This window comes from Pediculus humanus, genomic scaffold (assembly GCF_000006295.1).
Source record: "Pediculus humanus corporis 1103172108322 genomic scaffold, whole genome shotgun sequence".
NCBI classification, from domain to species: Eukaryota; Metazoa; Arthropoda; class Insecta; order Psocodea; family Pediculidae; genus Pediculus; species Pediculus humanus.
The window spans coordinates 473,052-533,051 of NW_002987891.1; the positions used below are offsets into that span (position 1 = coordinate 473,052).

Genomic DNA, 60,000 nt, shown 5'->3' on the forward strand with positions numbered 1-60,000 from the left:
AACTGACTACTAACCAACACCACCACCACCCCCATCATCATCACCACCACCACCACCCCCATCATCATCACCACCACCACCACCACCACCCCCATCATCACCACCACCACCACCAAGCACAGGACTGACTAACATTTTATTATAAACAATTTTATTTATTTATTTTGTTTGGTTTAACCAATAAATTAATAAAGTTTAAATTCCACAACATTATTTCATATATAAATAAATAAATAAATAAATAATTTATAGTTATTATTATTATTGTTTTATTATAAATTCTCTCTCTCTCTCTTAAAAAACAAACAGGTCAATGTCCGTTGTAACAAATTAAAAAATTTGATGAAAATGATTTTTTGTAAAAAAAAAAAAAAAAAAAAAAATGTCATACAAATTTTTTTTTTTTGATTATTGATTAAATTTATTTGCAGAGGCGGTTTTCATTATATTAATTTAAAAATATTGAATCAATTTAAAAATGAGTCACAAATAATTTATCTATTTAACTTTGTTTGATGACATATTAACTAAATAATAATAATAATAATAATCAATCTAAATCATTTTATATATGTATAAATAATGAAATTTTTTTTTTTTTAAAATGTTACACATAAAGTGAAAAACGATTTGATTTAAAAAAGAAACCATCATCATCATCATCATAATTATTAAATGAGTGACTTTGATTATTTTCAAAAAAAAAAATTGTTTACCTTCATGTTTACTGCTGGTTTATTTATCTAACACATAGTCAGACAAGTTGTTTGTTCAGAACAAACTAACATATTTATAATAATAACAACAATTTTTTACCATTACAATTTCTTTTTTGTAAATCGATAAGTTTTTCAAGAATTCGATTTTTGTTTTAATTTGTTTCGAGAAACTTAAATTTGTACTCATTACATATTAATTGTTTTAATATTGCTAAACACTACATTTTCAAACAAACAATATGACTGTTAAATGTTTTTAATGTATATATAATCTAAAATTAATAATAATTCTTATTTTCAAATACATGACATAAACATGAAAAGAAACGAGTAAAAAAAGGGAATCAGTTTCGATATGATTGTCGATTTGACTGTAACATAATTATTTCGAGAAAAATTTATGTAAGAGTTTAGTCCAACTGCCAGAAAAGGTAAAAAACAAGACTTTAAGACTTTTTTTTTTTTTTAGAAACAACTAAATGTGATTGGAGATGTGAAAGTTTAAATCGTTTGATAAAAATTAACCATTAAACAACTCGAATTTGCAGATATGTTTAACCATTTATTCGAACCACCTTGAAAAATGATTTTATTCGAATGTACAAATTAAAATGCATGATTTTATAAAATTATACACATTGCCTACATGCTTACATGCATTTTTTACTTTCTTTACTGTTAATACTAAATAAAGTATTGAGTTTTTAAAATAATTGTTTTATATAACAAAAATTAGACAAAATAACGTTTTTTTTGGAGAGAGAGAGAGAGAGAGAGAAAAAACAAAACTTTAAAACCAGGATGTTAATAAGAAAAAATTCGGTCGTACGTAAAACTAAGTAAACCTTTCATTTAAATTAAAAAAAAAATATTAAAACAATCTAATAATATTTTTTAATAAAAGTAAATAAGAATCGAATAATTACAAACGACGAAAAAAAAAATTTTTTTTCCATTACATTTTGTTTATTTCGTTAGGATTATACGAATTTTAAAAAAGGCATCAACTAAAAGGAAACGTTTCCAAATTAAAAAAAAATTATTTATATAAATTAAATTAAAATATTAAAATTAAATTTAAAAGAATTTTTTTTTTTTTTTGTACGTTTTAATTAAAAATAAAAACTAAAAATCACAGTACGGACATGTAATAAAATAAGTTTTTATTATTTTATTATTTATGACACAAAAACAAAATGGCCGAAAAAAAAAAAAAAAAGTTGGAAAAAAATTATTGTTTTAGTTACCTTGTGAGCCGAAGTTAATCCTATGAATAAAGCACAGGATGTTATTAAGTATAACCGCAAATTCATTACCAAAAATTAAATAACTATAATTTAACTAATTTTATTAAGAATTCACGCCAAAAACCACGTTAATTATTAATAAAAACATACGGACTCACACCCTACTCTGATCAATGATACCGAACCGAATACTTCCTGACGTTTAGCCTCAAAGGAAAAATGGTTCTTGTATAGAATTCTTTAAGTCACGTCGTCATATAATCGGTTACAACTTTTTTTTTTTTTTTTTTTTTTAAAAAATTCCATTTCCGTTTCCGTTTTTTATTTTTTTAATATTTCTTTTATTTTCTTCTTATTAATTTTTTTAAAAAAAAAAAACTTTTGTCATGTTTTAAAATGAAATGAAACAATTTATTAGGTAAAATTAAAATTGAGATAAAATTTAAATAATTTATTAATTTACTTTTAAAAAAAAAAAAAGAATTTTTTTCATAATGGATATGATTAAACTGTGTGTGTGTATATATTTTAAGGAAATAAATTATATCTTTTCACGTAATAATTAATTAATAATAATTTTATTTTATTTATTGATAAAACAAAAATTAAATAATAATAATAAACAAGCATATCACAAATATTAATTATCTAAAATACTTGATTAAATAATGATAATATATATAATATTTTCTAAATCACAATTAATATAAATTATCTAATTTCGCAATAATAATAATAATAATAAAAGGTCGTTAATCCTCGTTTATTTAAATTAAAGGATTATCTTCACTTGTTTCTTCGACCGTCATGTACATACCCTCTTCTTCGTATGTACTATCGTGTTTGGCGAGAATTCTTAATAAGGGTCTAAGATGAAGCCACCATTGGACCATCGGAATTCTTTGCCTACAATAAAAAATACCTGATTTACCTGATTTTCGTAAATAAATAAGTAAATAAAATGTTAAATTTTAACAAATTTCGTACTCGAAATTAGTGTACGAAACGATTTCCTCGAGAGGTGTAAATTTGTATTGTCTCCGAATGACACCTAAAAGCACGGCAGAATCTGGTGTGTTGGCGCAAACCGTTCCATCCGGTTGCAAAGATTCTTTCACTTTTCGAGATATCCATTCGACCGTTTTCGCGCCCATTTTGGTACCTAAATTACGATCGAAAGGAGTGGGCGAACCACCCTGTTGCATGTGTCCTAAATTCATACGAAATATAAATATTATTTTATACAACTCCAACCTGAAACGTTCGACTACTGCACGTACCTAAAACGTTCATTCTGGCGCTGAACAGTCCCTTTCCTTCTTCCGAATATAATCTGTATATGAAATCCGTATTGTAATTATCGTTGGCTTTTTCATTTCTTAATATCAAACCCCTTTGAACTCCTTCGGCCATTTTCGATGCCATGTGATAAACATCTTGTTGTAAATCTTTTATGGAAAATTTCTCTTCGAATATGTACGCAGCATCGGCGCCACCAGCCAAACCTGCAAAAACGTTCGAAAAGTGTTAAAAATTACGATTACTTATTATGATTCCGATGCGAACATTATACCCGACCTGCGAGTGTGGCTAAATATCCGCAAAAACCACCCATTGTTTCAATTATGAAAACTCGTCGTTTGGTTCCCTGAGCAGATTGACGAATCCTGTCGCAAATCTACGAATGAAAAGCAAGAGTGAGTAAACGCGAATGAAAATATTTTGCATTAGACAACCGTAAACGTATTTACTTCGGTTATTTCATTCAAAGCAGTATCACTCCCCAAGGAGAAATCCGTTCCGGGAACGTTATTCGATATGGTCGATGGAATAACCACGATAGGTATTCGAAATTCTGGATATTTGTCTCTATTTTCGTACAACTGCAAAGCACCTTGATATGCCTAAAACAAAAAAAGAAAAAAAAAAATTTAATAATAAATAATTTTCCATTTCCGTTTATTTAGGGAATATTCAAATGAATCACCTCGAATCCACCGATAATCAGCAATCCTTGAATTCCAAATTCTTTAAGCTTGGCAGCAGTTTCGGGAAATTTTTTACTCGGCAATGTTCTTTTAGTTCCTAGCATAGCTCCACCTAATGCTATCCAACCAGTGACATCCGCCCAAGTCATTTTTTGAACCTGAATAAAAAAATGATATGTGGAAACCTTTCGACCATTTTAATTTTATGTTGAATTATGTTAATACTTACGTTTCCGTTGCATAGACCCTCGATGCCATCGTGGATTCCCATAATTGTTTCTCCTCTGTAAATGCAATTTCGTACAAAACTTCTCACCGCGGCATTCATTCCGCAAGCCGGTGCTCCGATATGCATAACACCCAAAGTTAAACCTCCCTGCGGTGGAAATAAAATTAGAAAAAGAGCAAAAAAAAAAAAAATCATGTCTGCTCAACGAATCATTACTTGATCTTTTTTATTTTCATCTAAAGTGGGAGGTTTCAATCTTGTTAACATTTTATAAATTTCTAAATTTCTATGAAAACTCCTCCCACGCAATTCCACAGCCTTACTCCAATCTTTTTCTGCCATTGCCTATCAAAAAAAAAAAAAAAAAAAATCACATTTTATTTTCCTCGTGAAAAACTTATAACCAATAATAAATAATAAAAAAACCTTAGAGACGGCTTTTGTCTTTTCAACGCATTGCATTAAGGGTAGTCTCACAGCCTGATTACCATCGAGGGAAACAACACAAGCTTCCGTTTCCGGTTGAGCTTCCATTAAAGCCATGACAGCTTCAGCTCCCATCCGACATCCCTGTCGAATAAAATCAATAAATGACTTTGTATATAAAATACAAATTGCACTTAAATTTAATTTGACCGCTTACCAAAATTCTGTCAAAAGCAGATGGATTTCCTCCACGTTGAACGTGACCCAAAACGGTTATTCTCGTATCTTGTTTTAATTTGCTAACAACAACTTCTTTAACCATTTCCGCTGTTATTGGTTTTCCATCTCTATCGATGGCTCCTTCGGCAACAATAATTATATTTAACCGTTGTCCGATTTGTCTTTCCTAAAAAATTTCATCCAAGTGTTCGACCATTATTAAAACAAACAATACATTTTTTTAGTAAAGAGTAATTTATAAAAATCAAATTCACAATTATTATGTATATTATACATTATTATGCAAGACAAAAAATACATAAACATGTTACCTAAAAAGTACTTTACCCTCCATACCTGGACTTTTTTTTTTTTCAAGGATAAGTTTTTTTTAAAAACTGGAAAGGCACAGTTGATACAAGATAATAAAAATAAAAAAAAAAAAAAAAATGAAATTAAATCTTGCCTGCTTTAAAGCACTGCATAATTTAATTGGCCAATCTTCTGTGGGAGGCCATTCGGGTATAAAAATAAAATCTGCTTCGGTACTAAGAGCCGCAACCAAAGCTAAATATCTAAAAACAAATAAAACATGCTTGGAAAAAATCCATTTTGAAAAAAAAAAAAAACCTTTTTCAGAGTTGTTGGAAGTTGAACCTGTTATTCGAAATTAAAACGATTAGTCTTATTTTATGAGTAAATACATTAAATACTAAATACATGCAACGACAATTATTGCAAAATAAAAATTTACAATGTTAGTATATATATATATAAATAAAATTTATGCTAAAAGTCGAGAGAAGAAATAAAAAAATATATGTACATAAAAATTAGACTTTTTCAGTCTTTGGATTATGCAGATTTAACATGCAATTATGTAAAGAAAAATATTCGAGAACAAATAATATATAATCAAATCAGTTGATTTCATTTACAATAAATAACCTGTTCTAATTTGGAGCAAAGTTTCTCGGGCCAATCATTTGGAGGTGGACTTTCAGGAACAAATACATAATCAGCTTCACTCGTTAGAGCTGTTACTAGGGCTAAATACCTAAAGTCAATAAAACCCCATCAATTGCAGACAAATTTAGTGAAAATTTTGACACTGAGCTTAATTAACATTATGAATTTGTCACTCACCCACAATGTCTTCCCATTACTTCCATAATAAATGTTCTCTGATGAGAATAAGCAGTCGAAGCGATCGCATCGATAGCTTCGACAATTCTATGAAGTGCTGAATCTGTTCCGATTGTCATGTCCGTTCCACAAAAATCATTATCAATTGAACCGACTAATCCAACTATGTGTAAATGGCTATACTGATCACTTGCTTCTTGCTGAATTTCACCTGATTAATCATAAAGGACTTTTAGCAGAATAATTATTTGAAAAATGGAAAAAAAAAAAAAAAAATTACTTATAGTTACCAGTGTTTACAAGTTCTGCTAATAGTGAAGGCCATTCTTGTCTAAATAAATTAGCACCTGTCAGTGATCCATCACCCCCAATAACAACTAAATTACTAATTCCTTTTAAAACAAGATTTTTGGCTGCTTTTAACCTTCCTTCTCTTTCTCTAAAATCACTGCACCTTGCAGAACCGATTACAGTACCACCCTGAAATAAAATATTTATAAAAAAATGTTCATGTGCAATGAATAACTGCAGTTAAGTTAATAAGACAAATTCTTATTATAAATTAAATAAAAATATTAAAAACCTTGTGAATAATTGAGGAAACAGATGACCAGTTGGCTTCGACAATATTGTCACCGCCATCAACCATGCCCTGATATCCTTCTTTAATAAAATAAACTTTGCAACCCAAATAAATTCCCATTCTAACAACTGCTCTAACAGTTGCATTCATACCTAAAAAAAAAAAATATACATTAATATGTGAGAGAAAAAGAAAAAAACGAAAAAAAATAAATAAAATATTGATTTTATTACCTTGAGAATCTCCACCACTTGTAAAAACTGCTAAACCTTTTCCTTTATGTGAACCTCTTTTAATAAATTTAATTTTTTCAGGCTCCATTTCTATATATATATATATATATAAGAAAATAAATTTATTAAAAATGATTTTGATTTGTTTTGTTTATTATTTTAATACCTTTGGAAAATTTTAAATATCGATTTTAAAAACATTGAAAATGTTTCCACATGTGTAAACATGTGGAAGAAAAAAGGGAGTTATTTAAAATTAAAACAAGTTGAACATAATTAAATAGATCAATTAAACGTTTAACAATTATATATTGAGTAAGAAGGGAAAAATACCTTGTAATTTTAATCCTTGATCCTTGGCACGTACACAAATTTTTCCGCTTAAAAAAGTGAATAATGATTTTAGAAATAAATTAATTTAAACAAAATATAATAATTTTAATTGTCGTTATAAATTATACGTATATATTACTTACAAACACGGATAAAAACTTATGAAACTTTTTATAAAACTTATAACGACTTTTATCACTGTTAAAAACGACCTGTCAGGGTCACCTTGATTTTTTAATGCCACTGTATTTAATAAAAAATATCCGCCATTTTTCAAATTTAAAGAGTTTTCGATTAAAAAAATTAATAGAATTATTTAAATGCAAATTCCGTTAAAAATATAATTTTTTATAAAAGTTTAATTTTAATCATTACAATTTGATTTATTTTTAATAATATTGCTTTGGATAAAATAATAATATTGTTAAAAAACTTTTTAATTAAAACTTATTAATTTATTTTTTTATTAATCTCGCAGTGGCATTAACATCTGACGTGGTTAAAGACACTCTTACGTAAATCTACAGTTTACGTTAGAATCACTTTTACTAAAAATATTTCTCTTTTACCAAACAAATTTTTCAAATAATACGTTAATAAATTTTCTACCTTGAAATTTTTGGCATTGGAAACCGTTTTTAATTACATCGCAATGACTTATTTATTTTTAGTTCAATAAATTGTGTTGTTGATAATAATAATAATTCAATATAGTATAAATTAAAATTTTTTTCAATATTATGTATTTAAATGTTGAAAATTTGTATTCAGTAATTTAACAATTTTATTAAAACATATAAGAAAAAATGCAAAAATTATTTCAGGAAAAAACATATTCATCAGATTTCGTACTTATGCCATGGGATGATACCCTTAGAATAAATATATCAAATGGGGTTAGTAAACCTTTTTTTTTGTTCCCCTGCAATTTTTGAAAATTACTCAAAATAATGCAGTTTGTTTGTTTTATCAACTAGGATTGTGAAGAATCGTGTACAAGATGGGACATGATTCTTAAACAATTAGATTTATCAAATCAAATTTTAAATTGTTTGGATTTAATCAATATTATAAAAAGTTATAATATCGTAGTAGATAAAAATGGAAAACAAAGTCAACCATTTTGGAAATTTTTCATTCTTCAAAAATATTTTTCAAATGTAAGGTAAATTACTGACTTTTACAATCAACATACTTTTTAACATTCATTTTTTTAATTGAGTTATTTTTATTTTAGTTGAATGATAATGAAGTACGAGAGTTTTTTCAAGAAGATGGCACATTGTCGACGATAAGACATTTAGCATTAGAATTAAAAACTCTTGTACCTAAATTAGAATTATTAAAAACTGGTAAAAATTCTGTGATAAACCTGCATCAAATTCAAGTAAGTGAAAAAAAACATTATTAAAAATCATTTAAATACATAATTTAATACATTTTTTATTTTTAGATAGCCAGCCTTTTGGCAAATGCTTTTTTATGTACATTTCCAAAGGGAAAAGCCGATTGTCCATCTTTTAATTTTATTTCGTGAGTCCACAAGTTTTTTTAAAAAGAAATTCTATTTATTTATTACATCAAATTATATTTATTAATTTTTTTTTTTTAGGTTATATGAAAGCAGTATTGGCCCTTCTGTGAATTGTAACATTGAAAAACTTAAATGTATTGTTCATTATTTTAATAAAATTAAGAAAAAACGTAAGTTTTTTGTTATTATTATTATTAATTATTTTATATTCTTACCTAAAGAAATTTAATATCAATGTTTTAGACCCTGGTGGCCTTTTATCTTTTCATAGATTATGCATTCCTGATCATAAATTTCCCAGATGGGATAAAACATCTGTCGCATTAACTTCGTTGACTGTTGATGCGAAAGGAAAAATTGAAGATCAGAATGGATTTTTGCAAATGGATTTTGCCAACAAGTAATTTTTAAATTAAATAACTTATGAACAATGTAATTAGGTAGAGAAACTGAATTCAATGTTTATTCCAGATATGTTGGTGGTGGTGTCTTGGGCAGAGGTTGCGTTCAAGAAGAAATAAGATTCATTATTTGTCCCGAGTTAATTGCAGCAAGATTATTTACAGAAAGTTTGGCAGATAATGAAGCATTATTTATTGCCGGTAACTCAAACTTTTTTTCCGTTAACTTTTATAAATTTTTTAAAATTAAAAAATACCTGGTTATGATTGTGAATTTTTAAGGTGCTGAACGATATTGCAACTATTCCGGATACGCAAGTACTTTTAAATATGGCGGAAACTACGATGACGTCACGGAAATGGACGAATCGGGGCGGAGAAAAACTTATTTAATTGTTGTCGATGCCCTTTATTTCCACCGTTTTCCCGAGCAATTTCGGGAAAGTAAAATCCTTAGGGAATTGAAAAAGGTGATTTCGCCTCTGTTAAAATCATTAAAAAACGAACGAATATTATTTTATTTAAATGTTAATGGGTTTAGACATTTTGAAGGCTTACGTCGGATTTAAACCGTTGGAAGACGGTCTTCCTCTTCCTCTGGCAACGGGAAATTGGGGATGCGGAGCATTCGGTGGTGATCCACAACTCAAATCCTTAATTCAATTAATGGCTTCGTCTCAAGCTCGAAGAAACATGCTTTATTTAACGTTCGGAGACTTGGCGTTAAAAAAACAAATCGAAGAAGTTTATAATTTACTCGTTGAAAACAACGTAAACGTCGGTACGTGGTGAATTGTAAAGTGCGCATGCGCGTACGTGAAAAAATAAATTTATCTCATTTTTTTGTTCTAGGGATGCTGTATAGAATTATTCGTTTGTACCACAGGGAAAAAAGAAAATCACAAACCGTGTTTCAATTCGTAAAAGAATTAATAGAAAAAAACAATGAAAAAAGTTAGTATGTGTCGAAACGAAAAAAAATTCCCTCGTCGATAATCATTTAACGATAATAATAATAATAATTATTTTCATTTACAAACAGGAAATCAACAAATTCCCACAACATCGGAATTCCGGGCAATTTCGGCAACTGAAAATGCAAAGTTAAATAATACCACCGAATGTGCAGACGACGGCGAGGATTCGATCAATTTTCCGGATATGGATGTAGATTTCGAAGATTTGGACGAAAACGACGTCAAACGAAATAAATTTTCATTCGAATGTCAAAGTTCATCATCATCTAACAAAGAGGAAAAATTTATTACGACGGATACGATTTGGTACGAAAACGAAATAAATTTTCACAAAGGAACCAAAGATCAAACCGTCGATTTGGAAAATAATTTAAGCTCATCTCAAAATTTATTTTCCGATGAAAAAATGGAAAATTTTAGGGAAAAAAAATCACCGGAAGGTTGCGCGAATAATCAAAATGATTCCGGAAGTACTAAGGAATCGAATTTTCCTCACACAAAAACTCCAAATGAAGAAAAAAATAACAAACAACAATTCATCAAATCTGAAAAAAAATTCGTACAAAAAAAAATAACGGATTGTTATTTTATAACGAAAAAATAATTTTTTCCTGTTTTTTTTTTTTTTTTTTTATAAAAATATTATTATTATTTTTTTTTTTTTCTTTTTTTCTTTCTTTTTTTCTGTTTGACATTAATAATAATAATAATTTTCGAATTTAAATGAATAATCGAATCAATGAAAGACGACTGAAATAGGTTTTACGAATATAAGTTAAACAAAAAAAAAAAAAAAATACATAAGAATGTGACTGATCGAATGTATAAATAATAATAATAATAAACAAATTTGATAAATTTTTTTTAGCAGACGATTTTTTTGCCCCTCCTCCTCCTCCTTTTCCTTCGGTCGTTACGTCATCCTAAAAATTTAATATGAATTTAATTTTTAAAAACTCTTTGAAAAAAAAAACGCAAATTTCAAATCTTATGTTTACCTTATGTACGATGAAATGAGCGAGAGAGAAAAAACCCGCCGAAATTCGTTTAAACTATTTTCTTATTCATATCCTTCCCTTCCTCTCTCCTCCTCCTTTTCCTCCTCTTACTCCTCCTCCTCCCCCCCTCCCACGTTATTATTATTTTTATTTGTCGCAGAAAAAAAAAAAAATATAAGAAATCAATGGTCGTTTTGCGTTATCAACAATTCGACTAAATTCGCTAAATTTTTCCTTTTGAATCTCAAACATTCTTTAACGACTATTTTGATTAAATTCAATTTCGTTTTACCTCCTCCTTTTATGTTTTTCAAACAGGAAAAAAGTGCCGAATAATCTGGAATAAAAAAAAAAAAAAAAAACGAACGAAATAATCCACATTATCATTATTATTATCATAATCACTCCCCATCGACTTACTTTTCCCAGGTTTTCTAACGTATTTAAAGGCTAATTTTTTTATTTTTAAATTATGGGCTCTTATTTCTTGAGGATCCGCCGCCGCCGCCGCCGTGCCGTCGCCGCCGCCACTCCTCCTCCTCCTCCTCCTACGTTTTTCCCTTTCCCTTTCTCACAATTAACAGATCCCGAATTGACGGATCCCCTTTTTTTATCTTTCTTATCCTCCTTTTTCTCCACGTCGTTTTTAATACCGACGTCGTTTTGCAGCGTTATCGTCGGGGGAAGAAGTTGGTACGTGTCCATGTTTTCATTGCAAGGTTCGTAAGGTTGTAGGTTTTCTATGGTAAGGACGGGAGGACTTGGACTTCTGGATCTGGAATTATAGGAATTAGCAACTTCTGAAAAAATAAATAACACCGGTTGACGAAAATTAATTCTAAAAGAAATAAGAAACAAACGGAAAACTAAAAAAATTTTTTTTTTTTTTTTTTTTTTTACGGATGACTTCCGGGTACCTCTGATTCCGTTAACTTCAACTTCCATATCCGTTTCCTCTCCGTCCGTTTCGGGTTTGCAATTACCCACGACGACATTATTATTTCCTCCTACGTTATTTTTAAAGCTTGAATTTTTTAGGACTCCCATCCCGGGATTTTTTTGCGCGTTCCCTAAAATAACTTTTGCGAACCCCCTATTTTTATCCGTGACGATTTCCGGGGGTTTGTCATTTTCCGTAAGCTTATCAAACGTTTCCGGTTTCGTTATTGTGCTTATAGGGGCGGGAGAGGGCGATCTCGAAATTAAACTACCTCTCGTCGCCGTGTAATCTTTTGGCAATGGACCTGGTTTTCGACGATTGTTGGGCTTCGGAGAGCCAGGATCGGACAAGGGTCGTTTTGTACCTCTGCTCAACATTCCGACAACATCCACGTCAGCTTCGTCAACCATCATTCTCTGAAAAAACATTTTTTTAAAAATAAAACCTGAAACTTTTCATCTTCATATATCCATACCTACACATCCCCTACACGTACCTTATCTATTTTAAATGGATTACCAAACATGTGTTGTCTAACCGGAGGAGTTTCGATTTCTTTCAATGGTGGAGGAAGTCGTTTCAAATGTTCCTGATAATTGCCCATTTGCGACAAAGGCATACTGTGGCGGAAATCTAAAAACGAAATCGTAACAGATTATTATTAGTCTTCGTGGTTGTAGATTCAAATTTAAATAATTTTAATTTAAAAAGGAACCTTCGTCCATGAGTTTGATACGTGACAGAGACGTGTGAAGGAAATTTTTTCTCATTTTCAACACGTGATTTAATAAATTTCGTCTGGGAATGTCGAACGCGTTTCGAAAACCCCCAGAACCGACTTTTTCTTCTCCGATTTTAGGAATGCCGACGACGAATCTATCGAATTCATTGAGCTGCTCTTTGAGAGAAGTAAATTTATCTGCAATAACAATTTCGTTATAACAACAACAACAACATAATATCAAAATATCATGATGACGTGGAATAAGAAAGTTTACTCTGGACGTACCCTGCAAAAGAGGATGAGACACGAGTGATTTTTTCAACGGCATCCTAGGAATAACTCGTATTCCTTCTGGAATATTCTTATTATTTTGTTTATTGTTAACTTCGTCACACAGTCTGAAAAAATAAATATTTTCGATAGAATCGTGATAAAAAAATAAAAAAAACATTTTAAAATGGAATCTCTCATCTATTTACCTTTCGAAATCATTTTTAGCTTGGATTTTTAATTTTTTTAAATATTGCATTACGCTATAACTAATACTAGATTCAGTGGTTTCTGGAATTAGGGTTTGAGCAAGACTGGCAGGAACTCCCATTTTAGTTAAGGCTCTTCTCAAGGGCTGCAAAACGAAACAATCAATGTCAAATTGAAAAGAAGAAGAAGAAAAAGAAGATGGAGAAGAACAAAACAAAAAAACATACTCCAACATAATAACTTGGCATCATTTTAAGATAATTCGAAAGTTGTATTCTCCATTCGTTTGTCGGCTTAAGGCGATGAGTTCGAAACAATTCGTCCAATAATTGCAATAAAACGGGATAATTATAAGGCATAACGAATAAATTAACGCATGTTAAATTCGTCGAAGCTTTCAGGTATCCGAACGGATGACCCGCTTCCGAATTCTTATACGAGTTCGTCACGAAAACCTGGAAAAATAATTTTTTTTTTTTAAACTTTAACGATGAAATCCCCATTACAACCCAAAAAGGTTATTGATAATTATTTGATTAACTTATTAAACGTACCTGCCAGCAAACCGTCGGTTGTTTTCTAGCCAATATGTATTGCGTTAGAGGACTCGGTTCTAATTCGTATTTATCAAAAGGTAAATTTTCAATAACCATGGGTTCTTGAGATGTGCAAGTAAACTTTAAATTAGGATGAGCCGTTCTTGGAGGCTGACAAAACAAATTAATTAAAATTTAATTATAAATAATTAAAACTAATAAAATATTATTATTATTATTATTTTTTACCAAAGAGCTAGCACTTAGATCTGGCCAAAAACTTTCAGGAATAGGCCAGTATCCGACAGCAAAACCTTTTTGAGCTGAACGTGGGACGTAAATTAATTTCCTACAACTTTGCCATACTGTATTGTTTTTAACCTAATGTAATAAAAAAAAATTTTTTTTAGCTTCTTAATTATCATCGAAACAAAATTAAAATTCACTTTATAAAATTCAAATTGTACATACCGTATCTTCTGCCTTATCATCCTGTGCTTCCGACTGTTCCCCATTTTCATCTTTTCCATCGACAGGAGATGGATCAGGTCCAATTTTTTCAAAATTAATAACAACTCCACTTTGAACTTTTTGTACTAATGAATCAATACATTGCATTAACATTCTATGTGAAGTAATGGAATATGATCGTCCTGAAAGTGAACAAATAATTTTAAAATATGACAAAAAAAATTACAGGAATTTGAAAACAATTTAAATATTAAATTTTAATACCTCCAGTAACTTCACACATTGCATCTATAGGACTTATATCGCTGGGTACAAGTCCAATATCTCTTTCAACAGGAGGAGTACCAGAGAGACGGAGAACAAGGGAGAACAATCTTTGATCCCACCTAAATGGTTCTCTCGTAAGCTCCGAACCAGGGATAGGAGAATTCATGGGTAAAATAAACTAAAATAAATATTAATTATAACAATAAACTTAATTTAAAATTTAAAGTGAATTTTGATGTGTACCTCTTCAGGAACTCCAGATGAATTTGATAATTTTCCTCCATCGGTTATTACGACAATCACGCTTGGCTCGAGAAAAAAAGGACACCTTCCCTGACCGTAAGTATCGATACCTGTTTGCATACGATTAATGTTTAAAACATCGAATGCATGTTTAAGTGCAGAGCCCATAGTTGTTAAACCAGTGCATTCTAAATTTTTTAATTCATTCATAAATGTGGCCAAGTTTTCTTTCCATCCCGCCTATAAAAAAATTTTTCAGTCATAAAAATTTAACTTTTGTATTCTATCAATTTAATTAATTATAATAAAATTACTTTTATATTATGAGGAGGATCTTCAAATGTTAAAAGCATATATCTATCAACTCTGCTTTCAGGTGACCTTTGACGAACCTGAAAAAAAAAAAAAAAAAAATTTACAATTTTTAAACCAGGCATTTAAAAACCAGTTATATTAACAAGCTACATCAACTCTTAATGGAACCTAACCTAACAAACTACTCACATACAAATAAATCAAATAATAACAATTTAAAATATAAAAAATTGATAATTTTACTCGAAAAAAATTTAAAACTGATTGATTAAATGAAAAAAAAAGAAAATAAATTATTTGTTATTTTACTCTACCTTAACGAAGGTTTCAACTGCACCTTTTGCAACATCTAATAAAGTTGGTCGTCCGCCTAAATACGCTCTCTGATTCATTGAAGCTGAAGTGTCTATTAAAAATACTATTATGGTCATTTTGGCTAAAATTAATTTATTAGAAACAATAATTTGGAACTAAATAAATTAATAGGTAAAACTAAGACATAATTCGATGAAAATAATATCTCATGGCTTAAAGTGTTTACGTTAAGTGAAGGCATCCACCATTTTTATATATGTAAAGTTATATTTCAAGTTGACAACTTAACAAACTATAACTATAAAAATTTGCGGTAATTTAATTTTTATTCATTATATGATGATTGACAAGCAATATAAATTTTATTTTAATTTTTTTATGTCTCACTGACATTTATAAACTTTCCCTAACAAATATTCATTTTTAACTATTTTCCTAATAAGATAAAATAAAAAAAAAAAAATTATCCTTTAATTAAACCTTTGTTTCAAATTTTAAATTAAAGTTATCCCAACTCATTTATGAACTTGAAAAGTTTTTATTTCAAAATAATTTAAGACATTAAGGTGATATAAAAATTAAAATTTTGTTTAAAACAAACATTTACTACATATAATAAAATCAATTACAAATATTAAATACCATCTGTAGGATATATTTATATTTAAATAAATAAAAAAAAAAAATTTGAAGGCAGTGTTGAATAATTGTACTTTAAAAAAATTTTTTAATACTTTTGATTTTCATTATGATATGAACAGATAAAATCAAAAACTTTTTTTTTTTTTCTTGATTAATAGTATTTCATAGACATTAACTTTTAAATAATAAATAATAATTTTAACAATCAATCATTTTATAACAAATAATGCACAATAAATTTGTTGTTATCGATAAGTTTTGTTTAATGATTTAATTTAATTTTTTAACATTACTCGAATCTTTCATGCATACATCCATACTATTTAATAAAAATGATTGGTCTGATAAAAAATTCATGTCTTCGCTAAACTCTTTTCTTTTTTTTTTGTGATGTTCATCAATTTTTTCTTTCAAATTAAGCAATTTGGCTTGTTCTTCATATTTTGATTTAATTAAATCCATTAATGAATCCATTTCATTTTTTAACATATGATTTGAATTAAGTAATTTCTGTGATTTTTCACTATCATCATCTTCAGAAGACTCTGATAAAAAATCTGGAATTATATCTTTTTCATCACTCATAGTTTTCTCCGATTCTGAACAATCTTCAAAATTGCAATCGATGATTGTTTCCGATGTTATATGATTATTTTCTGACTCCATTTTCTTTTTCTCTGGAACTTTTCTCTGACTAACTTCTTCATTTAAAGTTTTTACCTTTATTAGGAAAATTTTAAACACTTATTAGAATTAGAAGATATAAAATGAAGTGGATTGAGGATACATTGAGTACATAATATAAAATATTTACCTGTTGCTCCACATTTTGCAGCAACATTTGCAAGTTAAGGTACAATGGTTGCGACACTGAGAAAAATTCTTTCACTTGAGTATCTTTTTCCCAACTCACTTGATTTTGTAAATCTAACCATTTTTCAAGAAGTGTATTGTGCTTTTGTAAATCCTTTAAAATATTTTGAAGAGCCCTAATTAAAAAAATATTTACCATAATAAGTTTTTATTTTTTCCTTAAAAACATAACTTTTATATGGTACTTCAGGTACAAAATTAAATAAATAATTTTTGTCATGTTATTTACATGAAAACCTTAAAATATTAATTCTTACTAATGAGGTACAGCATAGTAGTATATAAAAGAAAGAAAAAATAATACATACGCATGAATTTCTAACAATCCTGATTCCAACTTTTTTTGACAAAGTAATGCATGCTTAAGCTGGAGTGCACGAATGTTTCCAGGATTTAAACTTAAAACATTATCATAGCAAGCTATGGATCTTCTGTAATCACCCAAAGATGCATAAACATTGCCTAAAGCTAAATGTGAAATATGTTGTATAGGATCATGATCGACTGCACTGTGAAGTACTATAGCTGCTTCTCCCAAACTGTGAAGTTCTTGTAATAGAGTACCTAGATTAAGTAACACTATATATCTCTCACTCCTAAAATAGTATTTTTTTTTTTTTATATATATATATACAAAAAAAAAAAAAAAAAATTTGTAATTCCATATAAGTTGTTTTTGTTACATTGGTGAGAAATAAACGGCTCGCCTCGCACACTCCACAGCTTTGGTCCCATTTCCTAAAGTTCTCCAATAAAAGGATGCTATATTGTAAGCAGTCCAATCTGAACTATTATTTCTAAGCATGGCATCGATATTAAAATTAAAAATTGTTTTAGAAGGCACTGGATCAACGGTTAAATTAAAATTATTTCTTTTATTTAATGTGTCTAAATGTGGAAATGTTCTCATGCTAAAATCTAAATTTGAATATGTTGTGCAATCAAGTTCCAAATTTTGAAAATTGTCTTTCATTTTAGGCCTGAAAAAAAGAAAATAGTTTTTTGTTAATGTTAAATAAATTTCTATTCGTTTAAATGAATGGGTATCATCAATATTCTTTATTATGTACCTTGTACCTTGACCATAATCTAAAAATTCAGTATTTAAATTATGTTTACTTAATGGCACTCTGCCTAGTAAACAGTCTATGTCAGTTGAATACAGTCTTTTTTCTAAATCTTCTTCTCCTTCAATTTTGGCCCTTTGAATATCAATCGATTTTTTTAGTATTAACAATTGTTTATATAAATTTTTTATCGTGGCAAGTCTTTGTTCTTGTTCTAAGAATACAAACAAATCATTATTTTTGGTAAGTGGAAATCCACTACTATCCACCTAAAAAAAAAAAAATGAAAACAATTATTTAATTATGTTTAATAAAAACAAAAAAAAAAATTTTCCCCATAATATTTATGAGTATTGAAACAAAATAAATATCTTTTTATTATAATCATAAAAGTTTTTCAAATCACTCTTAAAAAAATTTTAAAAATAAATAAAATAAATTAATAACACAGTCAAGTCACGTCACATAAACTCTTTTCAAAAATTATAAAATTAAAATAAAGGAAAAAATTTTATAAGAGAAATTTTTTAATTGAAAACGTCAAGTAAATAATAAACACCTGCGACTGTATTTTTCCATTTTCAGTGACAACCCAATGATAAGAAGCGTATATAGTGATAAAACAATTTGTAAACATTAATATATTAATTATTAGTTCGGCCATTATTGTTTTTTTTATTAAGATAATCGATATATTGAATCGACTAATCGTTTTTTAGGAAACAAATATGGTTTGATAAGTAATACAAATATTATTATAAATGGCGCTTATTCATATTTGATAACTGTCGTTATATTATTATTAGTTTAATATATTAGGAAAAGAAAATGATATTTAAAAAACATATTTTATGACATCGACGTAAATTAAGGTTGTGCTAATCCGCCCATTTGGGATAGTAAACGTTTTTTTTTTTTTTTTCTGGAAACTTTTGCTTATGAGAAATAAAGTTGTAAAATGTCTTCTTCGTACAGTAGTTCTTATTCAAATGTATCATCTCTACTTAAAACATCAAGCATGATGGAACAATTAATTGAAGAAATTAATTTTCAAAGAGCAAAAGAAATGAGACAACTACTGAAAGATGGTGAGTCAACAGTAAAATTTTTATTTGTCACTGCATAAATAAGTTATACAAATGCTGTTTTTACAATTCATATTTTATTAATAAGTTAAAATGTTTTTTTTTTAATTTTTAGACAGAGGTTATGGAGGTATGCATGGCACAACCTATTGGACAGATTTATTTGTCAGAAATTTTTTATTTCAAACAGAGTTATCAATCGACTGTGATGATCTCTTATTTTTTGTTAGAAAAAAACATATTAAAGGATCTTCAAGATATTTACCTAAATTTGAAGTGAGTTATTATTCTTTATAAACAATTGCAAATAAATTTTTTAAAAATAGTTACTCCATTTGTAATGGAAAAAAAAATTTTTTACAGACTGAGGTAGAAGTATTTAGAAAAGATAGTAAAAAACTACCCATCGGTGATCCCGACATAGATTGGGAAGAAACAGTTTATTTAAATTTAATTATCCATCAATTCGATTATGTTTTAACGCTGGCAATTTGCACAAGAACTAGTTGTAAAGAACTTCAAATTTTAAAAAGGCATTCACAAGTAAGTCAAATGTGCAGTATTTGGTAAATTGAACCTTTAACATCTTAGTAATTTCATGTTATTACAGAAAGTGTATGCTTCACCTTCTCACAGAAGAATGGATACCAAAGGAGAAACTGAAGACATGACTTATCCTTACATTTGTTTCATGATTGATAATTTCGATGAGGTAACGAAAAATTTTTTAAAAACGATTTATATTTCACAACCTTTCCTTTTTAATCGAATGATTGGTGTAAATTTTCTCTTATTAGGTTTTTTCTGATATAACAGTTCGTGATGGTGAAATGGTGTGTGTAGAATTAGTCGCCACAGATAGAGAAGGATCTACTCATGGAGTAATATTTCTCGGTTCTATTAGATATGATGCTTTAAAATGGGTTTACGATGCCAGAGTATGTTTTCCAAAACTTATTAAGTTTATTAATTTTTTTTTTATGTAAATAAATATATTATTACATAAAATTTAACTTTAGGTGAGCGCCAATGCAAAAATGTCTCAGAGAATGACATTCGGTTTATTTTCATCTGCATCATCGGGCCGAATAGAATACGTAAGAATGAAAGGACCCGATGGTAAAGGTCACGCAGAGGTAGCAGTTACAAAACCACCGGGAGCTGGTTGTGAAACACCCACGAGTGAACCTGGTCTTTGTGCTGTTGATATGTGGGATCAAGATTGGAATCAGGATCCCGAAGATTTTTTTGTTTATCGACATCAAGTAAGATTCGATTTTCAAAATGGAATTTAAAATAAAAAAATAAAAAAACACAAAACTTTATTATTCGTTTACATTTAGAGAAGACTTAGCGACCCGAGTGCCAATTTGAATTATTTTGTTCGCGGCGGGTGGAAGTCAAAATCAGATTCTGTCAATCCTAGAACACGGTCGGAAAATGAAGGTTTAGATTCTTTAGCCAACACAATGACCGAAGTCGAAGCTGGAGATGTCAGAGACGGTATTATCAGACAAAAAAATTTTAAATTGAACCTCACGTCAATAAAAAATGTCATTATGTCTTTTCCTTCTTAGAATTAGACGATGGTGCTTATAATCCTCTATGGACCATGAAAGGTTTCACACAAACTTTTCATTTTTGGAAGGAAAATAAAAGAGCACAAAGCGTTCCTTTAAAGGCTTACGTCACATACGTTACCCTTCCATGGTGGACCATAGCAAGGGGTAAGTACTTGATTAATTAATTAATAAATTATTATTATTAATAACCGTAATTAATAAGTAACGATAATGATAATAATAATTTCTTTTCATGCTGCTTTTCTCAGATCTTCTTGATAATCGCGAAAATCCAATTCTAACATTTTAGTCTTCATTTGTGTGAAATAAACAATTTTTTTTTTTTTTTTTACATAAACACAATGATGATAATAATAATAATAATAATAATAATAATAATAATAATAATAATAATAATAATAATAATAATAATTAATTTTAAGCTTAATGCTTGCTTATGTTAAGCAATGATAAGATTGTCAAATTTAATTTGTTCAATTTCTAAAAAAAAAATTGCAAAGGAAAATTTTGAAACGATTGGGGGGGGGCAAAAAAAAAAAAAATTCAAAGCTTCAAGTCGCGCAATATTCGCCAATCAAAAAAAAAAAAAAAAATTATCATTATTATTATTATTATTATTATTATTATTATTATAAGTATTTATTTATATTATTTGACCGTCTACCATTTTTCTTTTTTTTTAATAAATTTATTATATATTGTTGCCGAAGGGAGAAGGGGTGGGTGGGGGAGGGGGATGAGGAGGAAAAACGGATAATTTTTTATAGAAAATCGCTTCCGATCGGTGCTGCTTTTCTTTTTTATTAATAAAAAGGTGCCAAAAAGGTATACAGTCTCTTGAAGGGCGCCATATTTGATTATTTTTTTACACGTGGTTGCTTGTTTTGAAATGAGTTTTTCCTTTTTTCTTTTTCGTTTTTGTATCTTTCCATTTGATTGATACCATTTAAATAAAGTGTAAACGGGGAAGAATGAAAGAGAGAATGAAAGAATGAAAGAAAAGGAGGGAAAATGAAAAAGAAAATTTTTTTTTTTGTTTGAAAATTGTAATTAATGTTAAAAGAAAATGTTTGACGTTTTTAGATTAGTTTTATTAAATGTGTGGCACATACTTATTATTATTATTATTATAAATTTACATTGTAAATATTTAAACAAAAAATTTATTTATTTATTTATTATTCGCTGTTAATATTTTAAAATAATAATAATAATAATAATGGATTAAGAAAATTTTTTTTAAAAATAAATATGTGGATGACACGAGTCGTTCCTCTCAAATTATTTATTTATTAAATTCAAAAAAAAAAAGATGGCGGCGGATATTATTAAAATTAAAAAAAAAAAGGCGTGATGGATTTTAATTATAAGGATGATCGCGTAAACGAAAAAACCGGAAATGGAAATGAAAAAACAGAAAAAATAAATAAATTTCTTATTAATTTTTTTTTGATGTTAGAAAACTCGTTTTGAACTTCTTTCTCTCTCTCTCTCTCTTTCATTTAAGAAACGCGATAAATTATCATTATTATTATTATTTATTTAATTTATTTATTGATTTATTTATTGATTTATTTATTTAAAAATATTATTTCCGTTAGTTTCGTTGTTTTGAATTTTTTTTTTTTCGAGTCGCGAGTTTTAAAATTAGTAATTTTATTATACGAAACGAACTTTTTTTTTTTTTTTTTTTTTTTTTTTAAACCCAACCGCTGCCTCTTAAAAAAGAAAAAAAAGTTGTAATAATAATAATAATAATAATAATGATGATGATAATAATAGTAATTTGAGAAGTGGGGAGAGAGAAAAAAAAGTTGGAAGGAAAGAAAGAAAGAAAAAAAAAAAAAAAAAATTACAAAATTGGTTTTTTATAAAAAAAAAAAAAAAAAAAATTAAGAAAGAAGCACGAAACGTATTATTATTATTATTATTATTATTATTATTATTATTCGAACGCGTTACATTCGTTCGTTTAATAATAATAATAATAATAATAATAATTAAATGAGTATTTATAAAAAGTCTTTTCTTTTTTTTAAAAGACTTCGTCTTGTGTTCAGTTCGATGTTGGATACGGTTAAGTTAGGTTGTTATTAAAAAAAAAAAATAATAAATAAATAAATATATATATATATATATATTATTATTTTTTCGAATCGGATTTTTAAAATACGCGTTCGCACGCACACGCACACGCACATACGCACATCAAGTGGGTAAAATATATATATATATATTTAATAATGAAAATTTTTATGTTTTCGTTTCGTATGGGAAGAAAGCATGTGACTTATTTATTTATTTAATTTTTTTTTATTGATTAATTAGGGTTTTAATTAACATTAAATATTAATTGATAATTTTTTTAAATTAATAATTATATAATAATAATAATAATAATAATAATAATAATAATAATAAATAGAGACAAGAAAAATGGAGGAGAGAAAGAAGAAGAAAAAATGGGATTTTTTTAATTTTTTTTGGTTTTATTTTTATATATATTTCATCATCATTATCATTATCATCATCATCATCTTGTTGTTGTTGTTGTTTTCCATTTATAAAAAATAGAACAAACAAATGACCAAAAACGCATTCCGATAACCCAATTTAACAAACAAACAAACATAAAAAAAATGCATTTTTTTTTTTTTTTTCATGACTCTCCGCGTTGTTGTTGTTGTTGTTGTCTAACCCTTGACTTAAATAAATATGTGTATACGTGCGCGTGAAAAAATGAATAATAATAATCATAATCATCATCATTACAATTAAAAAAAAAAAAAAAAAAATTGCCATCGTTTTTTATTGTAATATAAATAAATAAATGATTGATTGATCAATGAATTGATCACATCATTATTGTCGATTGTTTGTTTGTTGTTTGTAAAAGCACACTTTGTTAGTCTTTTAAAAATGAAAAAAGTTCATTACAAATTGTTTAAAAAAAATGTCATGAAAATAAAATGGCATTAATCTCCCAAGTAAGTTGTTTGAATTCTTGGGTTATCCGGGATCATAAGGTCATTGAATCGGATAAATTTAAACAACAAACGACCCGTTTGAGACAAACACATATATATAAACTCATTCTAGAAAATATTTTATTAATAATAATAATAATAATAATAATAATAATAATAATAATAATCTATTTATTTATTTATTTGAAAAGTTTTAAAATTCATATTTAAATCAATTTAAAAAAAAATATAAATGAAATAAATGAGGGAGGGAGGGGAGATGAGGGGGAGGAGAAGAGGAGATTTTTGTGTGTTTGTTGTTTGTTTGTTTGCGTTCAATTATTGACCCAAATATATTATGGCATTTTACGTCGTCGTCCTACAAACATCCGATTAAATAATTTGTAATTACAACTAGCAAAAAAACAAACAAACAGAGAGAGAGCAACGAAAAAAATGACACCATTTTATTATTATTATTATTATTTTCTATTTTCAGAATAAAAAAAAAAACGGGATGCGGAGGGTTTTTGTCGTCCCTGTTCCTCTTCTCCTTTTTTTTATTTTAGGACTCACGTCCCACGTGGATTCGACATGTTTGAGACAACCGCATTTTAGTCAATCCGTCGCATTGAAATCACCCGGCGACAATGGTTATCAAATTCACCTTAACGGAAATCCAGACAGATACGTTCCAGGTTCCAGCTACGTTTGTAAGAGCGTTTCCGGTTTTTAATAATCATCTCATTTAATGAATACCTTTGCGTTCTGAGATTTCGAGTTTTTCGTTACAGTATCCATAAAGGGTGGTAGAAATCATCAGGGTTATTTGCAAAAGTTCAAAGGTTTCGTTTTGACCGTGGAAGCATCGCATCCACAGAGCGACATTTTCCACGATACCGATGGAAGCGACAGTCCCGTTCGAGTTGGAACGTTCATGTTGTATTCCGACGAATTGACACAATATCACGGAGAATGCATAAATACGATAAAAGAATCGGATTTGAGTGATAAATCTGAAATACAAGTCATGTGGCAGGCACCGCCGAAAGGTTCTGGATGCGTGACTTTTAGGTTCGCCCCCCCCCCACGAAAATGTTTTTCCATTGAATGATGATCGAGCCCCGTTTTAAACTATTTATTTATTTATTTAGAGCGATGGTTTTGGTCGATAAAGATACTTGGTTTGCTGACGATGAAGGTTTGTCGAAGAAAATCTGCGAAATAACACCCGAGTACTTAAGAGGTACCGAAGATGTCGAAAGTAATACATTGGAATGTTGTTCGTGCGACGAAGCCAAATACACGGTATTAATTAAAATTTATTTATTTATTTGAATGAATCTATTCTCTCTAATCTGTGAATTTAATAATAATGATAATGATAATGATAATAATAATAATAATAAATTTATCTCCGTCGTTATGTAATGCAGATGGTTTTCGAAGGTCTTTGGTCAAGTTCCACTCATCCGAAAGATTTTCCAACCAATTTATGGCTCACGCATTTTTCTGACGTCATCGGAGCGACACACAGAACAAATTTTTCATTTTGGGGAGAAGGACAAATTGCATCCGACGGGTTGAGACAAGTCGCCGAATGGGGAAGCGCAAGAAATTTAGAAGCCGAATTGAGAAGCAAAGTAATATACAAAAAGACATAATTTGTTTGTCGTTAATGATGATCGAATCGTTTGTTTGTTTGTTTGTTTTTCAGGCGAGAAATTTAAAAACTTTAATCAAAGCTGCCGGGTTATGGCATCCACACGTAAATGAAAATACGACGGCGACATTTAAAGTCGACAAACAAAAACATCTTCTTTCCGTCGTGTCGATGTTCGGTTAGACATTTTTATTTTTTTCTAATTCCTCCCGATGCCTTAATATTATTATTATTATTATTATTATTATTATTATTATTATTTTCTTCTTTCAGGTCCTACGCCGGATTGGATCGTCGGAGTTTCCGGTTTAAATTTATGTCAACGTGATTGCACGTGGGTTGAAAATAAGGTCATTGATTTGTATCCGTACGATGCTGGTACCGACAGCGGAGTGTCTTACATGGTAAATTGACGTAATTTTTTTCGTCTCCCTCCCCACCCGCCCCCTTTAATTAAAATAATTAAGTTTTTGTTTTAAACGTGCAAATTAAAAGTTTTGCAATCAATTTTCGATTTTAAAAATTAACACACAAACAACATGTCAAATTGCATTCGCAGTCTCCGAACGAGCCGACCATACCGCGGGAAAGAATTTCTAGAATCACGCCCCTGTATCCGGAAGATCCCAGAGCTCCTTTTTACGATCCTCAGGGAAAACCCATGAAACCTCTCGCGAAACTGTATTTGAAATTAGATTACGTCACGCCTAAACAATGTCACGAAGATGTCGACGGAACCGTTGATTTGCCACCCGTTGTCGATTTGACGGAGAACACCGAAGATACCAGAAGACGTGAGTGACGATCACAAAGACATACAAAGTTTTACTGTTATTATTATTATTATTATGATATTTTTTCTTTCGGTAGCCGAGTGCAACGTTACCGATTACACCCCTTGGTCCCCCTGTTCCGTAACGTGTGGAAAGGGAATCCGAATGAGAACGAGAAATTATTTGATGCCGCAAAAAGCACAAATGTTGGGTTGCGACAGACAGTTGGTGAGCAAGGAAATGTGCGTTGCCGATCAGCCATCTTGTTCGTAAGTAATTTTCATTAATTAAAAGCACGAGTAGTTCCCATAAGCTTTTAACTATTTGTCCGTTACGTATTCGATCGACAGAGAGGGACCCTTTCAATACCCCAGCCCTTTCCAATATTTACCGGATTCGGATGAAGTTGAAGACACGGAAGCTTTTTGCGAAACGTCACCCTTCGGCGAATGGTCGGAATGTTCGACGACTTGCGGAGTCGGAGTCGCTATGAGAACTCGTCGATTTTTAGATCGTTGGGGTAGGAAAAAATGTCCACACGTTTCCCTGGTTGAAAAAAGAGAGTGCATAGAACCTCCGTGTCCATCTCCGTCACCTGGAATCGTAAGGAAAAGCGATATTTGATATAAAATGTCCGAACACGTATTCCCCTTATTGTATTTGTTTTTTTTAGAATATGGATAGTAGATGTACTACATCCGAATGGACGGATTGGTCTCCGTGCAGTGCCACGTGCGGTACAGGATTAAGATATCGTTCGCGTCAGGTTTTGGTCGGCGGTGAACTCAAAGACATTTGCGCGGGTCGAGTCGAACTCAATCAGCAAAGGATATGCACATTGCAAGCGGATTGCAGCGTTGACAGAACATCAGCCAAACGTAAAAAAAAAAAAAAATCATTAATTTGTCACTCTCCATTTTGCAAAACCTTTTTTTTATTATCAAAATTGACTTTTTCCCTTTGCTCAGAGATTTGCATGCTCGAACCTGATAGCGGACCTTGCCGAGGTTTTTTCGAAAGATGGTATTTCGATCCGAGAGAAAAACAATGCGTGACGTTTCCATTCGGAGGATGCAGAGGAAACAGGAATAATTTCAAATTGGAATCGGAATGTAACGAAGCATGCGGAACCATTCGAGGTACATAATAATAATAATAATAATAATAATAATGGCCGATTCGCGAGCGCGAAACTTAAAACACGTTTTTTTTTCGTCCTAAACAGATGAATTGATTTTGGCGGAAAGTGAATTGAGACGCGGGGGTGGCGGTGATGGATCATTTTCATCATTATCATCGTTTTACCGTCCGAACAATGGGACAAGAATCGATTGCGTCGTCGACGATTGGACGGATTGGACGCCGTGCAGCGTGTCTTGCGGTGTCGGAAAATCCGTTAAAATGAGAATGGTTAAGGTACAACCGCAAAACGGTGGAAGACCCTGTCCGAAAAGATTATTGAAAAAAAGAGTTTGCCAAGGGCCTCCCTGTTAATAATAATAATAATAATAATAATCCTTTATATTATATTATATTTGATAGTACAGAAGCACAATAGATAAATTTTTTTTTTTAATACATAAATTCAAATATATATGATCGTTTTTGCTTCGATATATTATTATTATTATTATTAAAACAAAATTTTTTTTTTTCACGCCGCGTAAATTGCGTACAAACGCACAATAATAATAATAATAATAATGTTTGACGATTGTTAATCGTACATCTTGAATAAAAAAATTAAAAAAAATTTTTCGGGATTTTTCAATAAGAGAGAGAAAGAGAGAAAGAGAGAGAGAGAGAGAGAGAAAGATGTATAATTGAATTTTTTCTCGTGAGAGGGATATTATCTGGATAAGAAAATATCCAGTGCGCAAGTTAAAACATTTTCCATTTTCCAGCAGGAAAAAAAAAAAACAATTTTTGCTGGAAAAAAAAATGGCCGACGACAATTTCATGGGTAATGATAAAAAAAAAAAAAAAAAAAAAATTATAATTTTATTTATTAATTTAAAATTATAAATAAACAAAATGTGATGTGATAATAATAATAATAATAATTTTGTCCAGGTAAGTTTTTTTTTTTTATTATATGAAATTTAAAATTAAATTTTAATTTAATTTTTTGTTTTTGTTTCATTACAGATATTATTATCATCATTATCATTATTATTAATGAAAATCGACAATATTATTATTATTATAGATTATGAGATTATATTCGTTAAAAAAATGTCTACGAATTAGACGCGTGTTAGTTTTCGTTGTTATATTTGTACTCGTTACGACGGGTATCAAAATGAAAGATTTTTTAAAAATGAATAATAATGATTACGATAATGATAATTCAGGAATGATAATAAAAAAATACGAATTGTATAAATACGTTGGTAAAACATTTACCGTGGGTTTATTTTTGAAAAATCAAAGTCCCGGTAATACGACATATTGTAATTTTCGATTAGGAGATTCCGTCACGTTCAATTACACGGATAACGACGTGTCATATAGTCCAGAATTGGGGGAAAAGGGTCCCTATCGGATACTATATAGCGTCGTGAAAGGTTTTCAATATAACAACACGGAAACAAATTCCGTCACATACGTCACGCACATAACATTAGAATTTCTTTTTCACATTGTGGAAATAGCTAAAAGATGGAGTGGACCCATAAGCGTCGCTTGTTTCCTACCCGGTACGGATACCATACTGGCATTGAAAGTTTTAGAAAAAATGTGTTTTTGCGTTAAAGAAATGGAAAATGTCGACATACATTTCATATATCCGAAAGATCATCCACCCAAATTGATGTCGTTGAAAAATTATTCATTTTGGTTAGACATGGAAGAATATAATATATACACGCCTTGGAAAATGATCGAAACAAATTCCGTTCAAAAAACGTCCGATAATAATAATAATAATAATAATACATATATAAATGACAATAAAACAAATATTAAAACTACTACGACTACGTCTGCCACGACGAATACGTACGAAGGTACTTGTTACGTACCTGAAAAAATATTAAAAAATTCATATAAGAGTAAAAAAAATTTAGTTTATCCAATAAATGTGGCAAGAAATGTGGCACGATATGGATCTAGAAGTAAATTTATATTAGTGTCAGATATTGAATTGTTACCAAGTGATAATTTAGTAAATGAATTTTTAAATATGATAAAAAGATTAAATGAAAAAAATAAACATTTGGGAGAACATTATTTTACAAAGAAAAAGTATGCTATTATTATTATCATTATTGTCATTTATTATTTAAAATTTTGGTCTGATGGGGAAGTAAATGATTTTTCAGGCACGTTTACGTTCTTCCCGTTTTTGAAGTTTCTGAAACTGAACCTGATGTACCAAGAACAAAATCACAATTGTTAGATTTGTATGAAAAAGAAAGAGCTGTTTATTTTCACAGGTACATTTGTACTCATTGTCAACGTTTTCCTGGTATACAAAGATGGCTACAGAGAAAAGTACATCCTAGAATTAAAACTGGTACCATACAGGTATTATTATTAAAAATTGCCACAATTTCCCCCCCCCCTTTTCGAATATTAATTATGAATTAATTACATTTACACACATGCATTCATTGTTTTAATTATTTTTCAGCCATTATTGGTTGTTAAAAGAGAATTTCCATATCACAGATGGGAACCTATTTACATAGGTACAAATAATGAACCTTTGTATAGCGAATTGTTAACTTGGGAAGGACAACAAGATAAAATGACTCAGGTTTGTATATATACAAATTTAAAACTGATTCGATTTTTTTTTTTTTTTTTAAAAGTAAATTAAATTTCATCATCATTTAGATGCATGAAATGTGTTTGTTGGAATATCGATTTGTAATACTCAATGGAGCTTTTTTAGTACACACACCAGGAATCAAAAGACGACACATTGTTAAAAAAAATACAAAATTGTTATTAAAAAAAGGAAATTTGAATTCGATTGTTATAACAAATCATTCGAGTTCAAAGGTCACAACTGATATAAATTCTGCACAGAAAAATGCACACATGAAAAGAAATTCTTATCTATATCAAATAATAACACAAGATGTTATGGGAAGATATAAATTTAATCCAAGATGTAGAATTCATTAAATTGTTTTATTATTATTATTATTATTAGTATTATTATTATTATAAAAAATCCTTTTTCTTTTTCTTATTTACTTCACCTTTATGAATTTGCAAAAGATGTTTTTACATGCATATATTTTAATATTATTATTTCGATTGTGGTTAATGTAAATATTAAGGACGAAAAAATTACATCGTCATCCTTTTTTTTTACGTCAGAAAAGACAATTCTTACGATTTGAGAGATAAAATTATTATCAATCAAATAATTTTAAATAAATAAATAAATGAAATATGAAAACAATTTGCATGCATTATTTGTTTTTTTAAAATAAATATCATTAATTATTTACCTGCATAAAATAATTTATTAATTAATAAAAATAAATTAATTAGTAGATTTTTATTATAATTACATTATCGAACGATAAGAGAAAAGAATAAAAAAATAATAAGAAAATTGATTTAAAATAAAAAAAAAAAAATGTCTGACCTGAATTGGCTCCAAAAGTGTGAAAATGAGCGGTTAGCGGTAACCGAATGAAAACAATTTTTACAAGAGGGCTGTGAATCATATGAAAATCAGCCATGTTTGATTTTTACTTATTTTAATAAAAAGGTTGTGTAAAATAGTAACTCTTGTAATTTTTATTTATTTAAGTGTGTTTATATATAAAAACAAGCAAGCTGGATAGGTTACCTGAATATTTACGTGACACAGTGGATTGGTTTATGGGGTAAGTTTATTTTAAATATAATTTTATTTTTTCCCCATGACAAAAATTCGTTGTCATTTATCAAGTGAAATATAAATGAGTCGATAAATGTATGTACCCTATGTTATTATCATATTCAATTGATAAATTATTTTATGTGAGAAATGAAAATTTTTTTTAAAATTTCTTAGAGTTTGAAAAATTCACATTATTTTAAATCTCAATGGTCTTTGTTTTATTAACAACTATGTTGACGATCATGCTATGATACGTTGAACTGATGGATTCAAGGTTTCAAACAAGTTTACAATTGTAAACAAATTAACTTATTATCGCCTTATTTTATTTTATTGATTTCTCTCATTTTTCTAAATAGTTACTTTACTGATAAGGTATTTTAACATTTAGCCTTTTTTTTTTTTTTAAACTTGTTTTTCAATTATCAATTTGTGTAATTGTTTTTCTCACACAAACCATTTATTCATGTATATTCATAGCCAAACTCTTCGATATTCGAAAATCGAATAATGCACACCTTTCATAAAATTTTGTTTTTTTTTAAATCGTTTTAAATTGAGCTGTTGTGTGTTGTGTACATACTCGATAAATGTATATAACAAAACAAATTTGAATTTAAATTTTATTTTTATCTATGGTCATTAATTATTTTTGTCGAATTATTAAAATTTTTACTTTTGGACATACTCGTTCGTACTTTTATGAAAACTAGTTCAAATTTTTCAAATAATTGTGTTAAAATTTTGTTACTTTGCCAAAATCTCTCAGCCATGGAATAAAATATTTTTTTATTTGAATTTTATTTAAATGATTGTTTGTTATAAAAAATTTCCCTTTTTATATTTCAAATGATAAAATAAATCGTCAAAGAAAAATTTTTTGGTATTACATTCTGATTTAACTAATCGTTCACAATTACAAAGTGTTTCTATGTTATCATTATATATATTTGATTTTATGAATGTATTTGTTTTTCACATGATCATCTCATTCACAAAGTGAAAAACCCCCAATGTAATAATTTCAACATTTATTTATAAATAATTTTATTAACTGCATATTGTAGCGAATAGCACAGTTTATTTATAGCAAAATTTAACATATTTATGTTGGTAAAAAAAAAAAATATTTTTTCTGTTGTTCAACAACATAGATATAAAAGTTTTAGAATCGAACAATCATTTTAAAAATGGGAATTTGACAAAATGAGAAAAATTTTTGAAATTTTATTCGAAATGAAATAAATTTTATTTTTTTTTTTTTTTATTTATACAAATAGTAAAGATTACCAATTAAGGGAGAAAATTTAAAGTGGTATATTTATAAATAAAACAAAATTAATTTCAAAAGAAATCAAAAGAGTTTTCTTAGTTAAAAAAAAAAAGGTTCATTTTTTTTTTTATTAGGCATTACGAATAATTTTTGTTTTTTTTTTTTTTTTTTTTTTTTTTTAAAAATATCATTATGTAATTAAAACTACTTACCAGCATAATTTTTTTTTTTTTTTTTATCCCTTTTCGTCTTATCAAAAGTAATTAAAATTTTTTTTTTTTTTTTTTTTTTTTTTTTTCCACAAAAAAAAAAACCTTTCAATTAGGGTTTTGTTAATTTATCGCTTTATCGACCTACAATCTATAATTTTTTTTTTGCTAATAATTTTTACTTATCTTTTACATGCACAAAAATAAATATATGTATGTATGTGCTTATTTATGTATGTATGTATGTATGTGTAAATATTTGCGTGTGGAAATAAAATTTAAAAAAAAAAAAAACTCGATAAAGTACGATAATTATTATTTTATCGTCATAATCATAATCGTAATCATCATCATCATCATAATCATCATCATCATCATCATCATCATCATGGTCGAAGGGGTAAAAACTGTTTGGTAATTTTAAGGGGAGAAGGAGAGAGGGGTGTGTGTGTGTGTGTGTGTGTGTGAAAAGACTATACGATGATGGTAAATATACAAGGTAGAAGAATTGTTTTATGTATGTATTATTATTATCATTTTTTTAGCGGTTTATGTAAACTAATTGTAATTAATTCAATATCGTAATTATTAAATAATATTATTATTATTATTTCGATAGGGTCGAAAGAATAAATTAATAGTGCGAAATTAATAACTAATAATAATAATAATATGGCGTGGTAATGGTATTTTCATAACTATTTAAATTTCATTTCATAATTTTACGACGAGTGCATCTTTTATTTTTCTTTCGCTTTCACATATTATGTCAGAGTTTCCTCCCTCTCCTTCCCCTCCCCTCCCCTCTTCCCTAAAAATTTTTTAATGCGTTCCTTTTGCCATTGCAAAACGTTTTCGTAAAAAAAAAAAATTATTTGAATTTTTTTTTTTTTTCTTCTACGTTTTACATTTCGCGAAAAAAAAAATAATAAATGTTTTTTTATATTATTATTATTATTATTATTATTACTATGGGGGGGAGGGGTATTAGGAAATTCTACCTTTTTTTATTTAGTAAAAGTAATTTAAATTTAATTATTTAATTAATTTAAACTTTATGAGACTTTAATGCGTATTCATTTTGACCGTACGTTTATCTTTTGGGATATTGTTTAATAAAAAAAAAAAAGTTGAATCGATTAAGGTAACCCGTTGGTAGGAAGAAATCGTTGAACTGTCCTGTTTTTCTTTTTAAAATGGCGGACATTGAGCAAAACTTAATGTCTGTCCATTTGACGTGTGTGTAAGTACATACAGTTAAATTTTACCTTGGGCTTTGTTTTTAATTTTCTCCCACCACGTGACTTCTCCTTTATATATAATAATACAAATTTTTTTTTAAGCTAAACTTTTTCCACAAATGTGTGTGTGTGTGTGTGTGCGTGTAAATGGCTAAAAATAAATAAAAGACGTTTAAAATATGAAAATAAATGCAAAGTAATAAATAAATAAATAATACGGAAATGTGAAAGATATATATGTGTGTCAATAATAACTTCCGGTTTAAATTTGAAAAATACTAAAAAAAAAAATTTTCTTTTTTCTTTTTATTCTAGACAGCACGATTTGGCATATACGCCATTTTTTTTCTCTCTCTCTCTCTTTCTCTCTTTCTCTCTCTCCTTATTTAACTCGTTGGTTTTTTGTTAGGTAGAATGTGTAGAATTTCAGAATGTTCTGCTGCTGTTGTTGCTGTTGTTGTTGTTGTATAACAAAATGTGATGAGTTTGTGAAGAGTTTTCAACAACCTTTAAAAAAAAAGAGTTTTTCTGAATATTTTTTGAGTCTGCTCTTGAAGAATCTTTTAACTTTAAAGTAGTAACGTTTTTTATTAAATAATAATAATAATAATAATAATAATAATAATAATAATAATAATAATAATAATAATTTAAATGAACGTCAAGTATAATTTATAGTTTTTTATTTATTATTATTTTTTTTTTTTTTTTTTTGGTCGTGATGGTAGATTTTAGAGAGGGGAGGAGTATACGAGTATCAAAACAGTCGTCGGGGCTATTTAAAAAGAGAGAGAGGGGGAGGGGGAGAGAGTAGAAATGATTTATTTCAAATTTTGTTAATAAGTTAAAAATTTATCATTTGTTTATCCGATAACAAATTTATTTAAAAAGAAAACGATGATAATAATAAATCTATAGGTTGTTGTTTGTTGTTGTTTGTTGTTTGTCGGTCGATCGATCGATCGATGAGTTTAATTAAAAGTTTCAGAGACTCGAATGAATGTTTACTCAAAATAAATAAATAAATAAATAAATATAAGATTTTTATTTATTTTTTTTATTTTTCTAATATTTTCAATACATGCGTGTGTGCGTGCGTGCGTGCGTGCGTGTGTGCGTGTGTCCATGTCAGACTTTCCGACCTTATTTCGAAACTATATATCACGGATGGGATAATGAAATATATTCGCAAAGGATATTTTGACGGATCCTTCACATTTCGTTCGGTTTTTCTCTTTTTTAAACCGTGATGGCCTTTTGACTAACACCGTGGTAACCCTAACCTCGTTTTTTCTCTTTTTTTTTGCTCTCTTGAATTTTGTTTTGTTGTCGAACCTTTGAGAATAATCCTTAACTTAACGTTTTACTACTAATTGGCACCGATATTGACCTTGGAGGCAATGTCAAGTCAAAAAAAAAAAAATTTTATTTGGTTGTTAGATTCGCCGGTTTTCAAATGATATTTTTTTATACATCTTGGACGCCATCTTGTACGCCATCTTTCCTTAATTACCAATATCGGTTATTAAAAGATTTTACAAAAAAAAAAAAACCCTCCTTGGGTTAATGCATCATGCGGATATGTTGAATGGTTATTCCACAAATTAGGCATTAATTTGGCAAAAAAACTTTTCATTTACGTCAAGCATTTAAAAAAAAAAAAAAAAAAAAAAAAACGTGACATCCGGTGACCACGTAATCAAGGTTAGGTACGGTCATTTCGATCGAATTAGGTGTGTGTGCGTGTGCGTGTGCGTGTACGCGTAAATTTCACTCTTCACTACGTAGAATTTCGTTTTGTGAAATTAAATTTTCCCTTTTTTTAATAATAATAATAAATCTGCAGTTTTTGGGGGGCCTGCCTGCGTTTTGTTGTTGTTGTTATCTTATCATTGCAAGGTTTATCAATATTTGGATTAGTATAAAGAAGGAAGGAAATGTGAAACGGTTGTCTCTCTCTCTCTCTTTATCTATCTATCTTTCTCTCTCACTTCGTTTTAAACTAATTCTTATGCCAAACTTTGTTTTTTTATCAAAATATTTTTTACGACACCTTTACGACACGTGAAATGTGGGGTTTCTCTCCCTCTCTCTCCTTTTCTCTCTTTCTCACTCACTCACTCGGAAGAGTATTATTATTATTATTATTTATAAGGAAAATGATTCTTTTGTGAGAGCGACTTACCCTTACGAAAAGTATTTTTTAATTAAATTGTACCTGATATTGACTTTATATATATATAGATATATAATAAGGTTTTTTAAAGGTTTTATGCGTTTCATTTTATTTTCGAAATAATAATGATAATAATAGGGGGGGAGGGGAATTTAAATTTTCGAAAAATTTATAAAATTCAAGTTTTGGGAAATAAATAAATAAATATGTAAAAAATTTTACCTGAATTTTTTTGTTAATGATGAAAAGGTTTCGTTTGCACAAAAAGGTTTTTAAATTTTATGTGGTCTTTTTTTTTGGGGGGGGATGGGGATGGGAATGGGGAGGGAGAAAGATGCGGAAATTTATGAAAATGTAAATATTTTTAAAAATAATTTCGTTGAAGAACAATTACGATAATGGCAATCGAATTCGACTTTTATTTTTTCATAAAAAGAAATAATAATAATAATAATAAATTTATCTCGTGGTTATTATTATTATTATTATTATTATTATTATTATTATTATTATTATTATTATTATTATTATTAAATAATCAGCACTTGAATTCAATAAGAACTTTCTGATAAGTAGTTTTTTTTTTTTTTTTTTTTTTTTGAACAATAAACGCGTTCGGTTGGAAATTTTTTTTTTTTTTCTTTTTTTTTTTTTGAAAATTTTTTGATAGACAGAGACTTTTTCCCTTTTCATTTCAAATATTGTTTCCATGATAAAAAATAATAATAATAATAATAATAATAATGATAATAATAAAACGATCATCGGAGTTGAAAAATAAAATCATGACGTAAAAAAAAAAAAAAAAAAAAAAAAAATGGGAATTCGCATTTCCTCTTCGTTTACTCGCTCGCGTTGTGTGATGATTTTCACCTTGAAAACAAATTATTTATTAATTACGTATATAATACGTTTCTTTTTATTTTGAAATGAAAAAAGGTAATAATGATAATGATAATGATAATAATAATAATACTTTCGTTGACGTGTGAGTGTGTGTGTTAAAAATCCCGGAGGGGGAGGGGGTGAAAGAAAAATTGAAAATCTGGAAAGAAATGATTCCCCGTCCTCTCTTCGGAAAAAATCTCTCTGGGTTAAAATTAAAAACTTTTTTTTTCCACGTGTAAATTATTATCATCATCATCATCATCATCATCATCATCATCATCATCATCATCATTATTATTATTATTATTATTATTATTATTATTATTATTATTATTATTATTATTATTATTATTATTATTATTATTATTGCTCATCGTAATTTTAATTTTTTTTTGTGTGTTTTTCTTCATCTTCATCTTCATCTTCAGTTTTTTCCTGTTTGTTCGCTTGCTTGCGGGTTGAATTCGGTCGAACGTGAGGAAAGAAAGAAAGAAAAAAAAAACGAGAGAGAGAGAGAGAGAGAGAGAGAGAGAGGGAAAATTAAAAATATAACTAAACGATAATGATAATGATAATGATTTTGATAAAAGTAATCGAAGGGAGAAGAGAGGGGGGGGGAGAAGACAAAACAGGGGGAAAAAAATGAAATGAAAATCTGTGAAGAAAAAAAAAAAAAAAAAAAAAAAAACGAAGAAAACATAATAATGAGAAACCCATTGTTTTGTTTTGTTCTCTTTTTGTTTTTGTTTTTATTGTTCTTGTCTTTGTTTAATTGTGTTGCCGTGTTTTGTATTAACCGGAAATTCGATTCTCGTTAAAAAAAAAATTATTATTATTATTATCATTATTATCATTATTAGCCGTTATATGAATTATGAAAAGGGTTTAACAACCTTCGTTCGTGTCATCACGATTGCGAATTCGTCCAAAAAATGATGATAATAATAATAATAATAATGATAATACCACTGTGGTGTGGTTAAACGAAAAAACGACGATTCGTCCGTTCGCCGTTCCGCGTAATTCATATTCCGACAATAATAATAATAATAATAATAATAATAATAATAATAATAATAATTGATCATTGAAAACATCGTCATTAACACCTCGCTGGTTTTTTTTTATTTTTTTTTTTATTAAATATTTCGTACAAAACAACAAAAAAAAAAAAATTCTCACTTTACGATTCTAATCGAATTTTATTATTATTATTATTATTATTATTATTAGTGTTATTAACACACGCGAACGTCATTAATTATGTATATCATCGCGATTTATTTATTTATTAATTTTTTTCCCCGGGAAGGGGGGAAAGGTGAATCGTTTCCGTAAAATTTTTCACTTTTATTTCGATTCGATTCGTATTTGTGGATACGTTAAATGAAAAAATTTATTCGTTTGTCGTTTGTGCGACAAAATGTCGCATCGCGGATGAATGCATCGTGAGAATGAATGCAATTCGTGCCGTTGAAATCGTTTAGAAAAAAAAAAAAAAAAAAAAAAACTTTACGATAAATGACGATGGTTACGTAACGTTTCTCTGTAGAACGAAAAGACGTTCAAAATGGCGGAAGAAAGAAAAAAAAAAAAGAATTTTTATTTTTCTTTTAAGAACGTTTGGTTTTTCCGGATCCGTCGAAATATCGCGAAAAGGAAATTTTGGGGAAAAGGGAAAAAAGATAGGAAAAGAAAAAGCATCGCGATATGTGCGTACGTGCGAGTGCGTACATCATACGAAAAAAAAAAAAACAAAGAAAGAAAGAAAGAAAGACGGAGAGAGAATGAGAGAGAGAGAGAGAGAGAGAGAGAGAGACATTTATTTTTTCTAATCTTCATTAACGTGAAACCGTGATAACGAGTGATAATAAGAGTTTTATCAGTAAAACAATAGATTAGTGTACCTGATATTTAAGTTTTTCCTTTTTTTTTTTTTTTTTTTTTAAGAAATCATTTTTTTCATTGAAGCATCATCATCATCATCATCTCAGTCGCGAGTTTGATTTTGTCGTTAAAGTTTCGCGTTTTTGTTTTCGCTTTAACGTTTTTTTTTTTTTTTTTTTAAATAAAATTTAAACAAACATGAATAGTTACTAGTAATAATAATAATAATTGTTGTTTTTTAGTCAGAGTGTTTTTTTTTTTTCCGTTACGTGCTTAAAAGTAAATAATTTTTTTTTTTTTAATTTTGTTGTTGTTGTTGTATTATCATTATTATTATTTTCGTCGTCACCGTCACCGTCACCGTCGTCGTCGTCGTCGCCATTTTTTTTTTCCCGTCGCCTATGTAAAAAATTTATTTATTTGTTAAAGTGTTGAGCGTCATTTATTTATTTATTTATTTATTTATTTATTTACTATGATGCGTTATGGGTGAATTTGTAGGCGCGAATCTAAAAATTTCGTTTTTCACAGTGTACGTTACCTTCAAATCCAGTCACGATGTGTATGTGCGTGTGCGTGTGTGCGTGTGCGTGTGTTTTGTTACTCTATGATTTTTTTTTCTCTCTCTCTCTCTCTCTCTCTCTCTCTCTCTCTCTCGTGATGATGATTTGTGAAATGCATCACCGATTTGATTTATCAGAAAGAAAGAAAGAAAGAAAGAAAAACACGAGTTTTAATAGTTTTTGACGAATTTTTTTTTTTTGTTTAAACGATCGATATTTAACGTTTAACCACTTCCGGTTAGGAAAAAGGAAATTGATTGTCACAATCGTAATCATAATTTATTTAATTTTAAAAACGTTTTATACGAGACCGTGGTGAATTCATTTTTGGACGAGATTTTAAACAAAAAAAAAAAATTTACGTTTTCTTAATTTTTTTTTTTTTTCGATTAATCGATACGTAATGATCGATTCATCGATGATTTTCAATAATAATAATAGTAGTAGTAGTAGGAGGAGGAGGAGGAGAAGGAGGAGTGGGATAGTTTGCAAAAGTTTTAAAAAAGAAAAAAATATGGAAATTAATTTTAATTATAACGAAAGCCGTTTTATTTATTTATTCGTTTTTCTAACGGTTAAATTTGTTTAATTAATTAATTATTGTTGTTATTAAAATGGCGATTAGTTTTATTTTCTGCATAAAAGTTTTTAAAACTTGAGTTTTTCAGTAGTTGTTGTTGTTGTTGTTGTTGTTGTTGTTGTTTGTTTGTTTGTTGTCCCTCGAAATTAATTTTAAAAAGGAAAACAGTTTGTTGACTTTTAATATTTATTACAATTAATTGACAAAATTTTATGGAAAATTCTATTATTATTATTATTATCCACCATTAAACACGACAAGGCTACTTGTCGGAGTTTTTAAGTATTTATCCGAGGTTTCTACCCGATTCCTTAGGGACAAATACTCGAATTTCGGTGGTGCCACTTATTATAAGATAGCACCACATCAATTCTTGAAGGTCTTCCTGAGTCCGTCTTTTTTCGATGGGAACGATTTGTCTCCTGAACTGGGCTCCGGTGACTAACATCTTTGGAGTGGCCAGGGTCAGAAGCAGTGAAATTCACGTTCTCGTCGAGCTGCCTCAGGTCGACAGGAGAACAAGATTTGTTTTTCGGTTCTTACTTTGTCTTGTTCTCATTTTTTTTTTTTTGCTCTTTTAAGCCAACAGCACGTGGCGTTCTCAAACGGTCACCCATCCAAGTTTGCACCACGCCCGATGCTGCTTAACTTCGGTGATCGTACGGGAACCGGTGTGACCAGCACGCTATGGCCGTTGGCTTTTATTATTATTATTATTATTATTATTATTATTATTATTAATCACTTGCGAATAATTAAGGAAATAGGTTTTTTTAAATTTTTTTCGGACGAATTTTATGTCGATTGGAAAGTGTAATAAAATATCTCCATTCAAAATGTTTTCATCTCGTATTTAAAATTAACCTTTTTGGAAGGTTTTAACCCTGTTGTGAGGAGAGGAGCCAGGTGGGGAAGGGATGAAGGGGGGGGTGCATTTCGGCTTTTAATATTTTGTTAATGCGTGCGTGCGTGTGCGTGTGCGTTTTTCTTTACCTTTTCTTCTTTCCTTTTTTTTTTGCATATCATTTTCGTTGTGCTCAATCGCTTTTTAATTTTAAACATTACCTAAGGAGAGTGTGCAATTGTTATTATTTTCAAGGCTGTTATATATATATATATTTTTTTTTTTTTTTTTTTGTTAAGAAAAAGTCATCATTATGCGAAAATGTAAATATTTACGTAAGAGGTTTTTTTAAAAAAAAAAAAAAGTTTAAATTTTTAAAATATTATTAAAAACGAGAACAACAACAACAACAGACGATTGTTTTGTTTGTTGTCAGCAGTAACTTAATTTGTTTTTTTTCTTTAAAACATTTGCACACTTTCCTTTTTTTTTTTTTTTTCGCCCTCCGCGTTCACGAATTAAAAATAAAATTTTCTTTAATTAATTAAAAAAAAAAAAAATAAGAAAGAAAATTTTAGTTTTTTTCTTTTTTTTTTTTTAAATTTTCTCTTGTATTTATTATCAAGTGTGGTGTATATCGGATTGGACGGAAAAGAAAAAAACGAAACGTGACGGATTTGTATTTAGTTTGTTGAAGAGCTTCGGCGGACAGAGTAGAAAACCGATTGCCTTTTCCCAACAGCCCAATAGTTTCATATTGAATTTAGATGAAACCATTTTTTGTTTTAGTAGGTAAGTCCAATGAAAATTTAAATAAAACTAAAACTATTTATTATTATTATTATTACTATCATTATTATCATTATTATTATTATTATTTGTATTTTTTTCTCTTTCTCTCTCTCTCTCTCTCTCTCTCGATTCGATTCGATGATGAACAAATTCGTAATGAGTTTTAATTTTTTTTTTTTTTTATAAATATATTTACACGCGCTCTCCCTCCCTTCCCCCCATCGCCCTCACCGCCCCCTCGTCCCCTCGTCGCATACATACTTATTCTTATTAGTCTATTGCCACGTCGTCGATTAGATTTTTATTTTGGGTCCGTATCGATTCGTCGTTTTACATAATTATTTATTCGCAAAATAAAATGTCGTTCGTTCGTTTCTTTTTATTATTATTATCATTACTAAGTTTGCTTCTTCTCTAATACCGTAGTGTACCCTCCCACAGCCCCCCTCCTCACCCCCCTCCCCGAAAAAAAAAACCAAAACGAGTCGTGGGTAATTACGAAATAATTTTAAAAAAAAATTAATATTGTTGCGTTGAACCCCCCAAAAAAAGAAAAATGAATTTAGAGGTTTCTTTTTTTCGGGAGGAGGGAGAAGGGGAGGAAAGTGGGGGGTTAATAGGTGACCGATTAATGCACACACATACACACACCCATGGTGATTTTTATCCAATATGGAATATTACGTTACAATATTGCGATACAAACGTAATTTTTATAATGAAATTAATTAATTACTCATTGTTATTGTTATTGTTATTATTATTATTACTATTATTATTATTATTATTTCTTACACTTTGGATTTTATATGTTAAAAAAAAAATTTGGTCGTAAGTGTGAGTGATTGTTGTTGTGTGTTAAATTACGTAGTTTTTTTTTTTTTTGCGTAAAATTGAATTTTTATTGTTTTTATTACGACTCTCCTTGTTTGAATCGAAAACAAAGGTCAAAGGTTACGGATAAATTTTCTTTTTTAATTCGTCGTATTCGGTGATTAATAATAATTATAATAATAATCGATTTTTAAAAGGGTTCATTTATAAAGCAGGATTGTTTTTTTTTTTTTTCAGAAAAAAAAAATAATAATAATAATAATAATGGTAATCAATGAATGAATTAATCCGGGCGAAATACATAATAATAATAATAATTATTATTATTATTATCATTATTATTATTTTTTTTTGGTCTTCAACCTACTTGGATTCGTTTGTATTTATTTAAAAAGAGGTTAAGGTCGAAAAATTTTATTTCTTTTTAAAGGTTTTTTTTTTTTTTTTTTTTTTAATTTTATGGTTTTTGTTGGTTTTTGTTAAATCGTTACGTTTGACCTTATAAGGGCAAATTATTTATTATTTTATTATTTATTTATTTGGAGATTGTTGACGAGCGAAAAAAACCGGAAAAAGGCGAGAAAAGGCGAAACAAAATTGTTAAATATTCTCGTAAAAATCGTAAAATCGTAAAATCGAAATCGAATCGAATCTTTTACATATCGTTTCAATTTTACGGATTAAATTGGGGGGCGGGGGCGAGAGGGGCTCCCAATTTCGATTCGTATCATCGATTAAAATATGTATGTTTAATAATAATAATAATAATAATAATAATAATAATAATAATAATAATAATAATAATAATAATAATTTATATATTCGTATCGATAATCTTTAGGATTGATTATATCAAAGGCGTGAATTTTTTTTTTTTCTCATTTTTTTTTTTTTTTTATGCGTTGTCGTCTGCTGTAATAAAAATAATAATAATAATAATATTTGACGTCAATTCCAATCAATTGTTAAATGATTTATGTTTTTATTTTTGGTTGTCGGTCGTAAAAAAAAAAAAAAAAAAAAAAAAAATTATATATTCGGAGTGAATTTTGTGATTGTTTTGTAAACGAAATGTTTTGTTTGACTATAGAAAACACGAAATGAAGTTGTAAACTTTTTCTTTCCTTTTCCTTTTTCCTTTTTCTTTTTATTTTCCCTTTCCTTTTCCAAAAGGTTCACAAAACTATAAATAAAAAAAAAAAGGTTTTTTTTTTACCAATTTTTTTTTTTTTTTTTTTTTCTTCTATAAAAGAAAACGGAAAGAATAATTTTTTTTTTTTGAAAATGAATTTCCATAATAATAGTTTTTGGGGGGGAGGGGGAAGGGGGGGAAAAAAAATCAAATCAATTCTGACCTGCGAAACGAACGAACGAACGAACCAAAAAAAGATTTTAAAAAAAATAATAATAATAATATTTTGAATTTTTTTTTGGCAAAGTACAAAATTTGGGGGAGAGAGAGGGGGGAGAAAGAGAGAGAGAGAGAGAGGGGGGGGAGAAAGAGAGAGAGAAAGAAATAGAGAGAGAGAGAGAGAGATTATGAGATGCAACACCCTCGGCTAATTATCAATTTATTGTTTTTAATTTGTTGCGAAGAGTTAAACGAGGTTGTTGGTTCGAAAACAAACAAACAAACACGATACACACTACAATGGGAAAAGAGAGAGAGAGGAAATCATGTCTCCTTTTTTGCAAGAGACAATCATGAGAGTGTTTTGGAGTCACAATGAAAATCACACGTGCATTAATTTCGATCCATTTTTTTTTTTTTCGAATTCGAGATTTTCGAAGATATTCTAGAAGTTTTTTTTTGTTGCGTTTCGTCTGCTTCACGCACATTCATTTTACCCGTGCGTGGTAACGTGGAAAAAAAAAAAAAAAAAAAAAAACTTTTACACACGTCGTGCCAAAACAACTTTCATTTAAAAAAAAAAATTAATTTTTCTTGTTCTGTCCTTTTATTATTATTATTATTTCTTCTCTCTTACTCTTATTGATTTGTTTCGTTTATTTATTTATTTATTTTTATTTTATTTTTTTTCAGGTAAGTTTCGATTCAAACAATTATTATTATTATTATTATCATTTTGGAAAGGGAGAACGTTTGCCAAAAAAAAGGTAAAAAATTATTTATTATTAGTTTTAATGTTTTCATTTTTCTCATTTCGTTGAGGACGAGGGTTTCCCTTAAGCAAAACGCGGTTCCTTTTTTTGAAAGGGGGAGGTGGAAGGTAGGGGGAGAGTTGGAAGAGTTAAACAAATTTTATTAATCCCGCCCCCCCCCCAAAAAAAAAGTGAAAGGTTCTTCTTCGATCGAGCCGAAAATTTGTCTTTTATTCGAATTAAATTATTATTATCATTATTGGGTTTTAATAGCGTATGAAATTGTACGTGTTGCACGATAATGAAAAATTTGGCGCGAAATGATTGGTCAGATGAAATATTTAACCGGATACGTGTACGTTTAAAAATAATAATAATAATAATCGTCATCGTTTTACATTTGGGCTTCGCGAAAAAATGACGTCGTTATTCGCGATTTACGAAAAAAAAATTTAAAAAACCAAAAACCTTCTTCCCCTCCCCCTCCCCACCCTCCTCCCCGAAATCCTCCCAATTTAATTTGCGACCCATAAAAAATAATCCTTTTAAAAAGAACGAACGACTCGGAAAAAAAATTAAAGTCACTGATTTTGCACGCGGGGAAATTTTTTTTTTTTTTTTTTCGTCGTTGCCAGCACTGTGGGTTTTCGTTTTGACGTCACGTTTGTCGAACAATTAAAAATTTAACAAAAAAAACAATAATAATAATAATCGATAATTATTTATCGATCATAATCGGATTTGTTGCTATTTTGTTAATGATAACTTTCGATATTGTATCTTGAAAACTGTAATTTCGGTCCGACGGAACAAACGCGGTTGTTGTTGTTGTTGTTTTTAAAATTTGAACGATGTAATTTCGTAGAAATGAGTTTAAATTTTATGCTTTTATTATTTACGTCGTCGTAAAATAAAATGGAGGACAAAAAAAAAGATAAAGTATTCTCGTTTTGTCGGTTTCTGCCCTTTTTTTTTTTTTTCTTTCTTTTGGTTTAAAACATGCGAAATTTCTATCGTGGACGATTAATGTCGGTATAATCACGTGGAATTAGAAAACAACACTCGTCCATTCGTAGTATGCACGTGCACGCGTCGTCGAATTATTTTAGTTAAAAAAAAAAAAAAAAAAAAACGTAAATTTAAATTTAATTTCGGTTGAAATTATTATTATTATTATGGATTCGGGTTTAACAACGCGACAATCAATTATTTATACTAAAAAATTTTATGTCGGTAGTAATAAAAAAGGAGAGATGTATGGGGAGGGGGAAGGGGAGAGAGAGAGAGAGAGAGACGGAGTGATAAAGTAATTTAAGTAAAAAGAAGTAGAGGAAAAATTGTCCCATTTTTGTACCTTTTTTTACAAATTTAATAAAAATTATACGGTTGTGGCCGTTTATTATTATTATTATTATTATTATTATTATTATTATTATTATTATTATTATTATTATCATTATACTCGTCGTCGTGATGAATTCTACGAAATTTTCACCAAAAAAAAAAAAAAAATGAACGAAACGGTTAAATTATAATTTCGCGTTTTTTTTCGCGGTCGCGAACGGTATAACGTGTGGATATCCCAAATCAATTCGAATTTTATTTATTATGAAAAAGAAGTCGATATACGAGAAAATGTGTGAGAGTGAGAGAGAAAGAGAAAGAGAGAAAAAAAAAAATTACGTTCGAGTCACGTTTTTGAAAATTAATTAATTTTCTGTCAGTTTAAAGAGTAAATTGTTTAGGGAAATGAAAAAGTGTTGTTGTTATTATTATTATTATTATTATTATTAGCATTAACTTAAGTGTAAAATTTTAAAGTTCTTTAAAAACAAACAAAAAAAATTATTTTCGAATTGTTATAAACAAAATAATAATAATAATAAACTAGTCACGTGTGTGTAGAAGAATCGTCGTCGAAAAAAAAAATTTTTCCGAATTTAATTGGAATTTCGATTTCTTTTTTTTTTTTTTTTTGTAAATTATTACGTTTGATTAAGGGTCGACAAACAAACAAACAAACAAACAAACAGACAAACGAATAAAAACAGACGTTAAGGTAATTTTTAATAGGGAGAGGAGGAGGAGGAGGGGGTCTTTGAACTCGTCACCGCGGTTTTTTCCCACGCACGCACACACACACGAAATTTTTTAGTCGATCATCGTGATATTGTAGAAAAGAAAAAAAATCATTTTCTCTCGACGACGACGACTACAACAACCAAGAGATTTTTTTTTGTTTGTTCGTTTGTTTGTTTGTTTCGTGCGTAAACGAACGACGTATCGAAATTTTTGAAAAAAATGTCGAAAAAAGAAAATGACGAAATCGAACGATGTTTAAAATGATTAATCATTATTAAATCATGAATGAATCGTAAACGGTTCCCCCAGGCGGGGTGGGGCGGAGCGGGGAGCGGGGGTAGAAACGCCATTTTGGGAAAGAAAAAGAATTACGTAAGGCGTTTAAAAAAAAACGAAATTATTATTATTATTATTATTGCCTTATAAGTAAATAATTCGCGGTGGTGACACAACGTGTAAATTTTTCCTAAAACGTCGTCGGTTGTAGGGGTCGACGGGGACGCGGGGGGAAGGGGAATTTGTATTTTCGATTCGAGAGTTTTTTCAAAAGGGTAGTTTTTCCCCTCCCCTCCTCCTTCTCCTCCTTCTCGTAATCGAATTAAAATATTATTATTATTTAACAATTTTTTTTTTCATCATACAAAAATAATTCAACTTTCGTTCTTCGTTACGTAATATTTATTTTAAAAAAATGATCGGCCATTTTTTTTTTTTCTCACTTTCCGACTTGAGATTTTTTTATTTTTTTATTTCGTTTCGAAAATTTGTGGTTGTTGTTGTTGTTTGCATTTGATTTATTTAAACAAACAAGCCGACGTTGGTGCGAAGAAGTGAAAATTTCGTTTGTTTGTTTGTTTGTTTGTTGTTTTCTTCATCTCCCGGTCATCGTTGTCAGAAAAGAATTAAATTTAAATTTCCGACTGATTTTCTCTCTCTCTCTCTCTCTCTCTCTCTCTCTCTCTCTCTCTCTCTCTCTCTCTCTCTTTCTCTCTCTCTCTCTCTCATTGGTTGCGATTCGTTTAAATATTTAAAACCCTGTCCATCCTTTTGCTCCCTCTTCCCCTCCCCCCTGTCTTTCTCCCTCTTACTTTTTCCCAATTTTTCTCTTTTTGTTTGTTTGTTTTGTTTCCTTTGACAAAAACGATAAAATCGACCCGCAGAAATTTCATTTAAATTTCTTCAAAACGTAATAATAATAATAATAATAGTGACGTCGACGTCGAAAGTTCTGGACAAAGGGGGGGAGGGGGTAAAAATACGGTTCGTTATCATAATCTTGATTTTACTACTACGGTACTCGACGTTTAATCGTTATTTTTTTTTTTTAAAAGGGAAAATAATAATAATAATAATAATAATAATAATAATAATAATAATAATAATAAATAACCGGCAGTTGCGTGACGTCACGACTCGTCGAAAAACCGCCGTTAAAATTTTTTTTTTTTTTTTTTAATTAAATAAATGTCGGCCGTAATATTTTTTTTTTAAACGTCGGAAAATTGTCGGAAAATTTTTTTATTTTAATCACGATGGGCATTTACATTTTTAACGTGAATCAAATTAAATTTTCTTCTTAAATTAAAAATTTTTCACTGAAAAAAAACCGGACTGGAAAATTTATTTATTTATTATTATTATTATTATTATTGCGACAAAAGTGTGAAACGACCAACCGACAAACGATTAATAATTTTGATCGAACGTAATGTTTTTTTTTTTTTTTTTTTTTTTTGTTAATTAATTTAATTAATAATACCGTTTAATCGTTGTTTCATTCATTCAATCATTCATTCATTCATTCATTCATTCATTCGTTCATTCACCGAGTATTTAATTTTTCTCACTTGAATGTTTGCCATAATGATTTTTTCTTTCGTTTGTTTTTCTTTTCACCGTGAAACGAAAAATTAATTTTCATTCGTTTTCCCGACGGTAAAAAAAAGGGGGGTGGGGAAGAGGTGGAAAATGGCGTTCGTTTCTCCCCCCAAATCGGTTACGTAATTTCGAAACGTGGGGGGAGGGGAGGGAAATATTTTTAAAAAGGCGATGAGCAAGTTGCGAGACTCGTTCGTTCGGTGTCCAGTTTTAACAATTTTGACGACGTTTTACGTAACAACGTCGTGGAACTAGTAGAAAAAATAATAATAATAAAATTTCAAATTATTGTTAACGTAATTGTTTTATATATTGTTAAAAATTGAGGTTAACGTTTCGGTCGTAATCATCGCCACCATCACCATCATCACCATCATCATCGTCCGGATAAGAATGAGGAAGAGGTGCGTGCGTGCGCGCACGAAGTGTGACGCGGTTGTGGGTTCGTATCGGAGAAAATCAATCGAACGTGGCGAAGGAATTATTAGAATTTGCAAATAATAATAATAATAATAATAATAATAATAATAATAATTTTTTCATATTTATTTTTGTTTGCGATGATAAGTTATCACGTCGAACGAGCGTTTAAAAAAAAACTTGCAGAGAAGAAACCCTTGGCCTTATTATCATTATTATTATTATTATTATTATATAAATTTATTTTATAAACGACATTAGCCTGATTATTATTATTATTATTTGTAAGGTCTCTCGTGCGGAATTTTTTTTTTCGGGTGGGGAAATTATTTGTTATCGACGATTAAAGTGATGATGATGATGATGATGGAGACGTTGCGTTATTGTTATTATTATTATTATTATTGATTCGCTACGACATCCGGTTTGTCGGCTGTAACGACGAGTGCATGTTTGAAACGGTTATGCAAGGATTTTGTTGTTTTCGTTCGATGAATTTGTTGTTTGTTTGTTTGTGTCGATCAATCATTTCGTTACATGTTCCCGTAACATATGTTTCCGTTTTCATATTATTTTTCACCGAAGCATTGTTGTTTCCATTTGCTCCCCTTATCGATCTTCAATTATGATCATCATTATTATTATCGTTTCCTTTTTCATCACGGATTTGTCAGAATGTGCGTGTGCGTGCGTGCGTGCGTGTGTCGAACGATTCGCGGGATAAATATTAATTTAACAACCCTTAATAAAATTATTTATTTATTTATTTAGGTCCTCGTTAATTCTTTTTAAATTTTTATGTGCTAAAAAAATATTCATTTTAATTAATTAATTTCCGACGGGGGGGGGGTGGTAAATATTATTTGTTTGTTATTAATGTTTGTTGGGGAGGGGGAGGGAACAAAAACAACAACGGAATTAATATTATTATTATTATTTGTTAACCCGAAATAATAATAATAAATTTATTTTCATCGTAAAAAAAAAAAAATTAAATATTATTTATTTATTTAGTTTTCCATCCATTTTTATTTGTTTTACTGGAATTATCATTATTATTATTATCATTATTATTATTAGTATTATTATTATTAGTATTGTAACGTTTTTCGGAATGTAATTTTTTTTTTTTTGGTTACGTTAGAAATTAATTGCAAAATACCGATTTAAAAAAAATTAACATTTTTACATCGTGGCAGAAGAAAGAGAGAGAGAGAGAGATTTTTCGCACATAAATATAAGGAGGAAGCGGGGGTAGGAGAGGGAGAGGAGAGGAGTGGAGGGAAAAAATAAATATTATGTATTATTTATGAATTATTAAAATTTTTACGTATGAAAAAAATTGGAAAAATTCCGTCGCGTGAGTTATTTATTATTTTCCAATGGGATTAGTTATTAAAAAGAAAAAAAAAAAGATTTTACGTTTTTTTTTATTGGGGAGAAAGGGGGAAGGAAGATGAGCGGGGGGCGGGAAAGGGTTAAAAAAAAAAAGGTTCTGGAATTTTTTTCTTTCCGGTTGTCGTAATCGAAAATCGTACGAAGATTTTTTTTTTGAATTTTCATAATAAAACAAAATAAATCCGTTGTCTTGCGTTGAATTTATTATTATTATTATTATTACTTACTACGTGATACATACCGTAATAAGATTATCATTATCGTCGTCGTCGTCGTCGTCTGCTTGTTTCAAAACCGTTTTGACCCGAAAAAAGAAAATTAATTAATAATTAATAATTGTGTTGTGCGTTTAATCAATCCCCGTAAATTTTCTTTTTTCTCGAATCGAGTATCATCATCATCATCATTATTATTATCATGGTCGTTGTCAATATTAATACCAATAATAATAATAATATGAAAAACAGGTTGGAGGGAAAAAAAAGAAAATTAAAAAACAATTTTTTTCAAGTAATTGAAATTCTCTAACAGAAAAAAAAATAATTATTATTATTATTATCGATACGTCAGTTAAGCGCGTTTAAAATAAGGAAAAGGAGGGGTAGGAGGAGGAGGAGGAGGAGGAAAAGCAGAAGACGAAAAAAAAAATGGCTGTATCGTTTAAGGTACACTGATAAGAAAAAAAAAAAAAAATTAACAACAACACGAATTAAAAATTTTCCGTGTGTGTTGTTTCGATATCGATATTTATTTAAAATTAAAATCGGACGACGACGACGCACACGCACACGCACACCTGTACGCGCTGCAGGTACGAGGGGAATGGTGAGGAGTAGGAGGTAGGAGGGTAGGGGATAACACACGGTAAACCTCGGTTAAATTCGTAAATGATTATTAATTTTCGTGTACGTGTAGAATGAAAACCAAGAGAAACCACTTTTAACGGCAAGTGTTCTCTCAGTTTCTTTGTTTAGTCTATATTTTCTCTCTCTCTCTTTTTCTCCTTCTCTTTTTTTTTATATCTATCTCTCTCTTTCTCTCTCGCTCGCTCGTTCGTTCAATGAGTCACATAAGCTCAGTTTGGTTGAGAGTTTCGAGAACTCAGTCGTACATAACGTATCGTACGCGCGAAACCGAGTTCGAAGTCGTTTCGTTATTTTTTTATTTTATTTTATTTTATTTTCATTTTCAATTTAATTTTTTTTAAAAATATTTATTATTATTATTATTATTAATATTTTGTGCGTGTGTTTGTTTCGTTTCCATTTTCTTTATAATTGTTATTTAATTTTTGTCTCCCCCCCAATTAATTCCGTTTGTTTGTTTTAAGGGGGAAAATTGAAAAAAAAAAAAAAAAAAAAGGTATATAAAAGTGTTTGAAAAATTATTATTATTATTATTTATTTATTTATTTATTTGTTCGTATTCTATATCGTCGCCGTTTCGAAAATCCGTTCGTTTTTTTTCCCCGTTCTCGAAATTTCGTTTCGAACGCACTTAAAAAAAAAATGTGACGTAGATTTTTACGCTTTACGTTCGTTACGAACGGCGAACCATTTTTTTTTTTGTTTATTTTTGGACGACGACGACGACGTTCGCTACGCAAAAAAAATGTTTTTTTTTTTTTTTTTTTTTATTAAAAGATGTTGTTGCTTATGATTGAACGGATTTATTGATGGATAAATGACGGAGAGAGAAAAAATTATCATTATTATCATTATTATTATTATGTTATACGTTACGGTTAATGCTAATAATAATAATAATAATAATATTGAAACTATGTCAACGTTAATGTGTTATTATTTTATGTGTGTGTGTGTGTTCGTTTGTGTTCTTTGCCAGATTTATTATTATTATCATTATTATCATTATTTTTTTATGTTTTTTATGATTTTTTTTTTTTTTTTTTTACTGACGATTAAAAATGGCCTCAAAATGGTGACGACCGTTTAAAAACGAACGCATTTAAATGAAAATGGCGACGATGACGATGACGATGTTGTTGTATGGTTGGTTCGAATGCACGTGGAAAAGCGTCGCGTGTTCGGGTACGAATTGCAAAAAGTCGAACGTTTTTTTTTTGTTGCGTCGTGCGTATGAATGCGTGCGTGCATGCGTGCGTGTATGCGTGCGTGCATGCGTGCATACATGCGTGCGTGTATGCGTGCATACATGCATGCAAGCATACATGCAAGCACGCGTCGAGAACGTGAATCTATGATTTAAAAAAAAAAAAAAAAAATCAATTCGACGATAAATTTAAACTAATTTAATTAACTGTTTTTTTTTTTTTTTTTTGCAATATTTACTGTTAGTTTATAAAAAAAAAAAAAAAAAAAAATCATTTCGTGCGTGCGTGCGTGTGTGCGTAAAAAGATGGAGTTTGTTTTTCGTTTTTTATTGGCAAATTTTAACGAGTTGAACGTTCGTAATAATAATATTAATTGTTCGATGTTAGAGATTAATTAATTAATTAATTAATTAACGTTGTTTGATTTCGTCACCCGCTCTCTCGCTCACTCACTTCAAAAGTGAACGTAATAATTTTTTTCTTCTGCTTGCTGACGAAATCTTTTTCTCTCGTGATTATTATTATTATTATTATTTGAAAAACTACGGACGGAAAAGAGAGAGAGAGAGAGTGAGGGAGAGAGACAAAAAAAATTGATTTGATTTGTTAATTTGTAAACACGCTTAAAATCGTGTTCTCTCTCTCTCTCTATCTCTCTCTATCTATCTTTCTATTTATCTATCTCTCTTTCTCTTTAAATTGTAGGGTTCGTATTGCGTTATTAAGGATGGGTTTCTATTAAGGGGAGGGGGTGGGGTGGGAAAATTATTGCTAGAATTCGAAAACGTTTTGTTATTATAAACGTTATCATTATCACAACCGATTATTAATTTTTTTCAGTCGTTTTCCTTTTCGATTGATCGATTGATCGATCGATCGATCGAAGCCTTAACGAAAAAACCTGTCAACTCACGTGTTTCAAATTATCATAAGGAAAAACAGGTTGAGAATATGTGACGAACCTAAAAAAAAAAAAAAAAAAAAAGTGTTAATAATTTTCGACCAAAAAAAAAAAAAAAAAAAATTTTTGTTTAATAATTGGTTTTTAACACCGCAACATTACGCAAGTGACGAAATGTCATCACGACGACGACAACCAGGACGACCACGACGACGATGATAATAATAATAATAATAATAATAATAATAGGTTTTTTTTCCTTTTCCTTTTTCTTCTTCTTATATTTTATCGAAACTCGTCGAGCGAGCGTAAATGATGATATCAGGTTCGTGAATGTTGGTAATTGTGATTGTGCCGTTATTTTATTATTATTATTATTGCGGGAAAACGAACGATAAATAAAAATTTAGAGAGAGAGAGAGAGAAGGAAAATAAAAGTAATTAGCGTTTATTAATATATCGTGAATATCATCATCATCATCATCAAGTTCTTCTCATTATTTTTTTAATATAAAACGGGAAATTTTTTTACTTTTTTTTGAGGGGTGGGGGAGGGGAGAGGGAGTAGAGGGGGAATATTATTATTATTATTATTATTTATAGTTTTCCAATAATTTTATTTTATTATTTTAAAATTTGAAAATTTTTTCCGGTGGAAAACTGGCAAAGATTAAATCAAGAAAATTTTTTGGCTTCGATTTGAAATTTTTTATTATTTATAGTTTGGATGATCTAATTTTTCTCTCTCTTTCTCTCTCTCTCTCTCTTTTTTCTGGTAATTACGGCCGAGAAGAGTTTTTATTTATTTTAATTTAATTTTTTATTAAATGGCAAGTGAATAATACAAACCTTCCGAACGGGATAACAGGAACAACCAGGAACAGGACGACGTAAAAAAAAAAAAGAAAAAAAACCGTCGGTTGTTACCTGGTAACGAAATTGTAATAAAAAAAACACGCGAGCGAATTTTTATTTTGCTGTCGTTTATGAATTTTCTATTTTCTGTAGCAAATTAATAGAAAAGTGTGGGTGGTGGTGGTGGTGGTGGGGGTAAGAAGAGGAATCGCGGAGGGCGGTGAGGTGGACCGGCGGTTTCGTTTTTTTTTTTTTGTTTTCTTTTTAATTCGAAAATAAGTAATAATGATAATAGGGATTATTTGAAATTGTCATAGAGTAAAAAATAGGAAATAACTGTCGTCGTCGTCGCCATTTTGAACCTTGAACTCTGGGAAAAAAACAGAGCGAAAACAATCACGTCGCCACGCCATATATAAAATGCGAACTGACTGGTTTTGACGTTTTTTTGGGGGGGAGGGAGAGAAGGGGGGGAAGATGAAAAAAGAAATTGAAATTTTATTATTTTTTTTGCAATACAAAATGGCCGCCGATTCCGATCGATGTATAATTTAAATCTCGCGAAATAATAATAATAATAATAAAAAAAGACGATCGATGTCGAATAACGTGGATTAAACCGTGTAAATGTATATTAACAACGCGAGATCCAGTAACCTACTTATTATTATTATTATTATTATTTTTTTTTTCCAAGTTGCCAGGTGTGTGTGTAAGGTGTTTGTGTGTGGGGGGAGGCGGTGTGGGAAATGGGGAAGGGGGGGGCAAACGAGTGACCGGAGGCCGGAGTGGGTGTTTTGCAAGGCGAAAAAAAAAAAAAAAAAATTGACCCGATCGAATCTCAACTTTTTTTTTTTTAGGTTTCGATTTGCCTTTCAAAATCGATCCACCCACGTTTCGATATTATTATATTACTTTGCATACGTATATATAATCGAATTCGTCTGCTTCCACGACGACATTCTTATTATTATTATTAAATTTATTAAGTGCTTTTTTTTTTTTTTTCCTTTTTTGTATATCGAACGCGTCCTTCTCTCTCTCTCTCTCTCTCTTTTTTTTTTTTTTTTATTATTATTAATTTGTAAGTACGCGGACATGAAATTTCAAGGTTTCTATTATTATTATTATTATCATTATCATCATTATTATTATTATTATTATTATTATTATTATTATTATTATTATTATTATTATTATTATTATCATCATCATCATCGTCGTCATCGTAGTCGTTATTAATGTTGTTGTTATGGAATATTGTAAAACGTCCAATCATTTTTTATTATTTATTTCAGTTGTACCTTTTGCGCAAATTTTCTCTCTCTCTCTCTCTCTGTCTCTCCCTCTCTCTCTTCATTACGTTTATTTATTGTATTAAAAATAACGTCTGATAGAAAAAACAAAATGGAGGTTTTAATATTTAAGGCTTGGATTCGATTTCGTTCGATTTTTTTTTTTTCGTACTGACCTTGAAATCGCACACAAGTTTGTTGAAAATTTTAGAAAAGTCGCGCACGCGCACTCACCGTTTCTTTCTCCGCCATTATGAAAATTGTTTTTCATTCACACGGGAAAAAAAAACATAGGAAAATAACGGCAATAAAAATAATAATGATAATAATAGAGTTTTAAAAAAAAAAAAAAAAAAAAACGCGAAACGGGGGATGAACGGTTATACACGCGGGGGGGGAGGGGAAGGGGGCGGAAAGTCGCGTGCAAAAGTGAAATAAAATTTTTTTTTTTTTTATTTTTTTTTGTGTTAACTTCAAAAGATTATCGCGTTACAATTTAATAATAATAAAAAAAAAATTTTTTTTAAAAAAAGTGAAAAACAAAAAAAAAAAAAATATGGCGGAGGAGGAGGCGTAAACCGTAATATTATTATTAAAACGTGTTTTTATTAGAAAGGAGTTTAAGGATAAGATGCGTGCGTGGCGTGCCTGCGAGAGTGCGTACGTGCGTACGTTCCCATGGGTACGCCCTTAAAAAAAGCCGAAAGTATTTCGCTGTGCCCCCCAAAACGATTAAATTAAGAGTCGGACCGTTACGAACGCAGCAGAAGACGAAGGAAAAAAGAGTTTTGATCGGGCGCGAATTAGGTTTTCATCATAATCATCATCATTATTATTAACGTGACATCTTTCATAGGGGGGAGGGTGTAGAGTGGGGGGTGGGGAGTATGAGAAGTAGGCAAAAAGTTTTACTTTTTTTTTTTTTTTTTGTGGGCCGCACTCGAAAATCCGATTTTCCGATTCTTAAAATTAATAAAATAATAATAATGATAATAATATTTATTACGTAACCCTCTTAACGCAAAACGAAATGGAAATTTAAAGTGGAGTATTATGAGGGGAAGGGGGGGTAGAGAGGGTCGAGGAGAGAAAGGGCATAGAAAGAGAATGGAAAGGCGGGCAAATAATAATGATAATAAAAATAATAAACAATAAATTTTAAAATTTCAAAAGTAGTTGCGGCGTCGTCGTCGTCGTCGTTTGTATTATTATTATTATTATTATTATTATTATCATTATTATTATTATCGTTACACAATAACACAATGAAATACTATTAGATAAGATTTTTAAGATGAGGAAATGAAGAAACTAAACGAAACTGAGAAAAAAAATAAAATAAATAAATAAAAATATGATATTCGTTGTTGTTTATGTTTCGCCCAAAAATTTGGGTCATTTCGTATTTTTATTGATGAGAGTCATTATTATTATTATTATCATTATTATTATTATTGTCGTCTGCGTCGTCGTCGTAGAAATATACATTTGAGAAAATTAATTAATTTCGAAAAACCTGCGTATGGATTCGCAGCGTGAGCGCGAGTTTTGTCGAAACCGTAATTATTATCATTATTATTAATTTTTTGATAAGAGATAAACGTGGACTATAGTAAGAGGAAAATATGTTACAAATCGAATAAAGGATGTGAATGAATATATGAGTACGTGTAACGCACGCACACGCACGCACACGCACACAAACTTTCACTTCGAATTCGTGCAGAAAGTTTTTCAGTTGTGCCGCCTACATTCGATTAAAACCTAATAAATTATTATTATTATTATCAATAATTTTCGTAGAGCGCGCGTGTACGATGCGTAAAGATTTGTAGGAGGATGGGGAGGGAAGGGAGGGAAGGGGAAATCGTAATTTTCGAGATGAAATCGTCATCATCATCATCATCATCGCGTACCTTCGGACCTCGGAGTCTTTTTTTTTTTTTTTTTTTAAAACGCCGCATTCCGACAAAGATTTGATGATGATGATGATAATGATGATGATGATAACGAAAACGTTTGTAGATTCGCTTCCCGAAATTTCGAATTTTTTTTCCTAAGGGCGAACCTGGTACTCACCTACCACACGTCGATGGATGCATCATTTCGTATATCCTTTTTACGAACGTTACGGCGATACGGGGGAAAAATTTCCATTTTCGAAAGCGGGGAATTCACGGGGGAAATTGTCGGGGATTTTTTTTCCCTTTTCTCTCCCTCTTAAATTCCCTCCCTATTTCCATAAAACGCGGTGAAAACGTCGGTGAGTGAGGTCGGTTGATTGTAATTATTACTTCCTTTAATTGAGTCGTAAAATTGTTATCATTATTATCATTATCATTATTATTATTATTATTATTATTATTATTATTATTATTATTATTATTATTATTATTTATTTGCGAACTGGTCCATCGATTCCTTGACCGAAAAAAAAAATTTCCAACGTAAACTTGTATCCGACATAATGTTCTCCGAGGTGAACGAGATTTAAACTCCGTGAATAAAATTTTTTTTTTCTTCAAAATTTGAATTTTTTTTCGTTTGTTTGTTTGTTTGTTTGTTTGTTCGTTTGTTTTTGAAGAAGGAGGAGGAGAAAAAACTTTTAACGGTTTTTTTTTTTGTTTTCGCGTTTTGTGGGTCGAGGGAGTCCAAAGGTGCGGAAAATAATAATAATTTTCTATTCGCGGGTTTTCGATGGTTTCCAAAAAAGAGAGAGAGAGAGATAGAGAACAGGTTTCGAGTACTCTCGATCTCGTCGTCTTGGTCAATCACCTTGCGAATTTTTTTTTTTTTTTTTTTTTGAAAATTACGCGAAAGATACCAACAAGAAACAAACGCACAACAATTTGTTTGTTTGTTTTTGTTTATTATTCTCGGGAGGATGACAGAAAAAACAAAAAAAGAGAAAAAAAGTAGAAGGAAGAAAGTTTAGATCGATTTAAATTTATTTATTTGTTTATTTTTCGATTGATCGATCGATCGATTGATTGATTGATTTCGATGCGAATCGTCAATCGATAATAATCAAAAAATTGTCGTAGTAATGATAATAATGATAACGAGATGCGCAAAAAATTTTTTATCCTTTTCTCTCTCTCTTTCTCATTGGTTCGCCATTTTGTTATTACATTTTCCGTTGTTGTTTTTTCCGTAAGTTTTTTATTCTCTCTCTCTCTCTTTCTCTTTCTCTCTCTAAAAAAAAAGAAATAAAAGAAAATTGAATTGCGTATTATTATTATTATTATTATTTTTTTTTTTCTATTTTGCTTTTTTCTCTTTCCTTTCTATTCTTTTCTTTTCTTTTGTTTCGAAGATTCAATGTCACGAAAATCGGTGGGGGGAAATTGGGAGATGGGAAGTGAGGGAGGTTGTGGGGGGGAAGAAAGAAAAGAAAAGAAAAAGAAGTGACTCACATTCGCGTTCCCATTTTTTTTCAATACCGTAATCCATTGTGAAAAGTTTTTTTTTTTTTTTTTTTTTTTTTTAAATTCATTGTATTTCACATAAATGCGTGTTGCGTCGTGCGTGCGTGTGCGCGTGCGCGAGTATAAATAATTTTTCTGTAAAAAAAATGAATATTTATTACGTGGGTCTATCGTTGAGTATAAGGAGGAGAAGGAGAAGGGTAGGGAAGAGGGTAACAAACACCCGGATCCCCCCGTCAGGTTCGTTTCGATTATTTACTTCCTCACCCGTTTTGTGCCCCCCCCCCGTTGGCAAATCCGATGTTGCCCTTACCACTTAGTGAAGTTGAATTCTCTTCTGCTTTCACTTTCTTTTTAATACTTTCATGCAATAGTCCGTGAATCCTGTTTTCACAACGTACAAGAAAGTCGTTTGTACGTCAGTCAAAACAAACGAGTTGTTGTTGTTTGTTTGTTTCTTATGATTTTTACGTCCTTTTCTCTCTCTCTCTCTCTCTTTCTTTCTTTTTCCTCCCTCGTGTATTGTTACCCCGCTTAAAAAGACAAAAAAAAAAAAAAAGGTCGGAATTTTGCAACCGTATGTGTATTTGAACTTTGACCCCCGCGATTCATTTTTCATTGTTCCATTGTGTATAATTTTTTTTTTTATTTTGTTTTCTCGATTATCACGATTGATCCATCATCCATCGTTTCGATTTATGTCTTCCCCCCCCTCTCTCTCTCTCTCTCTCTCCCTTTTGTTCTCTCGTTTGATTATAATTTTTTTTTGTTATTCTTATTCTGATTTCGAAATTTAAATTTTTTACTGGAGCGGAAAGCGAATGAATAAGAAGAATCGGAAAACGTTTGTTGTTGTTGTTGTTGTTATTGTTGTTGTAGTTATAGTTGTTGATTAATACGAATTCTTTATTTATCGATTTATTATTATTGTTATCTTATGCCACGTTGCTCCTTCTGCTGTTGTTGCTGCCACTGTCGCAACGTTTGTGCTGCTCCGTTTCGCATCGTCGGTTATTTATTCTTATTAAAAAAATCGGATCGTTATTACGGTTGACGGTGACGTGACATTGCGTGAGTGGGCGCGTTGTGCGTGTGCGTGCGTGGGTTGTTCCTCTCTCTCTCTCTCTCTCTTTCAAAATTTTAAAACTGTAATTTTAATCCTCGTTTAAAATGTAATCACGTGTGTCGAAAGTTAATAAAACAAAGTCAATATTATTATTATTATTATTATTATTATTATTATTATTATTATTATTATTATTATTATTATTATTTTGTGTTGTGGGAACGACCAAATTTGTGGAAAATCAATTGGAAAACATTTAAACGAGATTTGTTTTCCTTTTTTTTTTATTTTCTTCTGCTACCCACTTTCTCTCTCTCTCTTTCTCTCCTCCCCGATAACGAAACGAGTCCTAAACCTAAATAAATTAATAAATAATTAATTAATTAATTGA

The 60,000-nt window shown here is 29.5% G+C and overlaps 7 protein-coding genes across 7 annotated transcripts; 4 read left to right on the forward strand and 3 right to left on the reverse strand.

The window, feature by feature from the left end:
• Positions 1-2,733: 2,733 nt before the first annotated feature.
• Phum_PHUM615880 (6-phosphofructokinase, putative) lies at positions 2,734-6,878 on the reverse strand (the record flags this gene model as incomplete). Its single annotated transcript, XM_002433106.1, has 16 exons — positions 2,734-2,872; positions 2,954-3,176; positions 3,247-3,471; positions 3,545-3,644; positions 3,718-3,870; positions 3,954-4,112; positions 4,184-4,330; positions 4,400-4,528; positions 4,610-4,753; positions 4,827-5,015; positions 5,309-5,329; positions 5,777-5,885; positions 5,975-6,185; positions 6,265-6,454; positions 6,558-6,709; positions 6,791-6,878. 16 exons carry the CDS (start codon positions 6,876-6,878, stop codon positions 2,734-2,736), a joined length of 2,379 nt encoding a protein of 792 aa, XP_002433151.1.
• Positions 6,879-7,929: 1,051 nt separating this feature from the next.
• On the forward strand, positions 7,930-10,639 carry Phum_PHUM615890 (polyA glycohydrolase, putative; the record flags this gene model as incomplete). The annotated part of the gene is made up of 11 exons (XM_002433107.1): positions 7,930-8,019; positions 8,101-8,283; positions 8,361-8,510; positions 8,577-8,656; positions 8,736-8,827; positions 8,901-9,057; positions 9,129-9,259; positions 9,341-9,528; positions 9,611-9,839; positions 9,911-10,012; positions 10,101-10,639. 11 exons carry the CDS (start codon positions 7,930-7,932, stop codon positions 10,637-10,639), a joined length of 1,941 nt encoding a protein of 646 aa, XP_002433152.1.
• Positions 10,640-11,215: 576 nt separating this feature from the next.
• Positions 11,216-15,440, reverse strand: Phum_PHUM615900 (dice1/dead/H box polypeptide, putative; the record flags this gene model as incomplete). Its single annotated transcript, XM_002433108.1, has 16 exons — positions 11,216-11,370; positions 11,454-11,603; positions 11,687-11,899; positions 11,951-12,389; positions 12,470-12,606; positions 12,689-12,892; positions 12,983-13,095; positions 13,177-13,322; positions 13,405-13,632; positions 13,732-13,884; positions 13,963-14,094; positions 14,185-14,366; positions 14,449-14,629; positions 14,695-14,934; positions 15,009-15,086; positions 15,324-15,440. 16 exons carry the CDS (start codon positions 15,438-15,440, stop codon positions 11,216-11,218), a joined length of 2,868 nt encoding a protein of 955 aa, XP_002433153.1.
• Positions 15,441-16,236: 796 nt separating this feature from the next.
• Positions 16,237-18,543, reverse strand: Phum_PHUM615910 (uncharacterized protein; the record flags this gene model as incomplete). The annotated part of the gene is made up of 6 exons (XM_002433109.1): positions 16,237-16,686; positions 16,781-16,955; positions 17,148-17,435; positions 17,523-17,819; positions 17,910-18,175; positions 18,466-18,543. 6 exons carry the CDS (start codon positions 18,541-18,543, stop codon positions 16,237-16,239), a joined length of 1,554 nt encoding a protein of 517 aa, XP_002433154.1.
• Positions 18,544-18,864: 321 nt separating this feature from the next.
• On the forward strand, positions 18,865-20,863 carry Phum_PHUM615920 (uncharacterized protein; the record flags this gene model as incomplete). Its single annotated transcript, XM_002433110.1, has 9 exons — positions 18,865-18,994; positions 19,107-19,267; positions 19,355-19,534; positions 19,602-19,703; positions 19,789-19,929; positions 20,011-20,256; positions 20,335-20,494; positions 20,569-20,718; positions 20,823-20,863. The coding sequence occupies 9 exons, from the start codon at positions 18,865-18,867 to the stop codon at positions 20,861-20,863; spliced, it is 1,311 nt and encodes a 436-aa protein (XP_002433155.1).
• Positions 20,864-24,057: 3,194 nt separating this feature from the next.
• Phum_PHUM615930 (f-spondin, putative) lies at positions 24,058-27,470 on the forward strand (the record flags this gene model as incomplete). The annotated part of the gene is made up of 12 exons (XM_002433111.1): positions 24,058-24,253; positions 24,335-24,614; positions 24,695-24,848; positions 24,977-25,183; positions 25,258-25,381; positions 25,477-25,607; positions 25,763-25,997; positions 26,074-26,245; positions 26,327-26,579; positions 26,650-26,854; positions 26,945-27,115; positions 27,202-27,470. The coding sequence occupies 12 exons, from the start codon at positions 24,058-24,060 to the stop codon at positions 27,468-27,470; spliced, it is 2,397 nt and encodes a 798-aa protein (XP_002433156.1).
• Positions 27,471-28,188: 718 nt separating this feature from the next.
• Positions 28,189-30,110, forward strand: Phum_PHUM615940 (uncharacterized protein; the record flags this gene model as incomplete). The annotated part of the gene is made up of 4 exons (XM_002433112.1): positions 28,189-29,222; positions 29,300-29,504; positions 29,611-29,736; positions 29,817-30,110. 4 exons carry the CDS (start codon positions 28,189-28,191, stop codon positions 30,108-30,110), a joined length of 1,659 nt encoding a protein of 552 aa, XP_002433157.1.
• Between the last annotated feature and the right edge of the window lie 29,890 nt (positions 30,111-60,000).